General features: G+C 34.2%; 2 protein-coding genes across 2 annotated transcripts; both read right to left on the bottom strand.

Annotated features, from left to right (window-relative positions):
• Positions 1-36,886: 36,886 nt before the first annotated feature.
• Positions 36,887-37,939, bottom strand: LOC148760362 (uncharacterized). Its single transcript, XM_088810473.1, has 2 exons — positions 37,390-37,939; positions 36,887-37,173 (listed from the first exon to the last, which is right to left on the bottom strand). Exons 1-2 carry the CDS (start codon positions 37,937-37,939, stop codon positions 36,887-36,889), a joined length of 837 nt encoding a protein of 278 aa, XP_088666599.1.
• Positions 37,940-44,423: 6,484 nt separating this feature from the next.
• Positions 44,424-49,933, bottom strand: LOC18586685 (putative disease resistance protein At1g50180). Its single transcript, XM_018128712.2, has 2 exons — positions 48,786-49,933; positions 44,424-45,990 (listed from the first exon to the last, which is right to left on the bottom strand). The coding sequence occupies exons 1-2, from the start codon at positions 49,858-49,860 to the stop codon at positions 44,657-44,659; spliced, it is 2,409 nt and encodes an 802-aa protein (XP_017984201.2). The 5' UTR covers positions 49,861-49,933; the 3' UTR covers positions 44,424-44,656.
• Positions 49,934-72,089: the final 22,156 nt, after the last annotated feature.

Raw genomic sequence — 72,089 nt, 5'->3', positions numbered from 1 at the left:
AGAATGCACATGCCGGTGATGTTGGTGGCGTGAGAGATAAATGATGACAGTGCCCGTGTGCACGATGTGGGGGGATGTACATGATGGCACTGGTTGTGCACGATGTGGGGGGATGCACACGATGGTACCGGCTACGTGCACGATGTGGGGGGATGTACATGAGCCGGGTGTGATTATGATGACATTGATGTTTGTCTATGTAATTATGCATATCTAGATTTATGAAATGAAAGATAATGAATGTGATATATGGTTGACATATATGTCAAATTTGACACATTATACTTTGAGAATTTTCATGAGTTTTATGTGGATTTTGTTAGTTTAGCAGGATGACTTTTTGTTGAGTGATGGGACACTTTTCTCTTATTGCTCTGTTTTTGCTACAGCAAAATTCATGCTCATTGCAGCGAGAAACTCTCGGGTTTGAGGACCTTTCACCAAAACTGGTTCTCTCTGCAGCAAAAATGAATCTCACTGCAGCGAGATAGTCACTGTAGCATCTCGCTGCAGTGAAAACGAATCTTGCTGCAGCGAGAAACTCTCGGGTTTGGAGGGGTAGATTGGTCGAAAACTCGCTGCAGTGAAATTCATTCTCACTGCAGCAAAAAACTTTCTGTTTCTGGGTAACAACTTCGCTGCAGCAAAATTCAATCTCGCTGCAGCGAAAAACTCTCTATTTTGTCCAATTGCTACCTTATTTTTCACTTCCTTGCTACAATATCTGAGCATGGACTTCCAACATTAAGGACTAAATGAGTTAAGTTTAAAATGAGGAGGTTTAGTGAGAAACCCTTGGCCAGTTGAGAAACCCTCTTTCGGCTAATAACTAAATCCCAACGTCGCTGCAGCGAAGATTCGTCGTCACATTTAACTTGTTGGTGTATCACTGAAGCTTTTAGTTTTGGAATTATTTGTTATGTATGGGTTCCTCATTACCAATTGATTAATCATATAAGGGTTTAATGAGGGGTTTTTAATATGAATGAAATTAAATTGCATTGTTTTAAAACAAGTGCATCATGATTTGAAATTCTTCCCTATGGTTACTTGTTCCCTTCCTTGTTCACTCACTGGGTTTATACTCACCATTTTCAAATTCATGTTTTCAGATCACGAGGCAGCCGGTAACTAGGATGAGGTGTCCTTGTAGACTTGTGTCCATCTTTTGGTAGGCGTCTCAGCATTCAGTAGTTGTATATTCATCCAAGTCCCTCCGCTGGAAGTCGAGTATTATTTTGTTATGTATAGACGAACTTAATGTAAATTATTAGAATTTGTGTTGTAGATATTGTATGTAAATTTTAAATGAGTAATGCCAATACGAGTTGGCAATGTATATCACTATTTTGATTCAAAGTACGTGTTGTAGACATTGCCAACTCGTACTGGCATTACTCATTTAATATATACATACATTGCCTATAGCATGTATCTGAATAATTTACATCAAATTTCTCTATACATAACAAAATAATACTCGACTTCCAACGGAGTGACTCGGATGAATATACAGCTACCGAATGCCAAGACACCTACCAAAAGATGGACACAGGTCTACAAGGACACCTCATCCTAGTTACCGGCTGCCTCGTGATCTAAAAACATGAATTTGAAAATGGTGAGTATAAACCCAGTGAGTGAACAAGAAAGGGAACAAGCATACCATAAGGAATCTTTAATGAAATCATGATGCATTCTTTTTCAAAACAATGCAATTTGTTTCTATTCTTATTAAAAACCCCTCATTAAACCCTTATATGATTAATCAATTGGTAATGAGGAACCCATACATAACAAATAATTCCAAAAATAAAAGCTTCAGTGATACACCAACAAGTCAAATGTGACGACGAATCTTCGCTGCAGCGGAAAGGCATTCTCGCTGCAACGAAGCTGCAGCGAGAATGAATTTTTGTTGCAGTGACATTGGGATTTAGTTATTAGCTGAACCAGGGTTTCTCACTAAACCTCCTCATTTTAAACTTATCTCATTTAATCCTTAATGTTGGAAGTCCATGCTCCGATATGGTAGCAAAGAAGTGAAAGATAGACCAGCAAATGGACAAGATAGGAGACCAAAACAGAAGGTTTTTCGCTGCAGCAAGATTGAATTTCGCTGCAGCGAGTTTCTCACCCAAAAACAGAAAGTTTTTCGCTACAGCAAGAATGAATTTCGCTGCAGCGAGTTTTCGGCCAGTCTACCCCTCCAAACTAGAGAGTTTCTCGCTGCAGCGAGATTCGTTTTCGCTGCAACGAGATGCTACAGTGACTATCTCGCTGCAGCGAGAATGAATTTCGCTACAGCGAGATCCAATTCTGGGAAAAATCTCACAACCCAAGAGTTTCTCGCTGCAGAGAGCATGAATTTCGTTGCAACGGAAACAGAGCAACATGAACAAGATTTCCATTCCCTCAATAAAAGCCATCCTGCTAAAATAATACCGATAACATAAAACACATGAAATCTCCCAAAATGCAATGTATTTATTTTCATATACATTTCAATCATATATCATATTCATGCCCTTTTATTTCATAAGTAAAGATATACATATATACATAAACAACATCCATATCATCATAATCACACCCGACTCATGTACATCCCCCCACATCGTGCACATAGCCGGCGCCATCGTATGCATCCCCCCACATCGTGCACAATCAGTGCCATCGTGTACATCCCCCCACATCGTGCACACGGGCACTATCATCATCTATCTCTCACACCACCATCATCACCGGCATGTTCATTCCCCACATCGTGCACATACACGGTTACAGTCATTATACACAATATCATTCATCATGCACAACACACATATATACATATCATCACAATACAATAGTGCATGAATCCATAGCAATCACATATTACATCATAAAACCATTTTTCAAAAGCTTGTTCCCAAGGCACTTGTTTTCATGAAAAACTTTGTAATTCATTCAAATGGGTGGCAATTTCATTATATTTCCCAAAACAAGTTTGAAGGCAGTCCACTCACCTATTGATTGTAGAGCCTTTAGATGACTCCAATTCCCTTAATTGTCCAAATGAGATGATAGGGCTTCCTTAGAACCTAGGATCACATTAGCATAAGAAATAGGTCAATTTACACCCTATGAACCCTCAAAGCTATCTTTTAACTAGCTTTCAATTGCCACATTAATTGGCTATCAATGTTCACTATCTTAATCACTAAAAAGTAATGAACATACTCAACAATAAAACAGCTCTTAATCTAAATTACTAGTCATTATTCACAGCAAAAAAATCAAGCTTGGTGCATCACTCACCCTAGGGTTCTTTTGTAGTCAAATTCTCTTCTAATTGCTTCCAAATCAATGCAGTGATTCTCTTTTTCTCTCTCTAAAATGCCCAACTAGTGAGAGAAAGTATGAAAATAAGATATTTTAAGGTTTTTGAAGTGAGAGGATGAAATAGCACAAGGGTTCATGGAAGGGTGCACCAAAAGCATGAAAATTGGAGCTAGAGAGAGAAAGTTATGGAAGCTTGAAGAAAACTCCCATGGAGGAATGGAAGAAACGTGAGAGAGAAGAAGAGAAGAAGAAGACCAGCTGCTGAAAATGTCTAGAAGTTGCTGAAAATTCCAAGATATTTATGGGCCAACTTATCCATTCCCATAAAATTACGAAAATGCCCCTCCACCAATTAACTTATTCTCCTCCAATCTTTTATGTAATCTTTTTGCTCTTTTAACACTAGGACAAGATCCATAATGGTCTAGACATGTTCGGGTTCATAAAAACTTAAAATTTTAACTCGAGGTGAAAAATGACCATTTTGCCCCTATTATGAAAATTGTTGAAACTTCTAGTTTTCTTCGTGTTTTCATCAGTACACATCATTTATATAGTCTTATACCTATTCAGATCTTAAAATACCATAAAACTTTCTTCTAGAAGCTTATTAGAGAAAATAACGAAACTACCCCTAGCTCGTATTATTACATCTATGCTTAGTTACAAGCCTATAGAGGTTGAGGTTTCACATTTATCATACCACCCAAAGTCCTCAATGATATCATAAATTCTCACTTCACAACTTCAAAACATGGTTCAAGTCCTCGCTCAAACCTTAAGTCATATGGTCCATCAATTATTCCTCCCAGAATTTAGCTAAGTGTCTATCACAACCCAAATTCTGGCCATGACCGGCGCATGGGTCCAATGGACGTAATCCACTAAACCCAAGCAAGCCTATTATTTATCTTACTTATAATTCCATCTAATATCTCTAAGTCATATTTCATTACTTTGAATCAAAATAGTGATATACATTGCCAACTCGTACTGGCATTACTCATTTAAAATTTACATACAATGTCTACAGCATGAATTCTAATAATTTACATTAAGTTCGTCTATACATAACAAAATAATACTCGACTTCCAGCGGAGGGACTCAGATGAATATATAGCTATTGAATGCCGAGACACCTACCAAAGATGGACACAAGTCTACAAGGACACCTCGTCCTAGTTACCGGCTACCTGGTGATCTGAAAACATGAATTTGAAAATGGTGAGCATAAACCCAGTGAGTGAACAAGGAAGGGAACAAGCAACAACAAGGAAAAATTTAAAATCATGATGCACTTGTTTCAAAACAATGCAATTTAGTTCCATTCATATTAAAAACCCCTCATCAAGCCTTTAAATAATTAATCATTTGAAAATCATGAACCCATACATAGCGAATCATTTGAAGAATGAAAGCTTCAATATTGCACAAGCAAGTCAAATACAACAATGAATCTTCGCTACAGCGGAAAGGCATACGCTGCAGCGAGAATGAATTTTCATTGCAGCGACGTTGGGATTTAGTTATTAGCCGAACGAGGGTTTCTCAACTGGTTAAGGGTTTCTCACTAAACCTCCTCATTTTAAACTTAACTCATTTAATCCTTAATGTTGGAAGTCCATGCTTCGATATGGTAGCAAAGAAGTGAAAGATAGGGCAGCAATTGGACAAGATAGGAGACCAAAACATAAAGTTTTTTGTTGCAGCGAGATTCAATCTCGCTGTAGTGAAATTGTAACCCAGAAACAGAAAGTTTCTCGTTGCAGCGAAATTGCAACCCAGAAAACAGAAAGTTTCTCTCTGCAGCGAGAATGAATTTCGCTGCAGTGAGAAGCTATAGTGTCATTCTCACTGCAGCGAAAATGCATCCTCGCTGCAACTAGTTTTCGACCAGCCTACCCTTTCAAAACCCGAGAGCTTCTAGCTGCAGCGAGAATGATTTTTGCTGCAGCAAGAAACAAGGCATCATGCAAAATTTGCCCTTCTTCCAAAGGAAAAACCACCCTGCTGAAATATTCAAACCAACATGAAACACATAACAATTTCTCTAGGTTTAACATGTCAAGTTTTACATCCATTACAACCATAAACCATTATCCATCAATTTCCTATAACAAACATATTTACATATGTATATATGTATACGTATATACCCATCATCATCATCACACCATCCCATCATCATCATCACCAGCTCATGTGCACTCCCTACTCGCACATGGCTGGGTCATCACCGGGTTATGCATACTCCCTACTCACACATAGCCGAGTCAATATAATTATATAACACTATATTCAAACATATATGTATATCAACATAATGCAGTCTCATAGAAATCCATAATAACCATATATCATAACATAAACCATTTCTCAAGAGCTTGTTCCCAAGGTATTCATTTTCATGAAAAATTTGTATAAAATCATTTAAACACTTTGTACAAAATAGTCATATTCCCAAAACAATTTTGATAGGCAGTCCACTCACCGATTGATTATAAAGCCTTTAGATGACTCCAATTCCCCTAATCGTCCAAATGGGATAATGGGGCTTCCTTAGAACCTAGGATCACATTAGCATAAGTAATAGGTCAATTCACACACTATGAACCCTAAAAGCTATCTTTTAGGTAGCTTTCAATTGCTACATTGAATGGCTATCTATGTTCACTATCTTAATCACAAAAAAAGTAATGAACATACTCAACGATAAAACAGCTCTTAATCTAAATTACTAGTCATTATTCACAGCTAAAAATCAAGCTTGGTTCATCACTCACCCTAGGGTTCCTTTGTAGTTGAATTATCTTCTAATAGCTTCCAAATAAATTAGGTAATTCTCTCTTTCTCTCTCTAGAACACCCAACTAGTGAGAGAAAGTCTGGAAATAAGCTTTATCAAGGGTTTTGAAGTGAGAGAGTGAAAGAATACTAGAGTTCTAGTCAAAAGGGTTCAAAGGTATGAAAACTAGAGCTAGAGAGAGAAAATTATACAAGCTTCAAATCAAGCTTCCATGGAGTTTTGAAGAAACGTGAGAGAGGAGAAGAAGAAAAAGACAAGTTGCTAGAAAATCTCTTAAAGCTACTGGAAATTCAAGATATTTATAGCCAATCTTATCCATTCCCTTAAAATTACGAAAATACCCCTCCACCAATTAACTTATTCTCCTTCAATCTTTTATGCAATCTTTTTGCTCTTTTAACACTAAGACAAGATCCATAATGGTCTAGACATGTTCAGGTTCATAAAAACTTAAAATTTTAGCCCGGTGAAAAATGACCATTTTGCCCTTGTTATGAAAATTATTGTCATTTCTAATTTTCTTCGTGTTTTCATTAGTGCACATCATTTATACAGTCTTATACCTATTTAGACCTTAAAATATCATAAAACTTTCTTCTGGGAGCTTATTAGAGAAAATGACGAAACTACCCCTGGCTCGTATTATTACATCTATGCTTAGCTACAAGCCTATAGAGGTTGGGGTCTCATAGTGTCATAGTTCATACCCTCAAAGACTTAGCATATAAACCACATTCATCAAACATCCTCAAACACATTAAAATTCAAAGAAATTCTCCATAGTCCATAATAGCTCATATGCATGCTCCTAAGTACTTAGTTCTACCCATAAGAGCTCTTAAGTACATAGTCAATTTGAGATACAATTGATGTAGCTGCAGGTGGAGCTCTTATGGGAAAGACTATTGATGAAGCATATGACTTATGAGAATAAATGGAGTCAAACAATTATCAATGGCCATTGGAATGATCCACACAAAAAAGAGTAACTAGAGTTCATGAGATTGACGCTATCACAACATTAATTGCACAAGTAGCTACTCTAATTAAAATGTTTGATTATTTTAGTATTAATCTTGTTTAAAGTCTTTTTGTAATGTGCGAACATTTTGGAAACAGTTCAGTTCATTGGAAACAGACAGCAAAACAACCCTTTCTCTAACTCATATAATCAGGATGGAGAAACCATCCAAACTTCTCATGGGGAAACAACTAAGGAGCATCAGCTGCAAGACCAAACATGTCATGACCCGAAACTCCAATCGAGCCTGTGACAACGGCGGCGGTGTCTCGATAGACACTCATTACCCAGAATGCCAACCGGAACCTTGCAAGGCTTAATATCTATTTCTCATTTCCCCTGTGAGTAACCATTGCCAAATATCATGTTCTAAAAGATTTTAAGCTATTTTCAACTTAAAACAAATAAAAAAATGATTTTTGTCCCATAGGGGCATTTTGGTCATCTTTTCCTGAAAATTTAGAAACCAGCTAAAAATGTAATATGCAAGTACAAAACACATAATTCATAATAAAAAATAAGTTTAAACATTTAAAACCTTCATTTAAAATGAAATTATTATTATTTGGATATAATAAAAAAAATAAAAAAAATTTAATAAAATATTCTATTTTCTTATAAAACAATATTTTTAGAGTTATACGTAAATAATTTTTGCAGCATAAAAGCAAAATAAATTCATACATACTGTAATACAGTAAGCCAGAGTATTTAATTTAATTTACAATAACAAGTGGACCCTTGAATAACCAAAAGTAAGGAAGACTGTGAACCTACAGTTTGGAGGATGCAAATCCAATGGTAACCCTCGATGAAATCAGCTATCTACAGCCTATTCTGAGCTTGAAATGGGTGGAAAGGAGGGTGGTGAGATTATATAATCCCAGTGAGTAAACAAACACCATCTAAAATATCTAAAGTTGAGTAAATGAAGATGATTAAAATATTCCATCTCAATTTGTATTTCATAACATAAATATTCATTTCATTTAAATAATCAACATGGCTTATGAGTATCTTAAAAGCTTGGCTCGTGCCAAAATCATTCTCATACTCGATTGTTAGGGATACCTTGGCCGAAGGCTATCCCAACCAAGTCTGCCAAGGTTGTGAAAAAGTCATGTACACATAAATCATGTTTTTATTTTGAAAACATAGTCGTTCCTTGGCGTTGGCTGAGTTCACCCTCATGTGGTGGTTTGGCGTGAAGTGAACTCTAAAGGTTGTACCTCGAAAGTTACCCTACACATCTCTTCAATCGAGGTAAGAATATAAAGGGATTTCGTGCTCCTCTAATAGGCTGGTCCACAGAACCCGCCCACTGCAGCAAGCTAAACCCACCATACAATAAAATTTGGTATAGCATGACATGGCAATTATTTTATTTTACAGCCTTTCAAGGTAAATCAACAGTTCATGCATTTTCAGGACATTTACCAATTCAACCATTCATGCCAATATTGCCATAAGCCAATCAATTAGAATCATAAATTTACAACACATCAAGTGGTCTTCAATTACTCTATTTTCAAAGCTATCGTTCAATTTCAAGACAATTTATAAAATCATTTCATTTAAACACATTTTGTTTATAAAACCTAAAAATTAACCATTTAAACTCATTTTTCATAAATTTCACAAAATCGAATAAAAACTACTTTAGATAATTAAGATGATAATAAGGTTAGTCACAGTAATGGGAATCGAGTTCCAAGTACTCCGATTCTTGATCCTTGGGTACTATCTCTTTACTTTTGCCAGAATGCTCATCACCTAAACATAATGCACAATAAGCCATTTACTACATTTGCGTTAAACTGTTATAAAACTAATTCAGGCTCTATACTAATGCATGAAATGGAATGCGAATTGTTCGGATCATCATCTAAACACGGTGTTCTACATAAATTCAATTGTGTACCTAAATAAAACGGTATTGGCCTAATTCGATCTATCACTCGATTAATTGGCCAATATGTCCAATTTAACTCCAAATAACTCCATTTTTCTTCCAATTCTCCAAACCATCAAACACAAGTCAAATAGCATAAAATTTAGCAAAATCATCTTCACATTTCTTCTTGGGAATTTCGATCATGGTGGGTGTATCAATACTATGATTTTTCCTACTTGATTTTCTCACCGTAATTCATCATTTCTTAACCAAATCACTTGAAATAAAATCAAAATCATCATCAATATTCCATATGGAGAATTCGGCCAATGAGGGTTATGGAAGAACATGAATCTTTCTTGCTAGATTTTCATGCTACACATCACCAATCAACTAAAAACACTAGAATATCTAAAAATCTAACCAAAACAACCATCAAAATCTCTCTTTAAGTGTTTGGCCAGCGAGAAACCCATCATGAAATCATGTGATTCAACCATGGAAAATGCAAAAGAATGTATGGAAAAGGTAGATCACAAGTCAAAATCAAGAAATTTTACCTTTGATTAATTGGTTACTTGAAATCCACCAATTTTCTCTTGAATTTTCACTCTATGGTTTTTGTTCTTTCTTTTCTTCCTTTGTTCTTGCGTTGGCCGGCCATAAGACTGAATGTGGAAGAGTTCAAATTGGCTTTATAAAGGAAAATATTAAATGGACAAAAATTTGCCATGTGTCACCATTCCATTGGTCCATGTGTCATACTTACCCATTAAGCAATATCTCTCCACCACTTAAATTTCCTCAATTATCCATGATAATATTGGGTAAAATCCATGTGCTGGACAAGTGTTGGGTGGTGTAAAATTACAATTTTGCCCCTAGGGTGGCAAAATGACTATTTTACCCTTATCCTCGAAAAAATGTCGGAATTAAAATTTTTCACCTCTCAAACTCAAATTATGTTCTAAATGGTCAATCTTGGTCAAAAAATTCTTCCAACATTCCAATTTTAACCTCAAGTGGCAAAATGACCATTTTGCCCTTAGGTCATGAAAATTCCAATTTGACTCCAAATCGGTCTTCAAACTCTGAATCACTATTTAAAATCATTCTGGGAATTTATAATTTTAAATTTCATCTTAAGATCTTTATTTGGTCTAGTTTGAGGCTTAATTCAACTTAGTTGTACCATTCAGTACACTACCGTCTTTTGACGATTTTTCGAGGCTTTCCAAGTATGCAAGCATGTTGTCAATCACATGAATGACATGGTAAGTATTTTACAAGATCGGGCTTGACAAAACATGCGGCCTAATTTTTAACAGCAAGTGAGAACCCCCGTTCCTGATAAAAAGCCATCCATGGAGGAGTTAATGATGCAATATATAGAAAAGACAGACTCCCTCATCAATAGTCAAGCAGCCTCATTAAGAAACCTTGAGACGCAAGTTGGGTAGTTGGCAAGCACATTTAACAGTAGAGCCCAAGGGACATTGCCTAGTGACATTGAGACAAATATGAGAAAGGAAGACAAAGAACATGTAAAGGCAATCCCTTTGAGAAGTGGAAAAGAGATTGAGGGTAATACTAAACAAGTAGAAAAAGTGGAGAAACAAGCTCAGAATGAGACACAAGTAGTTAATCTTGATAATCGAAGTGCAAAAAAGAAAAATACTATCACACCACCACCACCCTTTCTTCAACGATTCAGAAAACAACAACAAGAGAATCAATTTCAAAAGTTTATAGAGGTATTCAAGAAGCTACACATCAGCATATCATTCACAAAGGATTTAGAGTAAGTGCCTTTGTACGCTAAGTTTCTGAAAGAGATATTGTTGAAGAAAAGACTACTATGTGAGTTCAAGATAGTGGCATTCACTAAGGAGTGTAGCGTAATCATACAGAACAAGCTTCCATTGAAAATCAAGGATCTTGGTAGTTTTACAATACCGTGCCCCATTAGGGCATACTATTTTGCCAAGGCATTGAGCGATTTGGGAGCTAGTATCAACCTTATGCCATTGTTTATTTACAAGAAACTGCATTTAAGAGAAACAAAGCCCACCACAATCACTTTACAACTTGTAGACCGCACCATCACATATCCTCATGGCACTGTAGATGATGTATTAGTAAAAGTGGAAAAGTTCATATTTTTAGTTGATTTTGTAATACTAGATATGGAAGAAGACAGAGAGGTTTTAATCATTCCAAGGAGACCTTTCTTACGTACTATCGAAGCACTTGTAGACATAAAGAAAAAAAAGCTTACTTTAAGAGTCCAGGAACAAGAGGCAACCTTCAATATAGTTAATTGTCACGACTCGGAACCTCCCTCGGGTCCATGACAACCGCCGCGACTTCTCGATTGATACTCATTACCCAGAATACCAATCGGAACCCCGCAAGGCTTACATATCAGTTTCTTGCCTTTCTTGTGAGCAATCGTTTTTAAACATTTCGTTTTAAACAATTTCCAGTCATTTTCGACTCAAGTAAATCAAAAGACAAAAATATAGCATTTTTATATAAAATAATATTTATAGAAACACGTGTAAGTAATCTTTTGTAACGTGGAAGTAAAATAAATTCATACATACCATAATTTACAAAGTTATAATGTACAATAATAATTACAATGACAAGTGGCCCATAACTACACCAAGTGTTGGTGATAGTAACCTACTGTCTGTGAGATAGAGATGTCAACTGGAATCCTCGACAAAATAGGGTATCTACAAGCTACCACATGCCTAAAATATTTGAAAATGAGGTGGGTGAGATTTTACAATCCCAATGAGTAAACAGACATTATCATAAATATCTAAAGGCGAGTAAAATGGAGGCAAGTTTAAACAACAAATCACAAACCATTTCATAAGGTTTTCAATTTATTTCTTAAACCATTAAATATTTGTAATTTACCAAAACAGTTGTTAAGGTTTCTCACTTTTATTAAAAACAGAGCTCAAGCCAAAACTAATCCTCGGGGATACCTTGGTCGAGGCATCTAACCGAGTCCGCCAAGGTTGTTAAGATATTTACATGTGAAACACATTTTTATTTTTAAAACAAGTCATTCCTTGGCGTTGGCCGAGTTACACATTCACATAGGGGTTCGACGTGAAGTGAACTCTAATACTACCTCGGGAGTTACCCTTCTCGCCTTTACAACTGGAGTAACTATGTAACCGGATTTACCGTGCCCCTCTAATAGGCAGTCCACGAAAACCCATCACTGTAGTGACTAAACCCATCAATTTTAATAAATTTTCGACAGTATAACGTGGCTTTTATTTATTTACCCAGCCTGCATAGTAAAAAAAACAGCTTACATAAATTCCCAATGCAATTATAAAATATAGCCACATATACTCATATATCATAAGCCATTCATAAGAAAATATATTTTTCAAGACAATTGGCAGCCTCTAATTACTCAAGTTTATAATCAACACAATATATTTTTATTTGTCACATTTATTTCTAAAACATCAAAAATCCCGTTTTAATCTCATTTTTGTTTCATAAAATACATAAAGAGCATTTAAAAATAAACTCTAGATAATTTACAATAATAATAGGTTTACTCACCGTTTGTACAAACTAAAAGCTTTCTAGGTGCCCCGATCACTATTCGTCGGGTACGACTTCTTTGCCTTTACCGGAAGGCTCTCCTCCTAGACACAATGCAAAAATTTACACAATTCACCACATTAATGCTAAATCACTATATATTTGACTCAAATCCTATACTAATGCATGGTATGAAATGCAATAGCCAAAAATGGCTTAAACGCGGTATTAACCTATTTTTGGCACTTTACCCAATAAATTGCTAACGCGTTCCATTTTAGCTCTAAATCGTCCCATTCTCTCTCCAACATTTCTAACCATTAAATATCAGCAATAACCTTCTAAAATCACCAAAATCAGTTCACTTTCCTCCTTGGAAAATTTAGCCAAAAATGGGAGATTAACTCGGTAAATTTTCTACTTTGTTTTTCTATCACATTTAACCATTTTTCATCATTTTCTCTTCATTTCTCTTAGAATAAAAATCAGATCATCATCATTGTACCTCATTGCAGATTCAGCCAAGGGTGGGTATTGTGAAAATTTAATGCTTTCTTGCCCAATTAATTTCTAAACACATTTAACTAACTAAAACTATCAATTTAACTAAAAATCAAAACCTAAAAATTTCAATTTCTCCCCCCTTGAAATTCGGCCAGCCCTTGATGTCACTTTTAGATCTCTCTCCTCAAGCATGCTAAATGGAAACAAAGGCATAGGAAAGGTAGAAATCAAGCTAAAGTCGAAAAATCTTACCGTTAGACTCGTAAACGGGCGAAAAATGCGAATTCCCCTTTTAATTTTCTTGTTTCTCTTTGGTTTTTTCTTTTTTTCTTCCTTTCCTCTCTATTTTCTCTCTTGTTCTCCCTTATGGCCGGCCATCACTTAAAATGGGGTTTAAATGGGCTGACCTTTCATTAAAATAATATCAAATCATTAAAAAGTGCCATGTGTCGTTTTTCCTTTGGTCCATTTTTCAAATTTCATCTTTTAAACTTCAATTTTTCACTACTTAACATACCATAGTAGTTCATACCAAAAATAAATAAATCCGATGATTTTGACAAGTTTTCGGTGGTGAAAATTACGGTTTTTACCCCGAAGTGACAAAAGTACCGTTTTGCCCCTATGTTCCGAAAATTGCCGGAATTGAAATTTTTCACTTCCTATCATTAAATTATACTCCAAATAGTTAATCTTGGTCAAAAATTTCACTCCATGATTAAATTATTATCTTAGGTGACAAAATGACGATTTTACCCCTAAACATCAAAATTTTCAAATTTACCCCAAATGAACCCTCAAACTCCAAACAATCATTTCTAGTCATTCTTGGACTGTAAGATATTAAATTTCATCCTATGATTTCTATTTGAACTAGTTCGAGGTTAAATCCACTCAAGTGTACCATTAGGTACAATACGAGTTTCGTCTATTCTTAGGTGGCTTCCTAGCATAATAACATGCTACTCAGTGCATGTATGTCATGATATGTGTTTATAAGGTCGGGTTTTACATTAATGCTTTAAAATATGCTAACAATCATGATGAATGTCTTGCAGTGAATATAGTTTATATAGTTACAAGAGAAATGTTTGAGGAGAATTACCCTATGGACCCATTTGAAGCTTCCTTAGTAAATGATTCTAGGAGAGAAGATGAAGATGTTATTAAATGCATAAATTTGTTGGATGCTCTTTCCTGTGTAATGAGGACACATTATGAGAATTTGGATATACTTTATTAATGATAACAAAGCCATCTATTGAGGAACCTCCAAAGTTGGAACTTAAACCCTTACAAAATCATTTAAGGTATGCCTATCTTGGTAACTTGTCTACATTTACTATTATCATTTTCATTCTAGAATCTCAAATCCTTTGATAACCAATTTTAGAGAATAAATTCAACATGCATAAATAATCTTTTTCATCAAAATCATGTTAGCTTTACATATCAAAATAATTTGAAAGTGGTGTATCCACTCACCTAATTAGAGATTCGATTCCTAGCTCCAATCACAACTCCTTTTCAGCGTTATCCGTGGAGTTTTCAAGTGTTCTTATCATACAACAATCATCACAATCATTTCCTAGATTAAGAATTTCGTAATAATCTTTTAGGTACTTTCGAAAGTACTCGACTTTGGCTAAACTAATTTTCTAGCAAAAACCCATGCTTAGAAACCCATAAATCTTCCATCCTTACCTTAGGTGAGCTTAGATGCTTAAGAAAATCATAAAAATTTTAAACTTAAATCACCAGTAGAAAGTTTGGGCAATAACACAACTATTTAAGTTATGAAAATCTGAAGCTAAAAGATTTAAAAGCTAAAAATGTCATCTTTTTCCATAAAAACCCAAATCTAAGCTTTAGAATCATAAAAATGGAATTTTGGGTTAAAATGTGTTGAAAGAGCTTAAGAATAGGTCTTTTACCTTGCAATTGCGGCTGAGGGTTGCCAACCTCAAAAAGTGTGATATATTTATAAGCTAGGGTGTGAGAATACGTTTTTACCTGTTTTATTTTTCTGAAATCAACGAAATGTATCGATATATTGGCCCATGTATTGATACATTTGCTTCTCGAGAAAATGTATCGATGCATTTTGAACATGTATTGATATATGTTCATCAAAAAACCTTTCTAGGCTAAATGTATCGATACATCATGAACATGTATCAATACATTTGAGACAGAATGCAATTTTTCTAAGACAAAATGCCTATAAAACCTGTCTAGCTTATTTACATTAAATACCATTTAAGTAAATATCCTCTTTAGTTTTTACTTTCCATTTACTTAAGATATTTAATGTGAATAAGCAAACTTTTGGATTCAATAAAAATAAAAAAATCAAAATCCAAGAGAATCAAAATCTAAATTTTGCTTTCAAGAACAAAATAAAAAAAGTTTGACTGAAGTTAAATTTATGGTTCCCATTTACCCTAGCAAATGTACTCCAAAAATTAAGAAAAAATTATTTTTGATCATATAAAAATGAAAAGAATCATTACTGCCATTTTTTATTTTTAAAAGATTATTTTATAAAAATCATATATTTTAACCCTTTTCATACTTAAAAGATTTTATGCTTCAAAAGTGACAGACAACAAAAAGTGTTAATAACTCTTTTGAAGGTTCAATCTAAGTTTAATATTCGAAACATGTAATCTATATGCTCACTTAAGGATTTCTTAACTTATCATCTTACTCAAGGTGGGATTTCACTGTTAAGGACGAGAGTTAAGATTTAGATGAAGTGTGAGGGATATTGTAATCCTAGGTTTGTTTGATTTGATCTTTACTCAAGTTAATATTACTTTGATTTTTCATTTTAGTTTAAATTTTGGTTAATTAGTTTTAGTTGATTAATTAATTTTTATTGTTTGGATAAGCTTAAATTGTTATAATTTTAGTACTTAGTAAATTTTATATCAATTCTCTGTAGCATCGATACTCTGCTTGCTTATATACTATTTATTGGATACATATACTGGCGTAGTAGAATTTTAAGTGACAAGTTTTTGGAGCCATTGCTAGAGAATTGTTTCTAGAATTTTTACTAATACTAATACCAAGTAGTTTAGTCTTACTTCAAATTTTATTCTTCTTGTTTTAATATTAGTTTTTGTTTGTTTACAGATATCTTTGGTCATTGTATGCAAAGGAGAAACAACTTGAATCTTGTTTCTTTTGATCCTAAGATAGAAAGAACTTTCAAAAGATGTCGAAGGGACAATTTGCAAGTTGCAACTTTAAATCAAACAATGGTTGAAGATAACAACAACAATGGCAATAATGCCTTTAATTTGGTTCTAAAAATAATAGAGTAAAGCAGGATTATGTTGTTCCTCTTTTGCAAGGTTTGCACCAAAGCATTAAGAGCCTTCCATCAATGCAAATAATTTCAAAATTAAACCAGCTTACATTCAGATGATTTACTCTTCAGTCCAGTTTGGTGGGTTACCCAGTGATGATCCTAATTCTCCTTTGGTGAATTTTCTGGAGATTTGCGATACCTTCAAATACAATGGACATTATGAGTTTCTAGTGTTGTCGTTCAGACTCATTAACGCCCCTACAGCCTTTATGGACTTAATGAATAGAGTATTTTAAGCGTATTTGGATAGATTTATGGTCATATTTATAGACGACATATTGGTGTATTCTAAGAGCTCGGAAGAACACGTGAAGCACTTGAGAATCATGCTCTAGACACTAAGGGAGCACAAATTATATGCTAAGTTTTTGAAGTGTGAATTTTGGCTAAGCAAATTCAGTTTCTTGGGACACGTGGTATCTGAACAAGGGGTACAAGTTGAGCCTAAAAAGATAAAGGCTGTGGAGAATTGGCTAAGGCTAACTTCTATAACAAAAGTTAGAAGTTTTCTAGGTTTAGCTGGGTATTATAGACGTTTTGTACAAGACTTTTCCAAGATTGCATCCCCTTTGACAAGATTGACTTAAAAAAAGGTTAGATTTAACTGGTTTGATGTGTGTGAGGTTAGTTTTCTAAGACTTGAAGCTTGTTTCACTTCTACACCCGTGTTGAGCCTTCTGTGTGGGTCTAAAGGGTATCCCATGTATTGTGATGCATCATGGATTGGATTACGTTGTGTGTTCATGCAACATGGGAGAATTATAGCATGTGCCTTCCGACAACTAAAAAGGCACAAACAAAACTACCCTACACATGATCTAGAGATGGTAGTGATCATATTCATTTTGAAAATATGGTTCCATTATCTCTATGGTGAAACTTGCGAAATGTATACGGATCACAAAAGTTTGAAGTATATATTTTAGTAAAGAGATTTGAATTTGAGATAGTGCAAGTGGTTGGAATTATTAAAGGACTATGACTGCACTATACTTAACCATCCTAACAAGGCAAGTGCGGTGGTGAATGCCTTAAGTTGGAAATCAATGGGGAGTTTAGCATATGTGACAATAGAAAGGCGATCTTTTGTGCAAAGTCTATTTGACCTAGGCAATATGGGAATACATTTTGAGGTTAATAATTCAAATGCCACATTGGCGTCTTTCAAAGTTTAATTAATGATATTACATCAAATTGAGGATGCCCAAGATCAGGAAGAATTTTGGGTGAAAATATATGGAGACAAGAGCGAACATAAAGTTTGAGACTTTGTTTATGACATTGATGGTTTACTTAAATATCAATCACAAGTTTTTGTGTCGAATTTGGATGGTTTAAGAAGTAAATATTAGAAAAGGCTCATGTTGCAGCTTATGCGATATAGTTTGGAACCACTAAGATGTATCATGACTTACAGTCTATTTATTGGTGCTATGATTAAAGAGAGATATGGCTGAATATATCTCTAAGTGCTTGATTTGTCAACAAGTAAAAGTTGAACATCAAAGACCTTCAGGACTACTACAACTATTATTGATACTCGAGTGAAAGTGAAAACATGTAACAATGGACTTTGTGATAGGTTTACCATGAGCTAGGGGTGGCTATGATGCCATTTGGGTGGTAATTGATTGGCTAAGTAAGTTAGTTCACTCTTTGCTAGTCAACACTAAGTATGGAGTAGCTCAGTGTGCCCAAATTTATATTAATAAGATTATGAGGCTACATAGTATTTTGGAAACAATAGTGTTCGATAGAGGATCGTAGTTCACCAGTTAGTTTTGAAGAAAATTGTAAAAAGCCTTAGGCACAAAATTAGATTTTAATACGACCTTTCACCCACGAATGGACAACCAATGTGAGAGCACCATTCAAATGCTCAAGGATATGTTGAGAGCAATTGTGCTTGACTTTGGAGTCTCATTGAATCATTATTTGCCTTTGGTCGAGTTTGCTTATAACAACAACAATCAAGCCACTATCGGAATGGCATTGTATAAAGCTTTTTATGGTCAAAGAAGTAGATCGCCTATTATATTGCTTGAAGTTGGAGAACAAAAACTCTTAAGGTCAAAGATGGTCTAAGAAGTTGAGCTAGGCATTTCCAACCTCAAGAGCTAAGCATCCATGTAATTCCAGAAAGGATGCTAACGGTTCAAAGTCACCAAAAATCCTACGTCGATAATAGGCGAAAACCTTTGGAATTTGAAGTCAACGATTATGTGTTTATAAAAATTTCTCCGACCAAAGCAATTAAAAGGTTCAAAAAGAAAGAGAAATTGAGTCCTAAATACACAGGCCCTTTGAGGTGCTAAAGCATATAGGCACAGTTGCTTATCCCTTGGCTTTACCACCTAATTTGTCTGATGTTCATCCAGTTTTCCTTGTATCCAAACTTAAGAGATATGTTCTTGATCCTTCGCATGTGATTCAGTATGATGAGGTCCAGTTAAAAAATGGACTTATTTATGAGGAGTAGTTTGTAGCCATATTAAATCGGCAAGTAAAATAGCTTCGCTTCAAGGACATTCCTATCGTAAAAGTATTGTGGCAAAGTCATTCGGTTGAGGAAGCAACATGGGAACTTGAAGAGGAAAGGCGAGCAAAATATCCCCATCTTTTTTAGGTTTAAAAATATGTTTTAGTTTGTGATATGTGATTTAAATTCGGGGATGAATGTTTATAAGGAGGGGAGAATGTAACACCCTCGATTTTGATAAGAACTATGTGGTATGAACTAAGCCAATTAAGGAATTTGATTGAATGTTTTATGTATGTGTTTAAAGATTTGAGAATATACCTAAGTGTATGAAGAATGATTTTGAAACTTATTATGTCTTTGAGGACCTTTGATGATATGTTGAATATGTTAAGTGTATGAAGCCTATGCTATGACACGTAGGCAATTTCTACATTAATAATTGATGAATCTTAAAGTTTGAAGCTAAATTCAACTTTGATATGGTATTTGAGGATACATGTATGAGAACTAGGAGTTGTAATAATTGTTTAAGGCATGATTTAAACAGGGAATGATTTTTAGGTGTTAAAATTTAGATTTTTGGAAGTTAGAGTGTTGAAAATGTTCATATAGGGAAAAATGTATCGATACATTATTGGCAGGAAGAACAACATGAGGCAATCTGGGAATTTTTTATCAATACATTCAAGAATGTATCAATAGATTTGAACTAGGATGAACATCAATCAGTACATTGTCCAAATGTATCAATAGATTCATAGTAGGGGACATTTTGTGGGCAAAGTATTAATAGATTTCCAAATCTATCAATAGATTTCAGGCAGAGAGCATTTTGTTTCAAATCTATCAATACATTGCCTCGTGTACCGATAGATTTGAGGGGAATTCATGCAAATGTATCGATGTGTTTACAAATGTATCAATACATCCCTAGATATTTGACAAAAATGAAAAGGGCCTAAGGCATTTCGCCCATTTTAAAACAAAAGCAAAACTCTTCCCCTTCTCTACCCACTGAAAACCCTTAGCCTTAACTTGATTTTGGGGCTTGATTAAGGTTGATTAGAGCTTGGGAAACCACTTTAAAGGTAAGATTAAGCATTTTACTGATTGATTTTTTATATAATCAGTTTATAACATTGAAACCCATTTCTTACAACTTTGGGTATTCTGCCCACTTGATTTTGTTGGAGATTTGGAGTTTAGATTTGGGCAACCCAGCATCCAAGTTGAGGATTTAAGCTTTTTGAACTTAAGATTTGAAACTACGGTTTTATAACTATAAGTAGTTGGAATAAAGCCTATTTTAAAATGTTGGAAACTTTTGAAAGCTGGGAATTAATTATTATTTTGATTTGCTCAAGGGGAAAATAAAGCTACTAACGCATTTGTGAGCTAGAAAAGAATTGACGGCTAGAAGTTGAGCTTGGTTATGAAAAGTGCCTTCGACTGTCATTGTAAGTGGGAATGCATGTAATGCATCAAGCATTGAATAATGCACTGGCATGGAACGTGAAGGTTCTATATATAATATGCAAATGACTGGATGGATGTGCCTAGGTTAATAAATTATATTTGTTATATATGATGTGCATGTGTGCCTTAGTGTAAGCCACATAGTAGCATATGTTTGACCCTTGACTAGGAGGTCTAGTGAATATGATGAATATCTAGGAGTAGTTTACTCAAAACAATTAACCTCCCACAGAATTTTGTGTATTTGATGCCTTGGAGAATTAAGGACACTTAAATATGATATTGAGCTAATTAATATCTGAAGCTCACTAAGTGTGATCTATAATGTGAATGGTATATATGTGATATCAAAGGCATGTTGGCCTTATTTGTAGATTTGTATTTTGTTTGATGATGAAAATTTCAGACGTTGATTTGACTTGAGGTTAAGTAGAGTCCTCATCCCTTCGACTACATTTTGTGCCTACGAAGATGGTGGTTAGTAGGGATGACGGTTTATGTCTGGCTTGTGATTCTCGCCTATAGTTTTTTGCTGCCATCCGTTGAGCATCTCTGGATGATGACTTTGATTCTCTGCTAGTTGCTTCAGCACTGAGTGTGATTTGTTTTCTACCGAATGTTTCAACTTCGAGCGTGATTTGACTCTCCGTTGGTTGCTTCGGCATCGTGCATGATTTAATTCTCCATTGGTGGCTTTAGCCTTGAGTGTTATTTGTCTCCACCAATTGGCCACCGTACATGATTTAATTATGTCCAAGGAAGACCACTCTATGATTGTGATTTGAACTACGAGTGTTATGACATAGCCTTAAGTAAGTAGAGATTAGTGAAATTTAAAATGATGTTTTGGCAACTATGGTGTGCCTATAGGAATTAACTCTATAATAGCTTCTAGGGTAAGCCTAATTTGTTGTGCACTATCTATGGAGACATAGTACCACATATGTCATTAGTGAGAATTGTTGACTACTCATCAACGATGAATGATATGCCCCTAATGTTGGAGGTGTTTGTTAGAACACTTTGTTTACATTGGTAATGCAATACGTTTACATATGTATATGTTTATTGACACTAATATATTTAATTTATCTGCACCTCTCACTGAGTATTAGATGACTCACCCATTTCTTGTACCATGTGTAAATAAATAAGCCACTAGGTAGTGCGTGGTAAGTGTTGTCCTTTGACAGACTAATTTTGGCATTTGATAGGTCTTTGTTATGATATCTCTACTCCATTGAGTCCGATTTTGGGTCCTTCCACTTTTGTTTAGCCTTTGGTTTATGTAGGCAACAAACTGCTAATGGTTTGACGAAAGGTTCTATGAGACGAACTGCCTTGTTACCCAAAATATGGCTTATGTATATGTTTAAGTGTTATGTACAATTATGAGGCAATGGGCAAAGTATATGTATTTGAATTTACATTATATTATGAAAATATTTGGTATGGAAACCCTTGGCTATATGATATATGATCTATTTTGATTCAAATTTCGAAGGCTTGCTCGAGTCTAGTGGGTTTTGCCTACTAGGCTCGTTCGCCAGTCACAACTCCTCAATTTGGGTCGTGATAGTATATCATTTCCTATGAGCATTATGTCATCAACATAGAGCACTAGGAAAATTATGACACTCCCACTAGCCTTTTTATAGACACATGTTTCATCCTTAATCTTGATGAAGTCAAACCCTTTTATAGCTTCATTAAAATAGATGTTCCAACTCTTAGTAGCTTGCTTGAGCTTGCACACCTTATTAGCATTATCATTAGATGTAAAACCATTAGGTTGTGTCATGCACACTTCCTCTTGCAAATTCTCATTAAGGAATGTCCTTTTCACATCCATTTTCCATATTTCAAAGTCATGGTATGCACAATTGCAAGCAAAATCGTAATGGATTTAAGCATAGCAACCGATGAAAGGTTTCCTTAAAGTCAATTTCTTGTCTTTGTTTGTAACCTTTTGTTACAGTCTAGCTTTAATGGTTTGCACCTTGCAATCTAAATCGGTTTTTCTCTTAAAGACCCAATTGAACCCGATGGGTTTTATCCCTTTAGATGGATCCACCAAAATCCATATTTGGTTGGTATCCATGGCACCCATTTCAAATTTCATGGCTTCTAGCCCATTTCTCAGAATTGATGTCCAACATTGCCTCCTTATAGGTTGTAGGCTCATCATTTATGGGTAATATGTCCCTTTCCAGGAGAAATCCATATCTCTCTGGAGCTTGACATATCCTACTAGACTTTTTGAGTGGTTGTGCCTCTTGAGATTGTGGTTGTACATCATATGTCACAATCTCAGGCTCATGTTCCAATAGAATGCCAATTTATAGTTTTTCAAGTACAACTTTACTCCCATTAGCCCCTTTAATTAAGAACTTTTTCTTAAGGAAAACGGCATATCTTGAGACAAACACCTTTTGCTCAATGGGATTATAGAAGTAATATCTGTGTTTTTTTTAGGATATTCCACAAATTTACATTTGTCTGATCTCCCTCCTAACTTATTAGACATTGTACGCTATAGATAAGCATTACATCCCTAAATCCTAACATAATACAAGTTAGGCCTTTTACTACTCCATATCTCATATGGTGTCTTATCAAATGATTTGGTAGGAACTTGGTTCTATATGCGGGTAATAGTTTCTAGGGCATATCCCAAAAAGAAATAGAAAGATCTGCAAGACTCATCAATAATCGAACCATGTCAAATTTTGAAATCCCACCCTAATGCACAATTTCTAAGTTAGAAAACTTTTAGATGAGCAAGATAAAATCTGTTTTGAACACTTGAAACTTAGTTTTATACTTAGAACATTTCATGTTTTACTGTTTTGAGCTTATATACAAACTTTGGTTTGAAAAGAAGTCCAATTGGACAAGATTCTAAGTGTATTTCGCTTATTGGAAAAAAAATATTGATACTTGATCTTTATGTATCGATATATTTAGTGCAAAAGCTTTTAAAAAGGGGATTTGGAGAACATGTATCGATACATGTAGATTTGGATTTTTATGAACATATATCAATACATAGCCTAATATATCGATAGAATCTTTTTCTAAAACCAAATGTATCGATACATTTACCCGATATATGGATACATTACACCTATTTCAGAAAAATAAAAAGGGCAAAATGGTATTTTCAACCTTAAAACTATAAATACACCACATTTTCCAAGGTTTTGCAACCCTTAGCTGTATTTTTGAAAGGTAACCCTCTTCCATAACTCTTTTAACTCATTTATGAGCAAAAATAGTTTCTTTTAATGTTTCCAAGCTTGGTTTTGAGATTTAATGATAAAAATGACATTTTTAAGCTTTGAAACCTTAACAGCTTGTCACGCTTGAGCATTTGGCTCATTGGTTGGTACATAATTCCCCTGCCTAAAGAGCAAGGTTCGAATCCCCCTCCCCTAATTATAAAAAAAAAAAAAACCTTAAAAGCTTGTCTTTTTTATTTTAAAAATTTAGTTTCTTGGCCCCAGAAATTTTGTTAGAGGATTAAAATTAAAGGTTTTATGGATTTTCAAGTCATCTAAGTTTATCTAAGGTGAAAGTAGAAAATTTATTAATTTTAGAATGGGTTTATTGAGTAAAAATAGACTTAGTCAAAAGTGAGTAACTTTGAAAGCTCTTAGAATGATTATTCTGAGGTTATTTGTCTAGAAATTTATTTCTATGATTTTTGTGTGATAGGAACAATCGAGAACTCCGAGGAAACCACTGGAGAAAGGTTGTGATTGAGTCTTCGATTGAGGTGAATGGATACATGATAACTCTATGATATAGAGTTATTTAAGCTTAATTTAATAGTAATTTGGCTTAGTTCTTGTAGTAATGTATAAAAATTAGTAGATTTTATTAAATTATTTTAAATTAGTTAGTTTAGGTGAGTCAAACTAATCTTAGTTAATTTTATGCTTAATTTGGTGTTAATGTGGATAAGATAGGTTGTTATTGATTTATTTATGCTATTGTAGGTGTTTGAAAGAAGAATTTTAGTAAAAGAAGGAGAGCAATTTCAAGGTGCAAACTTTTACTGCATATGTTTTGGTATTTTGATCATAACTCTACCTACAGAGCTCCAAATCAAGTGCATCCTTGACCATTGGAAAGATAAGAGAAAAATCTGAAACTTTCATGTTAACTACTTTACCCAGTTCAGCTTGTAAGATGGTCAAAAATCTTATTAAAATTGACACACTGTAGTAGTCCTAAAGCAATTACGATTTTTGTTAATTAATTGGGCAAGGCTGTGACTCACATAGTCTGGTGAGGAAATCCCAGCTGAAATTGACTTCTTTCTTCACCCAACTTGGCCTAACTTCAAAGCTTATAAAAATAACCTTTCAGAGGACTTAAAGAGAAAACGAAAAAAATACCAAATTAACAACTAATAGTCAAGCCACAGAGTCATTGAAGCTAAGAAGAATTTGCAGGATTCAAGGATATTTGGAGATCAAGAATACAATTCTTGAGTTTTTCTATATTTTTTTTTATTCTTTTATTTTCTTGGTTTTGTTTCTAATGTTTAGATTTTATTTGATGATAATGTGTGACTTGATGGGGAACTAAGTTTTTAATCTAAGATTATGATTGAACTCAATATGTAGTATGAATTATTTATCTCTCTTTTACTTATGTTTGATAGATTTAAGTTGTTAATTTTATTCTGTTCTTAATGCTTCTAGTTGACTGGCCAGCAATTAGATTTAATTGGAAACTTAGGTTAAACCTTGACGAAAGAGATTTAGGTAGACCTTGAATAGAATAACATATGATCAAATGCACTTAGTTGATTAGGTGGTTTGATTTGTATATAGGGTAGACATACACCTATAAGCTATACGTAGCCAAGATTAGAGCACAAACTTAATGAATCTTTCTTCAATTTAATTTGCATAGACATATAGTAAATTAATTGAGAAATTTATTTTTATGAGAAACTCGACAGAGACTTATAAATAATTTAGGACTCTAAGTTAGCAACTTAGTCCATTAAATCGAGTTAAGAGAGAGAGTTAATAATTAGATGAAGTATTGAGGGATATTATAATCTTAGGTCTGGTAGTTGATTGAAGTTTCAGTTTAGTAGTTTCAATTTTTCTTTTTAATAATTTTGAAATTTGGTTGTTTGAATAAATTTAAGGTGTGTTAATTTTAGTAGTTAATAGTAGGAATTAAAACAATTTTCCATGGGAACGATACTCTATTTATTACCATATTACTTGTTAAAGATATGTGCACTTGCATGAGAAATCAACAACAATACACCACTTTCAAAACTATTTTGATATGTAAAGTTGAAGGATGATTTAAGGTTTATTGAAGAATATGATTTTCTACAAATATTTATGAAATGAAAAATGAGATTATGGATGTGAAAATCATTTTGAAAAGGGTTTTCAATCTATTACATATAAATATGTTATTATGTATTAGTTTTCAACAAGGGGGGACAAGCACCTTATTGTTTGCAACACTCGATTACTCTAGCCTTCGAACAAGTGTGGGTAAGAGAAATCTTTTATATTTTTGTATGAACATTATCATGTGAATGCTTGCTATGTTGAAGCATGGGATGCATGATGGATTGAATAATGTTTGATCCATCTAAGATTGCTATGTTTATGTATATGATGTATATTCCATACACTAAATGAGATGAATGAGGAAACATGATAAATGCCATGAGCTTATGTATATGATGCATGTTTCACATACTATATAAGATAATTGAGTAGTCATGAGGAATGCAATAAGGTGCATATATGTGGTAAAATTTCATATACCTTATGGGATGAGTAAGCATGTATGTGATGAACATTTTGCAAACCAAATACTATGAGTATGAGAACTCCATGAGGGCTATTGATTCCACTCTCACGGGGTGCAAGTGATGATTTCACTCCTATGATGCATCATAAACGCCCAAGGTGAAATGGGGATGTACATTGTTGACCCAAGGTTGATGGGGATAACACTATGACAATTTATGAGTTTAATGTTAATGGAATGATTATAATTGTTATGTTTTGATATATTGTATGCTAAGTTCATTTGAGCATTATTTATGATCTATACTCCATGCTCATATAAGAACATGCTCAGGGAATGATTTGAGCCTTAAAGATAGTCCCAAGAGATGAGGGAATTTGCGGAATGGCAAAAATGTTGAATTTTACCTCGAAAATTGGGTTTTATATTCAAAGTATTGATATATTCTAAACAGCATGCTTTAAGAGGCTTTCTATCTGGAATGTATTGATAAATTTTCAAAAGTATCGATACATCCAAAAAGGTATTGATAGATTCATTGTAGAAAGGTTGCTTGAGTGAATTTTGTTGAGAATTTTTAAGGTAAAAGAATTCCAAAGGTTTATACAAAGCTGATTTCCTTGCATTATTGCATGAATGATGTTTATTCAAAATAGTTCATATTTATTATAGAAATGAAGAAAGATTTATCAATATATTGCATGTTTATGAAACTCTTTTATTCCCTGGCTTGCTCCCTTCCCATACCTACTCACGGAGTCTTTATGACTCACACGTTAGTTTCATAATTTATTTTTGTTGCAAATCAGTGATAGTACTCTTGATAGCAGCTAGTCACTTAGACATGATCCGTTCATCTTTTGGTAGGTGATCTAGTAGCCCTTACAGCCTAGAGGTCGTGTCATGTTTCGTTGATGAGTCAGTCTTTATTTTGTTTATAACTAACTATTGCGTTGAAATGTTATGCCATTAAGTGGCAAGTTACTTTTACGTTACTATAAAAATATTATGAATGTTAGGCCATGGAAAGATAATTTATTTTCATGAGATTATGTGAATGTTATGAATGATGGCCTACGAGCCTATATGAGCATCGAGATGCCTTTACAATTACTAAAAACGGGAGACCCATATATAAGTCCTTGTCTATTTAACCCCTATATATTTAAAAGATATGCCTAGTATTGTTGTAAGCCCATAATGTTGAGTCTTACAATATACGTTGTTCTTATCTAGGTGGGACATGCCATCTAGGACATGAGCTAATACTAGAGGCATGACAAAGCGCAAGGCTCCCATGGAGACTACTCATAGACCACGTATGCCTACTGCTAGAGGCCATGGTAGACATGGCAGGGTCACCAACTCAGGGAAGACATATACCCCAACTAGTTCACAAATAGAAAGACAAGGTCTCAAAGTTGGGGTGGAGGGACAAGCTCCCAAGGGTGTGGTGCCCCCAATGAGGGTAGTGATCTTAGAGGATTTAGCCAACAGCTTACAAGGAATCTTTCAGACTACGGAGTTACTAGCTTAGAAGATATTAGATAAAAGAAAATAGGGTGAGGGCCACCTTACTGTTCAAGCCTCCCTTGGGTCACAAAGCCATGATGACCATCAGCAATTTGGGATAGCCAAGGTTGCAACTATGGTTATGCTATTAGAGTTTATGAGGTTGAAACCTCCACGGCTTTCTGGATCTGATGTGATAGAGGATGCGTAGGACTTTTTGGATGAAATATTGGTGATGTGTAATGCTTTGAGTTACACCAGCACTAAATCAATTTAGTTTGCCATCTTCCAACTTGAGAAGATAGCTTGACAATGGTATGAGATGTTGTGTAGTGATAAGGCACCCAATGTATAAGGTGGTAACGTTGCATGAGTTCACTAGTTACTTTAACGTAGTGAATTACGCTCAAAGGTTAGAGCTTAAAAATTGGAGGGTCGATTAGATAGACCTAGGCCAAAGAAGGCCAAGACTAAAGGTCGTCAAGGCCGTAGAGATACATCAAGTTGATAAGGCAAATGAGGAGGTTTTTAGGGATACCATCTGGGGAAATCTACTAAAGGAGAAGGAATTAACAGAGATCATAGAGCTATTCCACCACGGACAACGAGGTGTTAGACAAAATTTTCCTCTTTTTCCTCTATGTTCCATTTATGGTAAAAAACACAGAGAGTAGTGCATGAGGGATTCTACTTCATGTTATACTTGTAGATAATTTGGGCATTATGCTAAAAAGTCTCTTTTGAGCCATTCATCTCAAGAAGCTCCAAAGACTAGATTTGGTACACTAAGTACTGTTGGTTGTGGACAGGCCAGAGTTTATGCCTTGACTCCCCATGATGTAAAGACATCCAATGTAGTTGTTATAAGTATTCTACCTATTTGTTCTATTAATGCACGTCCATTGTATGACCTTGGTGCTATGCATTCTTTTATTTTCCCACACTTTGCATCTAGATTGGGTGTAGAGTGCTCTAAGAGCGAGCAAAATTTGGTAGTTACCACACCCTTGAGAGAGGTGTTCATGGCCAGTTATGAGTATAATGGTTACGTGGTCCTAGTTGATATAAAGACACTTTGGCAAATTTGTTATTGTTAGATATGTTGAAGTTTAACGTGATATTGGTTATGGACTAGTTATCACCCAATTATGCGAGCGTTAATTGCCTTTACAAGGTGGTACGTTTTAACTAACCAATAGATGAACCCTTTAGCATTTAAGGGGACCGTAGCACGATGTTGAGTAGCATAGTTTCAGCTTCGAATGCTATGAGGTTGATCGGTCATGGATGTCAGGGGTTCTTAGCTCTAGTTAAGGACACCCAAATGGTGGTGGGTGAGATTGTTAACGTGCTAGTTGTGAGAGATTTCCTTAATGCGTTTCTCGAGGAGTTGCTAGGTTTACCTCTAGATAGAGACATAGAGTTTTGCATTGACTTGGCATAGGGTACGAGTCTAATAACTATACCACTGTACTGGATGGCACTAGCAGAGCTTAAAGAGCTCAAGGATCAGCTATAAGACTTATTAAACAAAGGCTTCATTCATCCTAGCGTGTCACCATGGGGTGTACCGATGTTATTCGTGAAAAAGAAAGGTGGGTCAATGAGATTGTGAATATATTATAGGCAATTGAACAAAGCAACAGTGAAGAATAAATACCCTTTACCACGCATTGATGACTTGTTTGATCAGCTCCAAGGAGCATAATGCTTTTCCAAGATTGACTTGAGGTCAAGCTACCATCAGTTGAAGATTAGGCAAAAGGTTGTGCCTAAGACCACCTTTCATACTAGGTACGGGCATTATGAGTTTCTGGTGATGTCATTTGGGCCTAAGAATGACCCAACCACTTTTATGGACAATGATGAATCGAGTGTTCAAGCCATATTTGGATTAGTTTGAGGTAGTTTTTATTAATGATATATTAGTATACTTAAGGAGTAGAGATAAGCATAAGCAGCATTTGAAGATAGTGTTCCAAATTATGAGAAAGCACGTGTTGTGCGCCAAGTTCTCCAAGAGCGAGTTTTGGTTTGATAGTGCTAGCTTCATAGGCCACATAGTATATAAGAATGGTGTAATGGTGGACCCAAAGAAGATTGAGGTTGTGAAGAAATGGCTAAGGCTTACTTCTATCACTAAGATACGGAGTTTGCTAAGAATTACCAGATATTATAGGAGATTTGTTAAGGACTTCTCTAAGATCATAACTCCCATAACTAGGTTGACACAAAAGGGTGTTAAGTTTATATGGATAGACGCATGTGAGGAGAGCTTTGGGAAACTCAAGACATGTCTCACCACATCTCTAGTATTGAGTTTACCTTGTCGTTCAGGGGGTTACACCATTTATTACTATGCACATGAGTAAGACTTGGATGTGTGTTGATGTAACATGGCAAGGTGATTACGTAGGCAGCGAGACAGCTCAAGAGGCTTGAGCAAAATTACCCCATTCATGATTTAGAGATGACTACTATATTATTTACCCTAAAGAAATTGAGGCATTACTTATATGGTGAGACATGTGAGATATACAAAAATCTCAAAAGCCTTAAGTATATTTTTGAGTAGAGAGATCTCAACCTTAGGCAGCGTCAATGGTTGGAGTTTGTGCAACTTGTAAATTTTGTCACATGGACAATTAACTTGGTGAGGTTAATAAATACTTTTGTTGACTTAAAACCTCAATTCTGTCCTTAAAAAATTCATAAATAAAGGTCATAAAGGTTGTGTGAGAGATTTAGAATGAGATTTAGCCTTAAAAGAAACAATTTTCGCAAGTCTGGACTTTGGAAGTTGATCCCAATGCATCTATGGTCAATTTTGTGAAGTAAAAAGTAGGAGTCAAGAATTCTAGCCAAGGATTGACCATAGGCCCTCTATATTCGATCTAAGGAAGGAAAAATGCAGAAAGTGCCAACCTACTAGTCCATGATCGACTGTGGACCCTTTATAGTCGATCTTGTGAAGGAAAATCGAGCAAAAATGGACATTTTGATCCAAGAGCGACTATAAACCTTCTATGGAGCCAATCCTATGATAGGGAAATGGATAGAATATCAAACCTACTGGTCCAAGATCAACTATAGACTCACCATAGTTAAACATAAGTTGCCTAGTCAGCTTAAAATGGGTTTAAAAGCTTTGGAACCAAAACTTACTTCATTTCTCAGATTTTCCTTTGTTCTCTCACCCATTGTCTCTCAAATTTCCTACCTTTCAAAACCTTCAAACTCCATCAACAAATCTTGGATTCTAAGGGTTAGAGGTAAGGATTTTCACTCCCAAAAAGTTTTATTTTGATGGATTCTGTGTCTCTCTCTAAAAGCTAGCAATTTTTTTAGGTTCTTAATATTTGGCTAGATCTTTTCGCTAGAAGCTCACTATCACGACCCAATTTTCCGGGCCATGACCAGTGCATGAGCTCAATAAGCATAGCTCACTAAGCCCAAGCAAGCCTATCCATTTACCTTTGCTTAACAAATTTATCATATCATGCAGACACGCACACACCTTTTCCCGGGTGTGAACATAGCCAAAACACAATGGCATTATCGATAATAATATACATGCACTATACCAGTTATGTATTTAGCAATTTACATTTTATACACATATTCGCATTGTTAGATTGTATTCACAATACAAAAGGACCCATGACTTCTAGCGGAGACATTTACAATAAAAGGGATTACTATTGAATGTCAGACACATACCCAGGAGATGCACTACGAGGACTCCTCGATCTAGGGTCCAACAGTCACTTGATCTGAAAACATGAATTTTTATAAAATGTGAGTACAATACTCAGTGAGTGAATATTAGAAGGGAACAAGCATACCATAAGGAATGTTTATCGAAATCATGATGCATTCATTTTCTCAAAACCATGCAATTGTTTTAGCTCCTTTAAACCCCTCATGTAAACCCCACACGAGTAAATCACTTTACAAAAATCTATGCTCAACTATGGTACCAAAGAAGGGGAAATATGGCAAAAATCCACAAGTTAGCAAAATGGATAGAAATTTTATCGCTGCAGCGAAACAGAGCAACAAGAGAAAAGTTTCCCTTCACTCAACAAAAGGGCCATCCTACTAAACCAACAAAATCAACATAAAACTCATGAAAATTCCCAAAGTGCAATGTATCAAATTTCACATATATGTCAACCATATATCACATTCATGAGCTTTCATTTCATAAGTCTAGATATGCATAATTAGATAGGCAAACATCAATATCATCATAATCACACCCGGCTCATGTACATCCCCCCACATCGTGCACATAGCCGGCACTATTGTGTGCATCCCTCCACATCGTGCACAATCAGTGCCATCGTGTGCATCCCCCCACATCGTGCACAAGGGCACTATCATCATCCATCTCTCACGCCACCATCATCACCGGCATGTGCATCCCCCCACATCATGCACACACACGGTTACAGTCATTATACACAATATCATTCATCATGCACAACACACACATATATATATATCATCATATTGCAATAATGCATGAATCCGTAGCAATCACATATCACAACATCAAACCATTTAACAAAAGCTTGTTCTCAACGTACATTTTCTAAGACAAGTTGAATAGAATCTTTCATATTCCCCAAAACAAGTTTGAAATGCATGTCCACTCACTGGTATCAAAAATCCGGATTCCGAGTGCACTCGGACTAATAGTCCTCAAGCGTAATTCTTTTGCCTTTTTCGAACGTCTCACTACCTTGACAAATAACAAAGTCGAGGAATTTACTATATTGTCCCTAAATTGATATAAACTAATTTAAATTACTAATGCTTGATATGTAAATGCAAAAATACATCCGATTACCGCTTAATCTCGGTATCGATTAAATTCGACCGATCACCCGATTAATTGGCGATTGTGTCCAAATCACCTTCAAATTAATCCATTTCTCCTCTAATACCTTAATTTACCACATACCATTTAAATAAAGCCAAATTCAGCATTAGAACCCTCACAGTTCCTTATAGAAAAATTCGGTCATTTGGTGCACTAGCACCGAAATTTTTTCTACATAATCGTTTCACCTTAATTCATCATTTTCCAAGCCATTTTCCTGGAAATAAAAACAATCCCCCATTGATATTCAGCCCTCATGGTTCGACCAACAAGGAACCCTAGAGAAATTGAATATTTCTTTTGTGTTTTTGTTCATAACCATGCTTAACTATCCCTAAACACTAACATAGTCTAAAATCAAATTATTCCAACAACAATTCCTCTTCCATACCCATTTTTCAGAATTGAATTCATCATGATAACTCAATATTCAATCATGGAAATCAAGAACAAAACCATGGGTAAGCTAGGTATCAAGGAGAATTAAAGAAATTCTAACTTACCTAGCTTGTTTCCTTGATTTCTTCACTTTTTCTTTGAATTTCCACCTAGGTTTTCTTGTTTTTCCCTTTGTTCTTCCTTTGTTCTTGTTGTTGGTTGCCTAGGCCGAATATGGTGAGAGAATTGGGGATTTAATGGGCTGATTTCTATAGAAAATAATAAAATCATCAAGCATGCCATGTGTCACATGCTTATTGGCCCAATTTTTTAACTTTTTGACTTTTTCGTCTTAATTTTCCACCACAAATATTCTGATATTTATCCAATCCTACCACAATTAAAATCCCTTGGTCTTGACAAGTGCTGGGGCGAAAAATTTACAGATTTGCCCCCGAGGTAAAAAAATTACGATTTTGCCCTTATACTCCGAAATGTACCGAAATCATATTATTTCTACTTTTGAACCTTGAATAACACTAATATTGATCAATATTAACCAAATGGGGCAAAAATCATTTTATAAAAATTCCCGTTTAGTCCTCTAGTGGTAAAATTACCATTTTGTCATTGTGCTCCAAAAATACCGAGAATCACAATTTTTCACTGCTAAACATCATTTTATACTCCAATAATCATAATTATATTTCATATAATTTTTCTTGGTCAAATGTGATCAAATCTTGGCTAAAAATCTCCATTTTATCATCAAATGGTAAAATGACCTTTTTATCCCTAATCGGTCAATTTTCTTGATGGACTCCAACTTGGACCTTGAACTCCGAATCACTATTCTAAGCCATTTTTTGGGTTTCAAAATTTTCAAATTCCTCTTAGAATTTCTATTTGAACTAGTTCAAGACTCGATTTAACTTAGTTGTACCACTCGGTACAATACCGTTTTTTAATCGAGCTTGACAGGGTCTCACACTCACCAAGGAGGAAAAATAGGTAAAATAATTTTACTTAATGGGTATGAGGTCTGGATGAAAGTTTGGTGGAAATAAGTGAAGATTAAATAGGGTTAGAAGTTAGTATTTGAAGTATTATGAAATTATTAGGGGTTTCTAAGAATATTGATGATTAAATAGCATTTTATTGGGACTTTGAGAGTATTGATTATCAAATATCATTTTTAGGTACTATTGGAGTAATTTGAGCTTGTTGTAAAAGCTAAGCTTTTGAAGAATGGTATAAAAAAGAAAAGGTACACTTTAAGAGATGGGTAAATACGATGCTTTTAATTATTTTAGTATAATTAAGCATGCCTATTCTACAACGTAGCATAAAAATGTATTTGGTGAACTTTGTGATGCGAAAAAAAGGTTTCAAACTTGTTTTAAGAAAGCTAGAAATAGTATGTAAATATGTTATTATGTATTTAGTTTTGAGCATGGGGAACAAGTGTTTCAAATGCTTGATACCTCTAAGAAAATCCATCTTTGTGTATGACTAGTTGATGATCGAGAATATACTTGCTTGAGATGAACCTTGTACACTTGCATTTATTTTATTTGAATCCTTGTTCTTGGATGGCAAGTGGATTTACCTATTCACTTGTAAATGAATGTTTGGATATTTAGAATCATAGCATAAAAATGTTCAATGGAGCTTACTTGAGTTATGGACTTGTAGCTAGTGATAATAAACACTAGCCATTATGCACAATGCCTAGCTTGACTGGGTAGTGGCATGGTCCTATCCCTTGATTTGGTTTCATTAGTAGTTGACATGGTTTTACCCCTTTGATATGACTTTGTTTGGTAGTTGACTTAGTCTTACCCTTGATTTCATTTTGTGGTAGTTGATATGTAAAGTTGAAGCATGATTTAAGGTTGATTGAAAAATATGATTTTCTACAAATATTTGTGAAATGAAAAATAAGATTGTGGATGTGAAAAACATTTTGAAAAGGGTTTTTAGATTACTATATATAAATATATTATGTATTAGTTTTAAACAAAGAGGGACATACACCTTAGTGTTTGTAGCACGCAATTACTTCGATCTTTAGACTAGTGTGGGTACGAGAAATTATTTTTATTTATGTATGAACATTATGATGTAAATGCTTGTTATGTTTAAGCACGGGATGCATGATGGATTACATAAAGTTTTGTTCCATCTAAGATTGATGCGTTTATGTACATGATATATATTCCATATGCTACATGAGATGAATGAGGAAGCATGATAAATGCCATGAGATTATGTATATAATGTATGTTTCACATACTACATGAGACAATTGAGTAAGAATGAGGAATGCCATGAGGTGCGTATATGTTGTAAAATTTCATATACCTTATGAGATGAGTAAGCATGTATGTGATGGATATTCCACATCCCAAATGCTATAACTATGAGAACTCAATGAGTGTGATCGATTCGACTTTCACGGGGTGCAAGTGATGATTTTACTCCTATGATACATCATGAACACCTAAGGTGCAATGGAGATTTACATTGCTCGCCCGAGGTTAATGAGGATCAAGCCATTACAATCTATGAGTTTAATGTTAATGGAATGATTATAATTGTTATGTTTTTGATATGTTGTATGCTAAGTTCATTTGAGCATTGTTTATGATTTATACTCCATGTCCATAGGAGAACATGCTTGGGAAATGCTTTGAGCCTTAGGGATAGTCTCAAGAGATAAATGAACTTACAGAATGGCCAAAATGCTAAATTTTGCCTAAAAAATTGGGTTTTGTGCTCAAAGTGTTGATACATATGGACTATGTATCAATACATTCTAAATAGAATGCTTCAAGAGGCTTTCTATGTGAAATGTATCAATAGATTCTCGAAAGTATCGATACATTCGAGAATGTATTGATAAATTCGTTGTAAAAAGGTTGCCTCAGTGAATTTTAATGAGAATTTCAAAGGTAAAAGAATTCCAAAGATTTATACTAAGTTGATTTCCATGCATTATTGTATGAATGATGTTGATTCAAAATGGTTCATGATTATTTTAGAAATGAAGAAAGATTTATCACGTATACGTGTTTAATATTGCATGTTTATGAAACACTCTTATCTCTTGGCTTGTCCCATTCCCATATCCACTCCTAGAGTCTTTGTGACTCACGTTATTTTTTCCATTTATTTTTCTTGCAGATCAGTGATGGCACTCTTGATAACAACTAATGTCACAAAGATGTGATTCATTCCTCTTTTGGTAGGTGATCTAGCAGCCCTAGTAGGCTAGAGGTCATGTTATGTTCCACTGACGAGTTCGTATTTATTTTGTTTTTAAATAACTGTTGCAGTAGAAGGTTACTGCATTAAGTGGAATGAAAGTTACTTTTATGTTACTATAAAAATATTATGAATGGTTGGCCATGGAATGAAAGTTTATTTTCATGAGATTATGTGTATGTTATGAATGATGGCCTGCGAGCCTATATGAGCATCTGGGATGCCTTTACAGTTTCTATATTGAATGTATTGGGTACATATTATATGAATAAAGTGTGCACACCTTTTATTTTGAGAAGTCCATAATCGTGTACTTACATTTATACATGGATGTTTATATTTACATTTATTTATGCATATATGTGATTGAAGATTGATTGAGGTTGAGAGGCTTGCTTGGGCCTAACGGGCTATACCCATCTAGGTCAATGCGCCGATCATGATCCCTCCAAAATATGGGATGTGACACCAACAATGTTCAATTCATTCTTTCACACACCCCATTATGCTGAAGAGTCCTAAGAGAAGTCCATTGTGTAAGAATCCCATTCTTTTTTAGATAATCTTGAAACTCTTAGCTAAGATATCCTCTTCCTTGATCAGATATAAGAGTGAGAATGCTCTTCCCAATTTGTTTTTTAACCTCTACTCTGTATTCTTTGAACTTTTTAAAGGATTCATATGTATATCTCATCAAATACACATAACCATAATAAGAATGGTCATCTGTGAAAGTGATGAAGTAGGAGTATCCTCTTCTAGCACTAGTATTCATAGGACAACATACATTCGAATGTACAAGTCCTAGCAACACCCTAACTCGTTCACCCTTTTTGGTGAAAGGCGACTTGGCCATCTTTCCTAGGAGACAGCACTCACAAATTCCATGAGATTCATAATTAAATGGATCGATATAACTTTGTTTGTGTAACTTAGTTGAATGAGTCTCATTGATATGTCAAAGCCTACAATGCCATATGTAAAATAGTCTTGGATCATCTTTCTTTGCCTTCTTGACCTTCGTATTGAGTATGGGTATATTAAGATCAAGGATATAGAGACTATTTGAATGTGTACCTGCACCATAGTGCATTTCTCCCTTGGACAAAGAACAACAATTGCCCTTAATGCTAAATTCAAAATCATCATATAATGCCAAGTATGACACAAATATGATGTTTTGAGATATGGAAGGGACATAGTACCAGTCTCTTAATTCCAAGATCAACCCAGAAAGTAAAGATATGGTAATTGTCCCTACAACCAATGCAGCAATTTTTGCTCCATTTCCTACTCTTAGGACCATTACTCCTTTCGTTAATCCTCTACTTGTTTCCAGCGTCATTTTGTCACTACATAGGTGTGACCCACATCTAGTATCTAATACCCATGATGACGGATCAATGGTAGATAGATTGACCGCAATCATGTACATGGTCAAAGGTGAAGCTTTTAGAACCTTCTCATTATTGGACCTTGTCAATAAGGCAAAGATATCTTCCTTTATCACATCTGATCTTAATAGATGTTTGAGAACATTTCTCAACTTGATATACCAATCCAAACATTTTGGCTTGGATTTCATAATGGCATCATATATGCCTTGCAAAGTGATGTGTATTCCCATTCTATCAACTTAGACATTTAAAGAGCATATATAAGTATTCACATATTACAATCAATTTAGATGAGATAGTTAATTTTAAATTGATTGCTCCCAGTATTTTCTTCAAGATGATAAGTGTCACGACCCAAATTCTGGGCCATGACTAGCGCATGAGCCCAATGGACGTAGTCCATTAAGCCCAAGCAAGCCTATTAAATAACCTTTTCACCATTCCATTAAAAGTTACTAAGCTTCATTCCATAACTTTGAATCAAAATAATACTAAACATTGCCAACTCATAGTGGCATACCGATCAAGTGTACATATATTGTCCAGACATAATTTAATAATTTACATCTCATGTACATAGTTACAACAAAAATAACTCTGGGCTTCCAGCGGAGTGACCACAGTGTAGGGGCAGCTACTGAATGCCATTGATACCTACCAAAGATACAAATCTACAAGGTCACCTCGACCTAGCTACCGGCTGCCTCTTGATCTGAAAACATGAAGTTGAAAACGGTGAGTATAAACCCAGTGAGTGAACAAGAAGGGAACAAGCAAACAATAAGGAATGTTTAACGAAATCATGATGCATTCGTTTTTTTTTTCAAAACAATGCAATTTATTCTAGTTCTTATTAAAACCCCTCATGAGTAATTCACTTTATGAAAATGGTACATGCTCAACAAAGGATCTGGAGAATGAAAACTTTAATAGCATTCATGCGAATCTAATCAAATAAACGACGAGTCCTCGTTGCAGCGACGTTCAACTCTCATTATTAGCAGGACAAGGGTTTCCTCAACTGCCCGAGGGTTTCTCTTTAAACCTCCTCATTTCAAACTTAATTCATTAATTCCTTAACCATGGAAGTTCATGCTTAACTATGGTATCAAAGAAGGGGAAAATGGGACAACAACCGAACAAGGTAAGAAGCAAAACAGAAAGTTTTTCGTTGCAGTGAGATTCATTCTCGCTGCAGCGAAAAGCTACAGTAACATTCTTGCTACAACGAGATTCCGGCTAGCACCACCCCTCCAAACCCGAGAGTTTTTTACTGCAGCGAGAAACAGGGCACCAGCAAAAATTTCCCCATTCCCTCAAGCAAAGGCCACCCTGTTCACATGACCAACACAACATGAAACTCATATAATTTCCCAAAGTTTAACATGTCAAATTTCACATACATTTCAACCATATACATATTCATGAACTTTCTATAACACGCATATCTATACATGTATATATATATATATATATATTCATCATCATGCACACTTTCCCATCATCATCAGCCCATGTGCACTCCCCATTAGCACATGGCTGGGTCATCATCGGCTTATGCGCACTCTCACTCGCACATAGTCGGGTCATCATTGGCTTATGCGCACTTCTACTCGCACATAGCTGGGTCATCATCGACTTATGCACACTCCTACTCGCACATAGTTGGGTCCACATCAACATACAAAGAAGCACCCAATGCATATGATGCATATTATCATATTGTGATAACACATAAACCATTGTATAGCACATTTTCACAAGATAAAAACACTTCACCAAAGGCTTGTTCTCAAGGTACATTTTTAAAGGAAAACTGGATGAAATCATTCAAGTATATTGTGCAAATAAGTTTACATTCCCAAAACAATTTTGAAATGCAAGTCCACTCACGGGTATTTGTTGAGCCTCTTATCGACTGTACCTCTCTAATTGTCCAAATGGGGAGATGGGGCTTCGTTGGAACCTATTATCACATTAGCATCACCATTGATTCAAGCCACATACTTATAAATTCTAAAAGCTTTCTCTTAGCTAGCTTTCAATGGCCATTTAAATGGCTATCTATTCTCACTACCCTTATCACTCTAAAATGAATGAACAACCCCAAAAACCAATTCACCCTTAAATCTAAACACTAATCATTCTCAACACCAAAACTCAATTCTAGTGTACTACTCACCTTGGTAGCTTGTATTTGAAATTCTTTCCAAAGCTTTCAAGCTATTTTTTTGAAGCTTCCTCTTTCTCTCTCTAAAACACCTAACTAGTGAGAGAAAGTATGGAAATAAGATTTTTTTCAAGGGTTTTAAGGAAGGGGAGTGGAAGAGCACAAGGGTTTATGGAAAGGGTGCACCAAAAGCATGAAATTTGGAGCTATTTGAGGAAGGTTGTGGAGCTTTCCTATCAAGCTTTCATAGGGAATGGAAGCAATGTGAGATGAGAGGAAGAAGAAGAAGAAAACCTGCTGAAGAATGTAGAAACTGCTAGAAGAACAAGATATTTATAGCCCACGCTTATCCACTTCACTTAAATTACGAAAATACCCCTCCACAAATTAGCTTGTCCTCTTCCAATTTTTTATGCAATCTTTTACTCTTTTGACACCAGGACAAGATCCATAATGGTCTAGAAATGCTCGGGTTCATGAAAACTTAAAAATTTTGATACGAGGTGAAAAATGACCATTTTACCCCTACCATGAAAATCATCATCATTTTCCTTTCCTTCGTCATTTTACCCATATTTTCATTATTCATTCATGCCTTAGGCCTACTTAAGCCTTAATATTGTTTAAAACTTACTTTTAGGAGCTTACTAAGGAAATGACGAACTTACCCCTAATCAGGGATATCACGTCTACTTCTATCTACGAGTCTATAAAGGTCAAGGTCTTGCAATAACCCTCCATATCACCTTGAGAGATCTCTGCGAGGATTCTCTTAGTAAACTAGGATCCTTATCCATTCTAATCATGACCTTGAGTATGCTCAATAAACCATGATAAGTGGATTAGGTAGATAACTGAGCTTAACAATTGTATCTCTATACAACTCCTAGATCAACTAGGTGACAACACATTGCCTAAACATATCATATATGTTTCACCTAGCCACTGCCTCTATTTTCTATAATAATCAAGTTTCCAAGCATCTAGATTTTATGAAACTAGTTGAGTAAGACCCACCAATAGCTCAAACATACTCGAGTAAAAGTGTGACCTTGAGTGTGCTCAACAAGTCTTTAAATAAAAGAACAGTCAGGTTATTTTGCTATCTGGTGGAAGGTAACTTAATCATGCTAGCATGTGACTCAATATTTATCGAGGGATTTCATTATTTATTTTTATTGAAGTCTTATCTTGGCATGCATAGCATTTATTTATTGTATAACATAAATCTATCACATGCATACTACTTTGGCTAATTATGGACTTTATCTATACTAATTTCCTTGAGCCATCAAAGGAAATTAACTTGGTCAAACCTAAGGGATAACAAACAACATCTTGTAGTCTTTCCTCTCTCTTATCTTCATGGCGTTTTTGTATTTTCATCTTCGAATTGTAAAATAACTCCTAAACTAATCCTAATTCTATACTTAGATGTAAGTATTAAATTTTAGTGTAGAAACCTTGTGGTATATCCGAAGAGAGTTAAGTGAGGAGAGAATTTTACAATTCTAGAAAATCGAGAGAAAGGTAGGATGCACAGACCTTTTTCAATAAATAAATACCATGATAAAATTTACATTCAATCATAGCACAATCATATTGGGCCTAAGTCCATAATCATCCACATACATCCATCAACATGAACATATAAATATTTAAAAAACTTGTCTCATTCAAATTGTTAATCATATGAAGTATTCGAGATTAGCAATTTTCCAACATTTATATTTTGTTAATTTCAAATTTTCATGTTTGCAATTTTAATACTAACTTTGGAGAGTTTTACTAATCAATATTAGTAACTCATTGACTCCTAATCTTATTAGTATAAAATTAAAATTTTGTTACAAATTAAAATAATTTTATTTTGTGTTCCTAAACATTTGGTAACTATCTTATTAATCTCATTTAATTAAAGATTGAATGTCTATTATTACCTAATCTCGTTAGAAAATATCTTAGACAATTTAATCTTTAAATTTTTTATGTCAAATCTAAATCAATTCCATGACAATGTCCAGCTACAGGCAACAGCAAACATGTCCTGATTTTATGGCATTATGGTGGCTTATTTTTAGGAATTTAATTCCCAATTAAATTTATCTTGATAGCCAACTTTTGGAACAATTTCAAAATAATTTTTGTAGGATTTCAAGAACTGATTTGTCTGTTTAAAATATTCAAAAACTGTTACCCGTAACTGTAGGTGGCTACAACGGTTTTGACTCTTTTTTGAAGTTTTTTGGTGACATAAAATTAGGAATTTAATTCCTAATTAAACTCATCTTGACAGCCAACTTATGAAAGAATTCCATAATAAGTTTTGCAAGATTTTAGGAAACCTTTTTGGCTATCTAAAACACTCTAAACCATGACTATATAGCTACAGAAGTAGTAATGATTTTGCCCACCTTTTTAGTTTCATGGTGGCTCAATTTTAGGGATTTAATTCCTTAAAATTTTTGTCAACAATTTACATAATTTATGAAACTATTTCCATAACAAAATACTCAGGCAATTGTTGCAACTAATTGCACAAATTAAAGTATATTCTTGGTTGCCAAGCTAACCAAAATCATGACTGAGACTACAACAGGTAATAGCGATTTCAACTATGTTTTGGTGGCTTTTCCATCACCATCAGCTATTGATCATGAACCTTTCTTGGAACACTTCCAACGTATATTGATTCCTTAAATTTCCATTGTTTTAGAAGACCTTTAAACCTCATTCTTATGGCTGAAAATGAACCAATACCATGGCTGGACAAAATCAGATTCTATCATTTAAATCACACCATAATGTCGTGAGATTGAATCTTTATTTGCTAAATTAATTTTACATCTCATGCACTTGTTAATATGCAATATTTTGACATTAAAATGAGATTAATATTATGATAAATAAGGTATAAAATTTACAATTAAATCTGTCCAGAAATCAAAATAACTAGAATAAATTGTAAAACTCAATTGGCAATGGAATTGATTGATGGCTTAATTCCATTAACTAAGATTGGCATCTAGCAATGCATCATGGCCACCCAACTGTTAGAAGGGTCAAAGGATTCTTTGACAACCTTTCAGTGTACAGTCTTATAATGTAATTCCTTCTCTTATCATATATCCTAAAGATGATAAAAGTGTGGTGCAATATCTACTTTTATTGACCTTTATATTTGTTCCTACAATTTGATCATTAGCTTTATAGAGACTTATGAAACTCAGTTCATAATCTCCTAATCACCTTGGCCAAGGATTTGATTAAGCTAATATCAACCAAAAACTAATGAGATATTTCCCCTTGAATCACTTTGGGTGATGATTCCTATCTTGACCACTCATTTGCCTTTATAAGCTTCATACTATACCCAAAAGTATCCTATGTTTGGCATCCTTGGTTAGGCATCTGTAAGGATGAAATCAAAGCATAACACTCCACATTTAAGACAACATGGTGTCTCAAGTCCAAAGAGTAGTTACACGACTGACACATAAGAAACATTGTATAGACACTAGAGTGAAATACAAAATGCACTTCTCATGTAAGGTTATGTTCAGTGAATTTGCTCATCCATGGCAAGCACTCATATGCTAGTTTCAAGTATCTCTATATTTCAACTTATGAGAGAAGTTGGTTACTTCACAAGAAACATAGCATGTGCCGATCTCTGAGCATTATTGATGCCCCGTCTCAATAATACAATGATTAAGAACTTTCAAGAACAATGCTTTGATGCATAACGATCTCAAAATTGTATTATAAAACAATTCCTTTGTAAAGCATATATAGTTCCATGAACTTTATGTACATAAGTATAAATAATAATTAAATCACAAACTTATAAATAAAAAACTTCCTCAATGTTATTATGAATAACAAAATATCATACATAAATATCTCAAAAATGTAATTTCTATGCAACCACAAATTAGCTAAGGCTCATACTAACATATTAGTTATGTTTGAACAACATTTAATCTATGAATGAGAAGGTTAGGACAGATTGAACGTATTTGCCATTCTTACACGGAACGTCCAGTGCATATGACAAGGGAGCCTGGACAAAGTTAATTCAGTTAGATAAAGTTGTTTGTACAACTTTCAATGCAGGACTCTTTGCTTAGGACAGTTGTATTGAGTTTTTGATAGGGTCTCAAACAACTTTATTAAGATTTCCGAGCATCCCTAAATTCGGGAAATAGGGGCCTTCGGGTTTTCTTTTTCTATATGCTACTTTTTATTTTACTACACCATATTGTAATCATAGAGTCCGTGGTGGTTCAAGCTATCGTATTGAGTAATAAAATTATTAATTTTTTTAAAAAAATAATATTTATAGTGAAATTAAAAAAGTATTTGAAATTTAATAAAAAATTGACTCATGTCCATTTCGTTATTTAGAGAAATAAATAATTAATGCAATACATTAACCTAATTACTTAAATCGAGATTTTTAATTTTAAATTCAATTATGCAGCTAAAAAATACAGAACAGATATAAAGGAAAGATAACCCATACAATTATTCCTATCTGAAAATAGAACAAACCGACAAAGGTATTTTATTGATGAAATTAAGATTACATCGAGCACACCAAATATGAAACAAGTAGTAAACACTTAGAAAAATACATCACTCAAAGTAGTGCAGGACAGGAAAAAAGAAAAATACATCACTCAAAGTAGTGCAGGACAGGAAAAACTAAAGAAAACGATAGTAGTGTACATGGATGCAAAGCAAAGCATCCCTTTTTAAGCAAGTCGAAGCCCACTCAGGAGGCATTGGTACCCCTCTCATATACTTTTTTTCCATGTAGTTTCAACTTGCGGAGGCGAGGACAGCATGCAGCAACCTTTTCAACATCAAGCGTACTGTTGAAGGATATCCTTTTTGGCACTATCATTAGGGAGCGAAGGTGATTAAATGTAACAGTTTCGGGTTTGAAAATCTCCTGGAATGATCCTAAAGAGGCCTCATCCTCTATAACGATCACCAATTTTCTGAGATTTGTCAATGTGATGAGATCTTTTACATCTGCATGGCGTGAAGGGAAGTTAAATAGTGTCTGCAGGTTGCCAAGATTGGCAAATCGCAGTTTTTCTGTCTTACGGCCACAGTCAGGAGGGAGATACAGATGCCTCAGTCGTTGCATCTTCCAGAACACATCGGGCATTCTTGATGTTGAATAACGACGATCAAGATACAGAGTCAACAAGCAGCTCAAGTCACCCATCGATGATGGAAGTTCTCCAATCCAGGCCGATGCTACATTTAAGAGTCTTAAATGGACTAGTTTTCCTATTTCGTCAGGTATTTGAAAACCCTTAACATTGTCAAGATCTAAGACTCGAAGCAACTTGAACTTATTGACCATGGATTCCATTAACTGCTGTTGTATTCCACTATGATCTTGTAAGGAGAAGCCTAATATAGACCTAACGAGGGGATACTGTTCATTTTCCATTCCAATACGCCCACTAAAGTTCCTCAAATTAACCGAAACTCTGCGAGTTCTACCAGCTAGCTTCATCTTGGTTGTGAGGCATTGAAAAAAATCGTTGTGCCTATTTTTATCATTAAGGTTTACAACATCAAAAATGTCTTCCCCTTGAGCCCTCGACAAACAAAGATCTCGCATCAGATCGTGCATGCGACAAGTCTTAATCCTCCCTGTTGAACTTCTTTTTTCTACTTGAACCATGTACCTTTGAGCCATTTCATCTAAGTAACGATAAGCAACGTCCTCCATTGTCTCTTCCCCTTCAAAACCGGAAACAGGTGGTATCATACCCTCCGCTACCCACAAGTTAGTCAATTTCTTTACAGATATCAGAAAATCCTCTGGGAATATGCCTAGATAAAGGAACAATGGTTTCAGTCGTTGTGGCAAATCATCATAACTTAAAGCCAGCACTTCAAGAATTGAGAAGCTTTGGTCTTGGTGGTTCAAATATGATTTAATATTTTCGTGGACTTTATCCCACTCATCAAATGTCTGCTTTGTGGACAAAAGACCCCCAAGCACAATGATGGCTAATGGCAAACCCTTACAATGTTTCACCATCTCCTTCCCTAACTTTTCCAAATCATAATCGTTTCTCGCAGCTGCAAGGACATGTTTAAATTAAAATAAGACATTTTTAAAAATAACCCTTAAAGATAAAATATTTTCAAAAATAGTCTTTTTTATAATTTTAACTATTTTTAATCAAATTGGACAAAATTACCCTTAATAAAATTACACGCTATGATGTTACACACCATGTACAAACATATGTTACATGCCATTATTAGGTTGTTATACGCATGTGCAAAAACATGTGACACGTCATGGTTAGGTTGTTACACGCCATGTACAAAAACATGTGACACACCATACACAGAAACATGTGACACGCCATGTACAAAAACATGTGACACGTAATGTACAAAAATATGTAATACGTCATGTACAAAAACATGTGACACGCCATGTACAAAAATATGTGACATGCCATTGTTAGGTTGTTATACGTCATGTTGAAAAAAATTACTAGTGTTACACGCCATGTACAAAAATATGTTACACGTCATGGTTAAAAAATATTGTTGCACGTCATGTTGAAAAAAAAAATACTGTTGTTACACACAATGTTAAAAAAAAATAGTTTTGTTACACGCCATGTTGAAAAAATATTATTGTTACACGCTATATTCAAAAACATTTTGTTACACTTTAATTCCTAAAATGTTGTTGTTACTTACGAACCGAAACTTCCAATTCTCTCAACTCTCTTCATTTTTTTTTATTTTTTTGACAATTTGAAACCGATTAAAGTGTTTCAATCATATTTTCATAAATCAAAACATAAATTTTCTTATACAAAACACCTATTTCAACTAAAAATAAAATAAAAAATTCTTTTCAAAACTTAAGTTTATAAATTTTAATTTTTTGAGTTTATTACCGTCCAGGTCCCGAATTGATTCAATTTAAAGCTATTTCAAACATCTATGATCATTTCTACCGTTTTAATTTCACCCATAATACTTAAAAATCAAAATTTCCAAATAGCCACACACCCAAGCATATCAAAATCATTGCTTGGTGTCTTAAAAGCTCAAGAAAGAGAAATCTGAAAATACGATGAGAGAGAAATTAAAAGCATAACAAACGAATGTTGAAGAGAGAAATCGATAAAATTTGAAAAACTTGGATGGTGAGAGAGAGAAATCAAAAACACAAAATTGAGAGAAATTGTGATGAATGGTTTAATTTATTTGAAATAGTTTTAAAGACATTTTTATCAAGTCATGTCTAAATATGACTAAAAATAATTAAATTTATTTTGATGGTTATTTTTAAAATGTCTTTATCAAAAAAGACTATTCCTCATAGTTTTCTCAATTTTATAAAATTTAAAATTACTGTAAATGTGGCCAATAAGGTTTGTCTCAAAAATAAGGAAGAGGTCTTGAAATTTGTAAATTCCAAGTTGAAGTCTCATGATATAACTCGAATTTATGCAACTTTACGTTAATTTTGTTGGTTAAACTTGTTTACTGGTTTCTTCTAATAGATATATGTTAAAAGGTTTTGATTATAATCGTAACTTTTATTTATTTATTTTTGAAATTATAATTGTAACTTTTATTGATACATGTAACTTAATTAAAACAATTTATGGTGTACTCATAAGTTGAAATGTTAGATTTTCTCATATAATAAAGTGTGGATTTACCTTATTCAATTTATTTTACCTGTTATATATATATATATATATATATATATATATATATATATATACACACATTTAATGATTGTTGATGATGGAGCTGGGGAGAAATAAAGAGAAAAGTATGATGGAAGATGGAGGGATAGATGGAGTTCTAGGCCTAGAATAGATTGGAGTAATAAAGAGTGTTATTATTCTCATAAGATTGAACACATAAAACTTATTACAAGATGTTAAATAGAGGACATGAAAAATTCCATGAAAGCTAAAGGAAAGGAGAATGGGAAGAATTAAGTTGTGGCATCATCTGCCAATGAAGTTTTGATGGTGCAAGAGAAAAATAAAAATACAAAAATTGTATGCGTGTGGTTTTGGATTCTTCATGTTCCCAACATATATGCACGAGAAAACAATGGTTTTTGAAACTTGAGTTGTGTGAGAAACCAATTTACATGGCTAATGAAAGTGAAGAGAAAATTGAAGGCATTGCTTGTGGAAAGATTTGCTTGCATATGGTAGGGTCAAGATACTTGGGAATGTGAGGTAGGTTCCAAACTTTTCAATACATTTGATGATTGATGGATATTCTGCTTTAAGTGGTGGTTGAAAATTGTAAAAGGTTTGATGATTGTTATGAAGGGAACAAAGAAGAATTCAAAAATTTTGTATGAGTTGATTGGAAGCGCAATTAAGGGAAATGGGTTGATATCTATCTTCATTTTTTACTATTAATATGAATTTAATGAAGTAAGATATATTCTAATAATTTTTTTAACGGTGTCAAGAAAATTCTAACGATAAAAACATAGGATAGTTAACTATCATCTTTTACACCTCATTGTGAAAATTTATTCCGCCTGAAATCCCAAGATATATACTTTTTTTTGCTATTGCTATTAGAAGTTGTAAAAAGTAGTGAGACGTAACTAAAGTTGGCATTTTAATAAAAGGTAACATTGGAAACGAAAAGTAAACATTATTTTCAAGTATCCTAAAATAGAAATTAGAAGTGAAAAAAGTAACAAATTAGAAGGAGATCAGTGTGTGAATGAAATAAGATGTGAGCAGGTTAGAGGAGAAGAGACCCAAAATATAACCCAAGTAAGAAGGTAGAAATTAAACTATTTAACAATAAGAATGACAAAGCATTTATAATAAACGAGTTACGAGTGAGATATGTCAGACCTTGATCATCCGGCAGCCGAGGGAGTGCAACTCTTTGAAATAACTCCCAGCTTCTTGCCTCATTTAGGCACCGTGGTTCATGTATATAACATCTCGGATCTGCGTGCCTGGCGACATCTTTGTTGCGACTGGTAAGTATTATTTTACTACCTGTGTCCTCGGTTGGGAACCCAGCACTCAAGATTTTCCAAGCATGCACGTGCCAAATGTCATCAAGCACCACCAAGCATTTCTTCTTCTGTAGTTCTTTAAAGACCATTTCGGCTATGTCGTCGTCCGTCATTTTCTCAATCTCCTCTCTCTGCTCCTTACTGGGGGGACTAAGCTTGAACAAAATTTGTTCCCAAGAACCCCTCTTTTCCCATTGTTGGGATACATTTATCCACACAAAGTGATCAAAACGTTGTCTAAGTTTCGCATGATTGTAGACCTTCTTAGCAAGGGTGGTCTTTCCTATACCGCCCATGCCACATACCGCGACAACCCGATGGTCCTTAAAGTTACCAGCTTGGCTAGCCTCCGCGGAGCCACCGGGGTGGTCTCCCACCAATTTTTTCACCAATAAATTTACATCTTCGTCAACTCCAACAGGATTTTCAGGAATGTGAGGATAATTCTTCCAGAGGCTTGAACTTCTCTTCGTCTTCCAGTCAATCGCAGAATTGGAGCCCTCTGGGATGGTTAATTCCCTTAAACCAAAGGTTTTCAAACTCTGTCTCAAGTCAGAAATCCGGACATTGATGTCCTCCAGCTTTGAACCAAGATTGTACTTCGATTTTGCTTGGTTCCAGATTGCAAATGTTTTTCCAGCTTTCTTCTTGGATGCAACTTCGAGGGCAAGGCTTTCAACGATGTCTTCTATATCGTAAGCGAGAGTTCCGATCTCCGCCATCCAGTTTCTTATTCTCTCATCTTTGTCTTGCTTTGCATATGCATCTTTCAAGAACGCCTTCATCCACTGCAGCTGACTCTTTACGTGATCGAATTCTTGGCCAACACCTTGGAAGAATTTCACTCCATCTATTAGGAAATAGCCAAGCCTCTCCAACGCGTAAGACATGATAAACTCCGTCATGGCACCTTTTCAAGGGAAGTGTGAGGAACGAAAGGAATTGTAATCTTTGCTTACTAATTAATTGTTTTTGGGAAAGTTAAATAGCGAGTGGTATCATATACTCTTGTCAGAACCGGTGTGACACTGTGCAAGGACTACTTAGTCATCAGCAATAACTTGCCAGGACTGCCAACAAAAGCAACGACTTCAAGGTTTTAAGTTTTTCATTGCGCAAGGATGACTTAGTCATCAGCAATAACGTGCGAGGACTGTCTTCAGCAAATGCAACAACTTCAATAACGCGTGAGGACTGCCATCAGCAAAAGCAACGACTTCAAGGTTTTAAGTTTTTCATTGCACAAGGATGACTTAGTCATCAGCAATAACGTGCGAGGACTGTCTTCAGCAAATGCAACAACTTCAATAACGCGCGAGGACTGCCATCAGCAAAAGCAACGACTTCAAGGATGTCAGCTTTCCATTGACCTAAAGAAAACTTATACAGAGATTGCTTATCACTTAACTTTTTTTTTTACAAAGTTAAAGAGTGAGTGGTATTTGCACACTCTTATCAGAACAATGTGACATTGAGCAAGGACAACGTAGGCATCAGCAATAACTTGCGAGGACTTAGCCATGAACAAAACAATGACGACTTCAGGGTTGTAAGCTTTTCATTGACCTAAAGAAGAACTATTCAGAGAGTATTTATTACTTAATTTTTTTCAACAAAGTTAAAGAGTGACGACACGATAGGTTCGTAAAATAAAATAATTATTTTATAATAATAAAATTAAAAAAAAATAAAATAGTTATTATGTAATTTGATTTATGGAATGAAATAGGGTAAAAATTGTTATTATAATTTATTCTGATGTTTAGTTCGTAAGAATAGTTTCGGAATAGTTAAGGTATAAATGATAAAATGAAAAAATTACTTTTTATTATAATTTAGTTAACTAGACAAAAATTACTCATTATTATAATTTAATAATATTTTTTCTTTCAATTTCATTTTTTTTTCTCTCTTTGTATTTTCATTTTTGAATCTTTTATTAAAAATTTAAACATAAATAATTTATTATTAAACTATTAATATAATTTTTTATTTTGTTTTTTTCTCTATTTGTATTTTCATTTTTAATCTTTTATTAAAATTTTAAACATTAATAATTTATTATTGAATTATTAATATAATTTTTTATTTTAATTTCTTTTTACTTTTTCTTTATTTTTATTTACTATTTATAAATTGTAATTATTTTTAATAAATAGGGATATTTTTGTCCACTAAATTTTTGACTCTATTCCATAGTCATGGAATAACATGCGAGGACTAAGTCATCAGAAAAAGCAACGACAACTTCAAGGTTGTAAGCTTTCCATTAACTTAAAGAAGACTTATTCAGATATGTCCATAACATGAGCCAGACGACATTTGAGTCTGACTTCTTTGTATGTAAGTTCTAGCTATCCATGGACTTAATATTTACTATTAAAATAATACAAATACTTTAAATTCATATTTAATACTTTTAAATCTATTTTTTGAATATTAGATTTAAGGAAAGTACATATTTAATTGATGTATAGTTGATTAGAGTTGTTCATGCACCAAAAACTAAAAACTAAAAACAATACTAAAAACGTCTTGGGGTCTTTACTAAAAAGTAATACTAAAAACAATGATACATAAGGCAACATAGTGCCAACACATACTAAAAACTAATCCGGAAACATATATATAATTTACTAGCCTAGGCACATTCATCTAAGGGCTTATACACATATAAATTATTCTTGTACCATGGCAATGCAGCATTCAATGCATTAAGCATCACATGCTTTTATTCAAATAATTAAACCCACTTACAGTGCCAGTCAAAGGCACTCTACTGTTGATTTCTCACGCAAGTGCATGTATTGCAAACAAGTAATATAGTGATGAAGTAGAGTATTGTTTCTATAGAGAATTATTTTAATTCTTATTTTCTAGTTACTAAAATTAACACACCCTAATCTTATCCAAACAATTAAATTTAAAATTAAAACTAACAAACTAAAAATAAAACTAATCTCAAATTTATTAGCAAATTTGTTTGAAGAATTTAATTAACTACCAGGTTTAAGATTATGATATTTCTCAACACCTCTGTCACGACCCAAACTCGAGAGCCATGACTGGTGCAAGAGCCCAACAGGCAAGCCCACCAAACCCAAGCAAACCTTAAAGTTCAAAATCATATAACACAAACGCCTAGGGATTTATAACCAAATATTCATTGCAACTTCATATATAATAAATTATACCTGGCTCATAATTCTTACAAATATTCAGAAAGCCATACGTTGGCCGTAACCTAGGGTTCATACATAATAACCCTCGAACAATTCATATGGCACATTGTGCTTGAGACATTTTACAAACTAATCAAACTTGAAGGCAAAAGACCTACACAGCTTTAGCGGAGTGACACAATGGGATGGGGGACTTATCAAATGCCAATTTCGTGTTCGCCTAATTGATGACACTTGTCACATAACCCTATCGCTTCTCTTATCTGCACATGGTACAACAGAGGGGTGAGTCAACTAATACTCAGTAAAGGGATACTATCATAGCATAATATTTCACATGTAATATATATAAGCCTATCTAGCCATAATACATTCATATTCAAATATCTTCAAATTCAAAAGGGTGCGAGGATCATCCTGATATCCTACATGTAGATCCCATTGTATTATACTTTGCCGATCTCAACTCTATGGCATATCACTTTCACAATTTGCCAAACTCTATGTCACCACATCAAATCATCTCAATTCAAGGCTTATCTTAATGTCGTTATCATCAAACTGGGCTTTATAAGCACACCTTAGTTGCCGAGCCAAACCTCATATTTCATTAAATATCATTCACAATCAGTCACCACAATTTCATATTCAAATCAAATCATGCCATATTTGATGCATGTTGTCATAGTCAATCAAAATCAAATGAGTTGTCTTGCCCTGGACATAGTCAGATCATGCACGGTGGCTAATCGACAGAATATCAAATCACGCACAAGGTAAAGCCACTGATGGAAAAATAGATCACACGTGCGTTGAAGCAACGGGTGGAGAACAGATCACTCCCAACACCGGAGCAACTAACAGAGAATCAAAATCATCGATCGGAGTAATCTCTTGATGGTCAACATCACCTCAGGTATTCTCAAACAGATAGCATCAAAGCACTGCAGGCAGGAATCATAGGCGAGACTAATACAACCATCCTTGTTTACCACCATCCCTATAGGCATACAAAGGTCATAGGGCGTGGGACTCTAATTAACCGCAAGTCAAATCAACATCCGAAATTCATCTCTCAGACAAAATACATATCCATAAATCAGGCCATTGTGCTTGTGACATTCCATATGTCCACATCAAATCATGTTTCAAATTTAGCAAGCTTCAGTCATCTCTTAGCTCGGTGTAATTCTAAGTACCTTCAAATCTCTAAGGTATCATCAAATGGAACATAATCAATCTATAAGCCCTCAAGCCTTTAACTCCACTTAGGTATTCACCATGCTCAATCAAGTCAATCGTGGCTTATTAGCCTTATACATATCCTTAAAAAAATATAAAAAAAAAAGTCTTATACATATCATAAAATCAACAATGAATACATGGGCATTTATACACATGTCATGTTCATAAATAATCATGGCCTTTCAACCTCACAAATTTAATATCACTTAATCCCTGTGCCATTAACCTAAACACATATCGAGCCATATACCTACTTGGTAGTCCATTCATTATAATTCAACATAATCCTTAATCCATAACTCATATCACACCATGTTTAGGCCTTTTGCTTTAAGTCCTACGTACCATGGGTTCTAATACAATGCCACCTTGTGGCTCACCACAAATCACACAAACACAAATTTCCTATCCCAAATGACTAATTAGCCTAGACATCCTTATCTAGGTACACAATCATATTTGTTCCCTATCCTAGGCACATACCTCTAGGCAAACATACATACATACACACATTTATATATATATACATATTAATTCTCTAGCTTAGGCATTCTTATCTAGGCATACACAATATTCCATGGGCAGCACATACATTGTGCGAGATGCATCATATGCATTTAATTAAATCCCACTCACCTTGACAATCGGATGCACGTCGTAATTAAGCTCAAATTTTGGCCTCTAGCCGTCCTCTAGCTCATAAACACATCAATAGTCTCCATTCCCCCTTTAAACAAATCAAAACATCAAAATCATAATTATTTCCTAGCTTAAAAAATATCCAACTTTTCAAAATAACCAAATTCCATAAATGAGCCCAAATCCTTCAATGATGAGCTAAATCCTTCAATGATGAGCTAAATCCTTCCTTTAGAAATTAGGTTGCCTAAATCTAGGCCAAATCTCCAATAAACTCAAAGGGAGAGAGTTTGACCAAATCTGAAAATATTTAGATCCGAGATTATTAACCTATTAAATCAAAAATCAATCAGTAAAAATACTTAATCTTACCTCTAGATTGTTTTTCCAAGCTTAAATCTAGCTCAAATAGGCTCCAAGTGCCATTTGAGGGCTTATGGTTCGAAGAGGGTAGAGAGAGAAAAAGAGCAAAGAAAGGGAATAGGACTGAATGGCCTAAAACCTCTTTTTATTTTTGCCTTTTCTCTCTAATGTATTTATACATTTTCCCTAATTTTGAATGAATGTATCAATACATTGGGGGAATGCATCGATACATTTAGAGCAGAATGGTTTTAAATGCTTTTTGCTTCAAATGTATCGATACATTGGGGCAATGTATCAATACATGTTCATCCTTAACCAAATCTATCGATACATTCTTAAATGTATCAATACATTTCCTCTAGAACACCTCATTTTGTTCTTTTTGCCAAGAATGTATCGATACATGAAGGTATGTATCGATAAATTTTCCCCTGTAAGCAATTTTAAGTCTTCAAAAACTTTCAAAAAAAAAAATCCAACTTAGCATCTTTAATTCATTCCTTGTTATTCTCATACCTCCAATAACTTGTAAAATTCAATTCCTCATACATATATTCTCAAATATACATCAACTTAAATCAAATCCTCAAGCTATAGGATTTATTTCTCATTTCTTATAAGAATAGCCCAAGTGTCATAACATAGGCTTTATACATTTAACTCATTTATCATACCACCCAAAGTCCTCAATGATATCATAAATTCTCACTTCACAACTTCAAAACATGGTTCGAATCCTTGCTCAAACCTTAAGTCATATGGTCCATCAATTATTCCTCCTAGAATTTAGCTAAGTGTCATAGTTCATACCCTCAAAGACTTAGCATATAAACCACATTCATCAAACATCCTCAAACACATTAAAATTCAAAGAAATTCTCCATAGTCCATAATAGCTCATATGCATGCTCCTAAGTACTTAGTTCTACCCATAAGAGCTCCTAAGTACATATTCAATTTGAGATACAATTGATGTAGCTGTAGGTGGAGCTCTTATGGGAAAGACTATTGATGAAACAGATGACTTATGAGAAGAAATGGAGTCAAACAATTATCAATGGCCATTGGAATGATCCACACACAAGAGAGTAACTGGAGTTCATGAGATTGACGCTATCACAACATTAATTGCACAGGTAGCTACTCTAATTAAAACGTTTGATTATTTTAGTATTAATCTTGTTTAAAGTCCTTTTGTAATGTACGAACATTTTGGAAACAGTTCAGTTCGTTGGAAACAGACAGCAAAACAACCCCTTCTCTAACTCATATAATCAGGATGGAGAAACCATCCAAACTTCTCATGGGGAAACAACTAAGGAGCATCAGCTGCAAGACCAAACATGTCACGACCCGAAACTCCCATCGAGCCATTGACAACCACCGCGGTGTCCCGATAGACACTCATTACCCGAAATGCCAATTGGAACCCCGCAAGGCTTAATATCAGTTTTTCATTTCCCCTGTGAGTAACAGTTGCCAAATATCATGTTCTAAAAGATTTTAAGCTATTTTCAACTTAAAACAAATAAAAAAATTATTTTTGTCCCATAGGGGCATTTTGGTCATCTTTTCCTGAAAATTTTGAAACCAGCTAAAAATGTAATATGCGAGTACAAAACACATAATTCATAATCAAAAATAAGTTTAAACGTCTAAAACCTTCATTTAAAATAAAATTATTATTATTTGGATATAATAAAAAAATAAAACAAAAAAATATTCAATAAAATATTCTATTTTCTTATAAAACAATATTTTTAGAGTTATACGTAAATAATTTTTGCAGCGTAAAAGCAAACTAAATTCATACATACTGTAATATAGTAAGCCGGAGTATTTAATTTAATTTACAATAACAAGTGGGCCCCCGAATAACCAAAAGTAAGCAAAACTGTGAACCTACTGTTTGGAGGATGCAAATCTAATGGTAACCCTCGATGAAATCAGCTATCTACAGCCTATTCTGAGCCTGAAATAGGTGGAAAGGAGGGCGGTGAGATCTTATAATCCCAATGAGTAAATAAACACCATCTAAAATATTTAAAGTCGAGTAAATGGAGACGATTAAAATTTTCATCTCAATATGTATTTCATAACATAAATATTCATTTCATTTAAATAATCAACATGGCTTATGAGTATTTAAAAGCTTGGCTCGTGCCAAAATCATTCTCATACTTGGTTGTCAGGGATACCTTGGCCGAAGGCTATCCCAACCGAGTCCGCCAAGGCTGTGAGAAAGTTATGTACGCATAAATTATGTTTTTATTTTGAAAACATAGTCGTTCCTTGTTGTTGGCTGAGTTCACCCTCACATGGTGGTTTGGCGTGAAGTGAACTTTAAAGGTTGTACCTTGGAAATTACCCTACACTTCTCTTCAAACAAGGTAAGAACATAAAGAGATTTCGTGCCCCTCTAATAGGCTGGTCCACAAAACCCGCCCACTGCAGCAAGCTAAACCCACCATACAATAAAATTTGGTATAGCATGACATGGCAATTATTTTATTTTACAGCTTCTCAAGGCAAATCAACAGTTCATGCATTTTCAGCACATTTACCAATTCAACCATTCATGCCAATATTACCATAAGCCAATCAATTAGAATCATAAATTTACAACACATCAAGTGGTCTCCAATTACTCTATTTTCAAAGCCATCATTCAATTTCAAGACAATTTATAAAATCATTTCATTTAAACATATTTTGTTTATAAAACCTAAAAATTAACCGTTTAAACTCATTTTCCATAAAATTCACAAAATCGAATAAAAACTACTTTAGATAATTAAGACAATAATAAGGTTACTCACAGTAATGGGAATCGAGTTCCAAGTACTCCGATTCTTGATCCTCGGGTACTATCTCTTTACTTTTGCCAGAATGCTCACCACCTAGACATAATGCACAATAAGCCATTTACTACATTTGTGCTAAACTGTTATAAAACTAATTCAGGCTCTATACTAATGCATGAAATGGAATGCGAATTGTTCGGATCATCGTCTAAATACGGTGTTCTACATAAATTCAATTGTGTACCTAAATAAAACGGTATTGGCCTAATTCGATCTATCACCCGATTAATTGGCCAATATGTCCAATTTAACTCCAAATAACTCCATTTTTCTTCCAATTCTCCAAACCATCAAACACAAGTCAAATAGCATAAAATTTAGCAAAATCATCTTCACATTTCTTTTTGGGAATTTCGGCCATGGTGGGTGCATCAATACTATGATTTTTCCTACTTGATTTTCTCACCGTAATTCATCATTTTCTCACCGTAATTCCACATGGAGAATTCGGCCAATGAGGGTTATGGAAGAACATGAATTTTTCTTGCTTGATTTTCATGCTACACATCACCAATCAACTAAAAACACTAGAATATCTTAAAATCTAACCAAAACAACCATCAAAATCTCTCTCTAAGTGTTTGGCCAGCAAGAAACCCATCATGAAATCATGTGATTCAACCATGGAAAATGCAAAAGAATGTATGGAAAAGGTAGATCACAAGTCAAAATCAAGAAATTTTACCTTTGATTGCTTGATTACTTGAAATCCACCAATTTTCTCTTGAATTTTCACTTTAGGGTTTTCATTCTTTCTTTTCTTCCTTTGTTCTTGCTTTGGCCGGCCATAAGAATGAATGTGGAAAAGTTCAAATTGGCTTTATAAAGGAAAATATTAAATGGACAAAAATTTGCCATGTGTCACAATTTCATTGGTCCATGTGTCATACTTACCCATTAAGCAATATCTCTCCACCACTTAAATTTCTTCAATTATCCACAATAATATTGGGTAAAATCCATGTGCTGGACAAGTGTTGGGTGGTGTAAAATTACAATTTTGCCCCTAGGGTGGCAAAATGACTATTTTACTCTTATCCTCGAAAAAATATCGAAATTAAAATTTTTCACCTCTCAAACTCAAATTATGTTCTAAATGGTCAATCTTGGTCAAAAAATTCTTCCAACATTCCAATTTTAACCTCAGGTGGCAAAATGACCATTTTACCCCGAGGTCATGAAAATTCCAATTTGACTCCAAATCAGTCCTCGAACTCTGAATCACCATTTTAAATCATTTTGGGAATTTATAATTTTAAATTTCATCTTAAGATCTTTATTTGGTCTAGCTCGAGGCTTAATTCAACTTAGTTGTACCATTCAGTACACTACCGTCTTTTGACGATTTTTCGGGGCTTTCAAGTATGCAAGCATGTTGTCAATCACATGAATGACATGGCAAGGATTTTACAAGGTCGAGTTTGATAAAACATGCCTCCTGATTTTCAACAGCAAGTGAGAACCCCCGTTCTTGATAAAAAGCCATCCATGAAAGAGTTAATGATGCAATATATAGAAAAGACAGACTCCCTCATCAATAGTCAAGCAGCCTCATTAAGAAACCTTGAGACCCAAGTTGGGTAGTTGGCAAGCACATTTAACAGTAGAGCCCAAGGGACATTGCCTAGTGACACTGAGACAAATATGAGAAAGGAAGACAAAGAACATGTAAAGGTAATCCCTTTGAGAAGTGGAAAAGAGATTGAGGGTAATACTAAACAAGTAGAAAAAGTGGAGAAGCAAGCTCAGAATGAGACACAAGTAGTTAATCTTGATAATCGAAGTGTAAAAAAGAAAAATACTATCACACCACCACCACCCTTTCTTCAATGATTCAGAAAACAACAACAAGAGAATCAATTTCAGAAGTTTATGGAGGTATTCAAGAAGCTCACATCAGCATACCATTCACAGAGGATTTAGAGTAAGTGCCTTTGTACTCTAAGTTTCTGAAAGAGATATTGTTGAAGAAAAGACTACTATGTGAGTTCGAGATAGTGGCACTCACTAAAGAGTGTAGTGTAATGATACAGAACAAGCTTCCATTGAAAATCAAGGATCTTGGTAGTTTTACAATACCGTGCACCATTAGGGCATACTATTTTTCCAAGGCATTGAGCGATCTGGGAGCTAGTATCAACCTTATGCCATTGTTTATTTACAAGAAATTGCATTTAAGAGAAACAAAGCCCACCACAATCACTTTACAACTTGTAGACCGCACCATCACATATCCTCATGGCACTGTAGATGATGTATTAGTAAAAGTGGAAAAGTTCATATTTTTAGTTGATTTTGTAATACTAGATATGGAAGAAAACAGAGAGGTTTTAATCATTCCAAGGAGACCTTTCTTACATACTATCGAAGCACTTGTAGACGTAAAGAAAAAAAAAAGCTTACTTTAAGAGTCCAAGAACAAAAGGTAACCTTCAATATATTTAATGCTTTAAAATATGCTAACAATCATGATGAATGTCTTGCAGTGAATATAGTTTATATAGTTACAAGAGAAATGTTTGAGAAGAATTACCCTATGGACCCATTTGAAGCTTCCTTAGTGAATGATTCTAGGAGAGAAGATGAAGATGTTATTGAATGCATAAATTTGTTGGATGCTCTTTCCTGTGTAATGAGGACACATTATGAGAATTTGGATACTTTATTAATGATAACAAAGCCATCTATTGAGGAACCTCCAAAGTTGGAACTTAAACCCTTACCAAATTATTTAAAGTATGCCTATCTTGGTAACTTGTCTACATTTACTGTTATCATTTTCATTCTAGAATCTTAAATCCTTTGATAACCAATTTTAGAGAATAAATTCTACATGCATAAATAATCTTTTTCATCGAAATCATGTTAGTTTTACATATCAAAATAATTTGAAAGTGGTGTATCCACTCACCTAATTAGAGATTCGATTCCTAAGTCCAATCACAACTCCTTTTCAGCGTTATCCGTGGAGTTTTCAAGTGTTCTTATCATACAACAATCATCACAATCATTTCCTAGAATAAGAATTTCGTAATAATCTTTTAGGTACTTTCGAAAGTACTCGACTTTGGCTAAACTAATTTTCTAGCAAAACCCCATGCTTAGAAACCCATAAATCTTCCATCCTTACCTTAGGTGAGCTTAGATGCTTAAGCAAATCATAAAACTTTTAAACTTAAATCACCAGTAGAAAGTTTGGGCAATAACACAACTATTTAAGTTATGAAAATCTGAAGCCAAAAGATTTAAAAGCTAAAATGCCATCTTTTTCCATAAAAACCCAAATCTAAGCTTTAGAATCATAAAAATGGAATTTTGGGTAAAAATGTGTTGAAAGAGCTTAAGAATAGGTCTTTTACCTTGCAATTGCGGCTGAGGGTTGCCAACCTCGAAAAATGTGATATATTTATAAGCTAGGGTGTGAAAACACATTTTTACCTGTTTTATTTTTCTGAAATCAATGACATGTATCGATATATTGGTCCATGTACCAATACAATTGGTTCTGGAGAAAACGTATCAATGCATTATGAACATGTATTGATGCATGTTCATCAGAAAACCTTTCTAGGGTAAATGTATCGATACATCATGAACATGTATCAATACATTTGAGTCAGAATGCGATTTTTCTAATACATAATGCTTATAAAACCTGTCTAGCTTATTTACATTAAATACCATTTAAGTAAATATCCTCTTTAGTTTTTACTTTCCATTTACTTAAGATATTTAATGTGAATAAGCAAACTTTTGGATTCAATAAAAATAAAAAAAAAATCAAAATCCAAGAGAATCAAAATCTAAATTTTGCTTTCAAGAACAAAATAAAAAAAGTTTGACTGAAGTTAAATTTATGGTTCCCATTTACCCTAGCAAATGTACTCCGAAAATTAAGAAAAAATCATTTTTGATCATATAAAAATGAAAAGAATCATTATTGCCATTTTTTATTTTTAAAAGATTATTTTATAAAAATCACATATTTTAACCCCTTTCAAGCTTAAAAAATTTTATGCTTCAAAAGTGACAGACAACAAAAAGTGTTAATAACTCTTTTAAAGGTTCAATCTAAGTTTAACATTTGAAACATGTAATCTATATGCTCACTTAAGGATTTCTTAACTTATCATCTTACTCAAGCTGGGATTTCACTGTTAAGGACGAAAGTTAAGATTTAGATGAAGTGTGAGGGATATTGTAATCCTAGGTTTGTTTGATTTGATCTTTACTCAAGTTAATATTACTTTGATTTTTCATTTTAGTTTAAATTTTGGTTAATTAGTTTTTGTTAATTAATTATTTTTTATTGTTTGGATAAGCTTAAATTGTTATAATTTTAGTACTTAGTAAATTGTATATCAATTCTCTGTAGCATCGATACTTTGCTTGCTTATATACTATTTATTCGATACATATACTAGCGTAGTAGAATTTTAAGTGACAAGTTTTTGGCGCCATTGCCAGAGAATTGTTTCTAGAATTTTTACTAATACTAATACCAAGCAGTTTAGTCTTACTTCAAATTTTATTCTTCTTGTTTTAATATTAGTTTTTGTTTGTTTACAGCTATCTTTGGTCATTGTATGCAAAAGAGAAACAACTTGAATCATGTTTCTTTTGATCCTGAGATAAAAAGAACTTTCAAAAGCTGTCGAAGGGACAATTTGCAAGTTGCAACTTTAAATCAAACAATGGTTGAAGATAACAACAACAATGGCAATAATGCCATTAATTTGGTTCTAAAAAAAATAGAGCAAAGCAGGATTATGTTGTTCCTCTTTTGCAAGGTTTGCACCAAAGCATTGAGAGCCTTCCATCAATGCAAATAATTTCAAAATTAAACATCTTACATTCAGATGATTCAGTCTTCAGTCCAGTTTGGTGGGTTACCCAGTGATGATCCTAATTCTCATTTGGTGAATTTTCTGGAGATTTACGATACCTTCAAATACAATGGACATTATGAGTTTCTAGTGTTGTCGTTCAGACTCATTAATGCCCCTACAGCCTTTATGGACTTTATGAGTATTTTAAGCGTATTTGGATAGATTTGTGGTCATATTTATAGATGACATATCGGTGTATTCTAAGAGCTCGAAAGACCACGTGCAACACTTGAGAATCATGCTCTAGACACTAAGGGAGCACAAATTATATGCTAAGTTTTTGAAGTGTGAATTTTGGCTAAACAAATTCAGTTTCTTGGGACACGTGGTATCTGAACAAGGGGTACAAGTTGAGCCCAAAAAGATAAATGGCTGTGGAGAATTGGCTAAGGCTAACTTCTATAACAAAAGTTAGAAGTTTTCTAGGTTTAGCTAGGTATTATAGACGTTTGGTACAAGACTTTTCCAAGATTGCATCCCTTTTGACAAGATTGACTTAAAAAAAGGTTAGATTTAACTAGTCTGATGCGTGTGAGGTTAGTTTTCTAAGACTTGAAGCTTGTTTCACTTCTACACCCATGTTGAGCCTTCTGTGTAGGTCTAAAGGCTATCCCATGTATTGCGATGCATCATGGATTGGATTAAGTTGTGTGTTCATGCAACATGGGAGAATTATAGCATGTGTCTTCTGACAACTAAAAAGGCACAAACAAAACTACCTTACACATGATCTAGAGATGGTAGTGATCATATTCATTTTGAAAATATGGTGCCATTATCTCTATGGTGAAACTTGCGAAATGTATACGGATCACAAAAGTTTGAAGTATATATTTTAGTAAAGAGATTTGAATTTGAGATAGCGTAGGTGGTTGGAATTATTAAAGGACTATGACTACACTGTACTTAACCATCCTAACAAGGCAAATGCGGTGGTGAATGCCTTAAGCTGGAAATCAATGGGGGGTTTAGCATATGTGATAATAAAGAGGTGATCTTTGGTGCAAAGTCTATTTGACCTAGGCAATATGGAATACATTTTGAGGTTAATAATTCAAATGCCTTATTGGTTTATTTCAAAGTTCAATTGATAATATTACATCAAATTGAGGATGCCCAAGATCAGGAAGAATTTTGGGTGAAAATATCTGGAGACATGAGCGAACATAAAGTTTGAGACTTTGTTTATGACACTGATGGTTTACTTAAATATCGATCACAAGTTTTTGTGTCGAATTTGGATGGTTTAAGAAGTAAATATTAGAAAAGGCTCATGTTGCATCCTATGCAATATAGTTTGGAACCATTAAGATGTATCATGACTTATAGTCTATTTATTGGTGCTAGGTTAAAGAGAGATATGGTTGAATATATCTCTAACCGCTTGATTTGTCAATAAGTAAAAGCTGAACATCAAAGACCTTCAGGACTATTACAACTATTACCGATACTGGAGTGAAAGTGGAAACATGTAACAATGGACTTTGTGACAGGTTTACCATGAGCTAGGGGTGGCTATGATGCCATTTGGGTGGTAATTGATTGGCTAACTAAGTCAACTCACTTTTTGCTAGTCAAGACTAAGTATGGAGTAGCTAAGTGTGCCCAAATTTATATTAATAAGATTATAAGGCTACATAGTATTTTGGAAACAATAGTGTTCGATAGAGGATCGTAGTTCACCAGTTAGTTTGGAGAAAATTGTAAAAAGCCTTAGGCAGAAGATTTGATTTTAATACGACTTTTCACCCACGAATAGATGACCAATGCGAGAGCACCATTCAAATGCTCAAGGATATGTTGAGAGCAATTGTGCTTGACTTTGGAGTCTCATGGAATCATTATTTTCCTTTGGTCGAGTTTGCTTATAACAACAACTATCAAGCCACTATCGGAATGGCACCGTATAAAGCTTTTTATGGTCAAAGATGTAGATCGCCTATTATATTGCTTGAAGTTGGAGAACAAAAACTCTTAAGGTCAAAGATGGTCTAAGAAGTTGAGCTAGGCATCTCCGACCTTAAGAGCTAAGCATCCATGTAATTCAAGAAAGGATGCTAACGGTTTAAAGTCACCAAAAATCCTACGTCAATAATAGGCGAAAACCTTTGGAATTTGAAGTCAATGATTATGTGTTTCTAAAGATTTCACCGACCAAAGCAATTAAAAGGTTCAAAAAGAAGGGGAAATTGAGTCCTAAATACACAAGCTCTTTGAGGTGCTAAAGCACATAAGCGCAGTTGCTTATCCCTTGTCTTTACCACCTAATTTATCCGATGTTCATCTAGTTTTCCTTGTATCCAAACTTAGGAGATATGTTCTTGATCCTTCGCATGTGATTCAGTATGATAAGGTCCAGTTAAAAAATAGACTTATTTATGAGGAGCAGTTTGCAACCATATTAAATTGGCAAGTAAAATAGCTTCGTTTCAAGGACATTCCTACCATAAAAGTATTATGGCAAAGTCATTTGGTTGAGGAAGCAACATGGGAACTTGAAGAGAAAAGGTGAGCAAAATATCCCATTTCTTTGAGGTTTAAAAATATGTTTTAGTTTGTGATATGTGATTTAAATTCGGGGATGAATTTTTATAAGGAGGGGAAAATGTAACACCCTCGATTTTGATAAGAAATATGTCGTATGAGCTAAGCCAATTAAGGAATTTGATTGAATGTTTTATGTATGTGTTTAAAGATTTGAGAATATACCTAAGTGTATGGAGAATGATTTTGAAACTTATTATGTCTTTGAGGACCTTTGATGATATGTTGAATATGTTAAGTGTATGAAGCCTAAGCTATGACACGTAGGCAATTTCTACATTAATAATTTATGAATCTTAAAGTTTGAAGTTAAATTGAACTTTAATATGGTATTTGAGGATACATGTATGAGAACTAGGAGTTGTAATAATTGTTTGAGGCATGATTTAAATAGGGAATGATTTTTAGGTGTTAAAATTTAGATTTTTGGAAGTTGGAGTGTTGAAAATGTTCATATAGGGAAAAATGTATCAATACATTATTGGCAGGAAGAACAATATGAGGCAATCTGAGAATTTTTTATCAATACATTCAAGAATGTATCAATATATTTGAACTAGGATGAACATCAATTAGTACATTGTCCAAATGTATCAATAGATTCATAGCAGGGGACATTCTGTGGCCAAAGTATTAATAGATTTCCAAATCTATCAATAGATTTCAGGCAGAGAGCACTCTGTTTCAAATCTATCGATACATTGCCTCATGTATCAATAAATTTGAGGGGAATTCATGCAAATGTATCGATGTGTTTACAAATGTATCAATACATCCCTAGATATTTGAAAAAATGAAAAGAGCCTAAGGCATTTCGCCCATTTTAAAACAAAAGCAAAACTCTTCCCTTTCTCTACCCACTAAAAACCTTTAGCCTTAACTTGATTTTTGGGCTTGATTAAGGTCGATTAGAGCTTGGGAAACCACTCTAAAGGTAAGATTAAGCATTTTACTGATTGATTTTTTATTTAATCAGTTTATAACATTGAAACCCATTTCTTCTAACTTTGGTTATTCTGCCCACTTGATTTTGTTGGAGATTTGGAGTTTAGATTTGGGCAACCCAGCATCTAAGTTGAGGATTTAAGCTTTTTGAACTTAAGATTTGAAACTTCGATTTTATAACTATAAGTAGTTGGAATAAAGCCTATTTTGAAATGTTGGAAACTTTTGAAAGCTAGGAATTAATTATTATTTTGATTTGCTCAAGGGGAAAATAAAGCTACTAACGCATTTGTGAGCTAGAAACGAATTGAAGGCTAGAAGTTAAGCTTGGTTGTGAAAAGTGCCTTCGACTGTCATTGTGAGTGGGAATGCATGTAATGCATCAAGCATTGAATAATGCACTGCCATGGAACGTGAAGGATCTATATATAATATGCAAATGCCTGGATGGATGTGCCTAGGCTAATAAATTATATTTGTTACATATGATGTGCATGTGTGCCTTAGTGTAAGCCACATAGTAGCATATGTTTGACCCTTGACTAGGAGGTCTAGTGAATATGATGAATATTTAGGAGTAGTTTACTCAAAACAATTAACCTCCCATAGAATTTTGTGTATTTGATGCCTTGGAGAATTAAGGACACTTAAAAATGATATTGAGCTAATTAATATCTGAAGCTCACTAAGTGTGATCTATAATGTGAATGGTATATATGTGATATCAAAGGCATGTTGGCCTTATTTGTAGATTTGTATTTTGTCTGATGATGAAAATTTCAGACATTGATTTGACTTAAGGTTAAGTAGAGTCCTCATCCCTTCGACTACATTCTGTGCCTACAAGGATGGTGGTTAGCAGGGACAACGGTTTATGTCTGGCTTGTGATTCTCGCCTACAGCTCTTTGTTGCCATCCGTTGAGTATATTTGGATGATGACTTTGATTCTCTGCTAGTTGCTTCAGCATTGAGCATGATTTGTGATTTGACTTCGAGCGTGATTTGACTCTCCGTTGGTTGCTTCAGCATCGTGCATGATTTAATTCTCCATTGGTGACTTTAGCCTTGAGTGTTATTTATCTCCACCAATTGGCCACCGCACATGATTTAATTATGTCTAAGGAGGACCACTCTATGATTGTGATTTGAACTACGAGTGATATCACATAGCCTTAAGTAAGTAGAGATAAGTGAAATTTAAAATGATGTTTTGGTAATTATGGTGTGCCTATAGGAATTAACTCTATAATAGCTTCTAGGGTAAGCCTAATTTGTTGTGCACTATCTATGTAGACATAGTACCACATGTGTCATTAGTAAGAATTGTTGACTACTCATCAACGATGAATGATATGCCCCTAATGTTGGAGGTGTTTGTTAGAACACTTTGTTTACATTGGTAATGCAATACGTTTACATATGTATATGTTTATTGACACTAATATATTTGATTTATCTGCACCTCTCACTGAGTATTAGATGACTCACCCATTTCTTGTACCATGTGTAAATAAATAAGCCACTGGGCAGTGCGTGGTAAGTGTTGTCCTTTGACAGACCAATTTTGGCATTCGATAGGTCTTCGTTATGATATCTCTACTCTGTTGAGTCTGATTTTGGGTCCTTCCACTTCTGTTTAGCCTTTGGTTTATGTAGGCAACAAACTGCTAATGGTTTGACGAAGGGTTCAATGAGACGAACTGCCTTGTTACCCAATATATGGCTTATGTATATGTTTAAGTGTTATGTACAACTATGAGGCAATGGGCAAAGTATATATATTTGAATTTACATTATATTATGAAAATATTTAGTTTGGAAACCTTTGGCTATATGTTATATGATCTATTTCAATTCAAATTTCGAAGGCTTGCTCAAGTCTTGTGGGTTTTGCCTACTAGGCTCGTTCGCCAGTAACAACTCCTCAATTTGGGCCATGATAGTATATCATTTCCTATGAGCATTATGTCATCAACATAGAGCACTAGGAAAATTACAACGCTCCCACTAGCCTTTTTATAGACACATGTTTCATCCTCAATCTTGATGAAGTCAAACCCTTTTACAGCTTCATTAAAATAGATGTTCTAACTCTGAGTAGCTTGCTTGTGCTTGCACACCTTGTTAGCATTAGCATTAGATGTAAAACCTTTAGGTTGTGTCATGCACACTTCCTCTTGCAAATTCTCATTAAGGAATACCGTTTTCACATCCATTTTCCATATTTCAAAGTCATGGTATGCAGCAATTGCAAGCAAAATCCTAATGGATTTAAGCATAGCAACCGATGAAAAAGTTTCCTCAAAGTCAATGTCTTGTCTTTGTTTGTAGCTTTTTGTTACAGTCTAGCTTTAATGGTTTGCACCTTGCAATCTACATCAGTTTTTCTCTTAAAGACCCAATTGAACCCAATAGGTTTTATCCCTTTAGATGGATCCACCAAAATCCATACTTGGTTGGTATCCATGGTACCCATTTCAAATTTCATGGCTTCTAGCCCATTTCTCAGAATTGATGTCCAACATTGCCTCCTCATAGGTTGTAGGCTCATCATTTATGGGTAACATGTCCCTTTCCAGGAGAAATCCATATCTCTTTGGAGCTCGACGTATCCTACTAGACTTTTTAAGTGGTTGTGCCTCTTGAGATTGTGGTTGTACATCATATGTCACAATCTCAGGCTCATGTTCCAATGGAATGCCAATTTATGGGTCTCAAACTTTTTCAAGTACAACTTTACTCCAACTAGCCCTTTTAATTAAGAACTCTTTCTTAAGGAAAACGGCATATCTTGAGACAAACACATTTTGCTCAAGAGGATTATAGAAGTAATATCTGTGTTTTTTGTAGGATATTCCACAAATTTACATTTGTCTGATCTCCCTCCTAGCTTATCAGACATTGTACGCTATAGATAAGTATTACATCCCTAAATCCTAACCTAATACAAGTTAGGCCTTTTACCACTCCATATCTCATATGGTGTCTTATCAAATGATTTGGTAGGAACTTGGTTCTATATGTGGGTAATAGTTTCTAAGGCATATCCCAAAAAGAAATAAAACGATCTGCAAGACTCATCAATGATCGAACCATGTCAAACTTTGAAATCCCACCCTAATGCACAATTTCTAAGTTAGAAAACTTTTAGATGAGCAAGATAAAATCTACTTTGAACACTTGAAACTTAGTTTTATACTTAAAACATTTCATGTTTTAATGTTTTGAGCTTATATACGAACTTTGGTTTGAAAAGAAGTCCAATTGGACAAGATTCTAAGTGTATTTTGCTTATTGGAACAAAAATATCGATACTTGACCTTTATGTATCGATATATTTAATGCAAAAGCTTTTAAAAAGGGGATTTGAAGAACATGTATCGATACATGTAGATTTGGATTTTTATGAACATATATCGATACATAGCCTAATATATCGATAAAATCTTTTTCTAGAACCAAATGTATCGATACATTTACCCGATATATTGATACATTACACCTTTTTAAGAAAAATAAAAAGGGAAAAATGATATTTTCAACCTTAAAACTATAAATACACCACATTTTCCAAGGTTTGCAACCCGTAGCCGTATTTTTGAAAGGTAACCCTCTTCCATAATTCTTTTAACTCATTTATGAGCAAAAATAATTTCTTTTAATGTTTCCAAGCTTGGTTTTGAGATTTAATGATAAAAATGATATTTTTAAGCTTTGAAACCTTAAAAGCTTGTCACACTTGAGCATTTGGCTCATTGGTTGGTACATAATTCCGCTGCCTAAAGAGCAAGGTCCGAATCCCCCCTCCCCTAATTATAAAAAAAAAAAACCTTAAAAGCTTGTTTTTTTTATTTTGAAAATTTAGTTTCTTGGCCTAGAAATTTTGTTAGAGGATTAAAATTAAAGGTTTTATGGATTTTCAAGTCATCTAAGTTTATCTAAGGTGAAAGTAGAAAATTTATTAATTTTAGAATGGGTTTATTGAGTAAAAGTAGACTTAGTCAAAAGTGAGTAACTTTGAAAGCTCTTAGAATGATTACTTGGAGGTTATTTGTCTAGAAATTTATTTCTATGATTTTTGTGTGATAGGAATGATTGAGAACTTCGAAGAAACCACTAGAGAAAGGTTGTGATTGAGTCTTCGATTGAGGTGAATGGATACATGATAACTCTATGATATAGAGTTATTTAAGCTTAATTTTAATAGTAATTTGGCTTAGTTCTTGTAGTAATGCATAGAAATTAGTAGATTTTATTTAATTATTTTAAATTAGTTATTTTATTTGAGTCAATCTAATCTTAGTTAATTTTATGCTTAATTTGGTGTTAATGTCGATAAGATAGGTTGTTATTGATTTATTTATACTTTTGTAGGTGTTTGAAAGAAGAATTTTAGTAAAATAAGGAAAGCAATTTCGAGGTGCAAACTTTTACTGCACATGTTTTGGTATCTGCAACTTTCATGTTAACCACTTTACCTAGTTCGGCCTATAAGATGGTAAAAAATCTTATTAAAGTTGACACACTATAGCAGTCCTAGAGCAATTACGATTTTTGTTAATTAATTGGGCAAGGTTGCGACTCACATAGTCTGGTGAGGAAATCATAGCTGAAATTGACTTCTTTCTTCACCCAACTTGGCCTAACTTCAAAGCTTATAAAAATAACCTTTTAGAGGACTTAAAGAGAGAACAGAAAAAACACCAAATTAACAACTAAGAGTCAAGCCACAGAGTCATTGAAGCTAAGAAGAATTTGCACGATTTAAGGATATTTGGAGATCAAGAATACAATTCTTGAGTTTTTCTATATTTTCTTGGTTTTGTTTTTAATGTTTAGATTTTATTTGATGATAATGTGTGACTTGATGGGGAACTAAGTTTTTAATCTAAGATTATAATTTAACTCAATATGTAGTATGAATTATTTATCTCTCTTTTACTTATGTTTGATAGATTTAAGTTGTTAATTTTATTTTGTTCTTAATGCTTCTACTTGACTGGCCACCGATTAGATTGAATTGGAAACTTAGGTTAAACCTTGACGAAAGAGATTTAGGTAGACCTTGAATAGAATAACGTATGATCGAATGCACTTAGTTGATTAGGTGGTTTGATTTGCATATAGGGTAGACATACATCTAAAGCTATACGTAGCCAAGATTAGAGCACAACTTAATGAATCTTTCTTTAATTTAATTTGCATAGACATATAGTAAATTAATTGGGAGAGGTATTTTTATGAGAAACTCGACAGAGACTTATAAATAATTTAGGACTCTAAGTTAGCAACTTAGTCGATTAAATTGAGTTAAGAGAGAGAGTTAATAATTAGATGAGGTATTGAGGGATATTATAATCTTAGGTCTGGCAGTTGATTGAAGTTTCAGTTTAGTAGTTTTAATTTTTCTTTTTAATAATTTTAAAATTTGGTTGTTTGAATAAAATTAAGGTGTGTTAATTTTAGTAGTTAATAATAGGAATTAAAACAATTCTCCATGGGATTGATACTCTATTTATTAACATATTACTTGTTAACGATATGTGCACTTGCGTGAGAAATCAACAACAATACACCATTTTCAAAACTATTTTGATATGTAAAGTTGAAGCATGATTTAAGGTTTATTGAAGAATATGATTTTCTGCAAATATTTGGGAAATGAAAAATGAGATTGTGGATGTGAAAATCGTTTTGAAAAGGGTTTTCAATCTACTACATATAAATATGTTATTATGTATTCGTTTTCAACAAAGGGGGACAAGCGCCTTATTGTTTGCAACACTCGATTACTCTAGCCTTTGAACAAGTATGGGTAAGAGAAATCTTTTATATTTTTGAATGAACATTATGATGTGAATGCTTGCTATGTTGAAGCATGGGATGCATGATGGATTGAATAATGTTTTGATCCATCTAAGATTGCTATGTTTATGTATATGATGTATATTCCATATACTAAATGAGATGAATGAGGAAACATGATAAATGCCATGAGCTTATGTATATGATGCATGTTTCACATACTATATAAGATAACTGAGTAGTCATGAGGAATGCAATAAGGTGCATATATGTAGTAAAATTTCATATACCTTATGGGATGAGTAAGCATGTATGTGATGAACATTCCGCAAACCAAATGCTATGAGTATGAGAACTCCATGAGTGCTATTGATTCCACTCTCACGGGGTGTAAGTGATGATTTCACTCCTATGATGCATCATAAACGCCCAAGGTGCAATGGGGATGTACGTTGTTGACCCAAGGTTGATGGGGATCAAACCATGACAATTTATGAGTTTAATGTTAATGGAATGATTATAATTGTTATGTTTTGATATATTGTATGCTAAGTTCATTTGAGAATTATTTATGATTTATACTCCATGCTCGTATAAGAACATGCTCAGGGAATGATTTGAGCCTTAAAGATAGTCCCAAGAGATGAGGGAATT

Source organism: Theobroma cacao, chromosome 10, assembly GCF_053813885.1.
Source record: "Theobroma cacao isolate CCN51 chromosome 10, ASM5381388v1, whole genome shotgun sequence".
NCBI lineage: Eukaryota > Viridiplantae > Streptophyta > Magnoliopsida > Malvales > Malvaceae > Theobroma > Theobroma cacao.
This window is presented reverse-complemented; position numbering and strand designations above follow the sequence as displayed.

Bases quoted from the DNA above. Each gene is read 5' to 3' on its own strand.
- LOC18586685 (XM_018128712.2), bottom strand. From the start codon at position 49,860: ATGACGGAGTTTATCATGTCTTACGCGTTGGAGAGGCTTGGCTATTTC. The intron at 45,991-48,785 runs GTCTGACATATC...ATGTCCTTGCAG, and splicing joins TCGGCTGCCGGATGATCAAG to CTGCGAGAAACGATTATGAT.
- LOC148760362 (XM_088810473.1), bottom strand. From the start codon at position 37,939: ATGGGAATACACATCACTTTGCAAGGCATATATGATGCCATTATGAAA. The intron at 37,174-37,389 runs GTACACATTCAA...GCTGTCTCCTAG, and splicing joins AGAAATGCACTATGGTGCAG to GAAAGATGGCCAAGTCGCCT.